Here is a 67,764-nt window from a genome sequence, read left to right as displayed (position 1 = left end):
ATTCTTTCCTTAAAGGAGTTATCAGACTCAAGCATTCATGAGCATTCATGTAACTGATTGTTATTAGGACTGTTGAGGCATCCTGAGTATATCCAACTCTGAATATATGTGGCAAATATATTCAACAAAGGGCTTGTATCCAGAATATAGAAAGAATACCTGCAAATCCACAGGAAAGACAGCCCAGTAGAAAAGTGGGTAAAAGACTTGACCAGGCACTTTACAAATGACCAAATAACCCAACAAACATGTGACAAAGTGTTCAACTTCTTTAGAAGCATCAACCCTTGCAGGGAAAGAGAAGGAAACAGGGTTTGCATAGGGAGGAATTGGGTTGAGATGTGACCTTAACAAAAGCCTCCCCTGACTCTGGACAGCTCTGAATCTGGAGAGACCTTCCAAAGCTATTCCAAGTGGCAATGGGGAGAGGGCAATGGGGAGAGTCATTGAATGGATGCAGGTGGTGAATGACAAGCAGTGTGATCTTAGGCAAAGGAGCTCTTTTCAGCTCCTCTCTTCTTAGAGAGGGCTGGCAGCTGAGGACTTCCCAGCAGCTGGGGGAACAAATCCTTCAGTTCTGAAAGGGAGTCTGGGGAATGCATCGAAGCATCCATCATATATGGATGCTATAATCCAGCCATTCTGTTCCTATATATGTGCAACAGAAATATGTGGATATGTTAATGAAAGACATGTACAAGAATGTTCATAGCAGCACAACTGAAAATAGCCCAAACTGGAAACAACCCAAATGTCCATCAATAGTCGATGAATAAAATGTGGTATACGCATGCAATGGAATATTGTACAGTATAAATAAAATGTTGAGTGAAAGATGCCAGACATAAAAAGTAAATACTTTTATTAGTTTCCTATTGTTTCGGTAACAATTTACCCCAAATTTAGTGATGTGAAACAACACAAACTTACTGTCGGACAGTTTTGTAGGTTAGAAGTCCAACATGGCTCTCACTGGCTGAAATACAGGTGTCTCCAAGGCTGTATTCCATTCTGGAAGCTCTAGGGAAGAATCGGTTTCCTTGCTTTTTGTTCCTTCTAAAGACCACCCACATTGCTTGACTTGTGTCCCCCTTCTTCCATCTTCAAAGCCATCAACAGCAGGTTGAATCTTTCTCATACTGCATCACTCTGACCTTTCTGCTTCCCTCTTCTGCTTTTAAAGAGCCTATGATGACACTGAGCCCGCCCAATAATCCAGCATAATCTCCCCATCTCAAGGTCCTTAACTCAATCACATCTGCAAAGTTCCCTTTGCTATGCAAGGTAACATTTAAAAGTTCTGGGGATGTGAGCATCATTAGGGATCATTCAATTTATATAAAGTTCAAAACTGGCAAAAATGAATCTGACCAGGATAGTATTTAGCTTTCAAGAGTCATGTGGGGAACTCTGAGGGGATGGGAATGTTTTATTTCCTGATCTGGGTGCTGGTTACACATGTGTGTTCATTTGTGACAATCATTGACTTATACACTTAGTTGTTTTTTTTTTTTTTTTTTTAAGTAGGCTCCATGCCCAATGTGGGGCTTGAACTCATGACTCTGAGATCAAGAGTCACATGCTCTACTAACTGAACCAAACAGGCGCCCCAGCCTGTACACTTAGGATGTATACATTTCTTTGAATATAGGTTATACTTCAATAACATAGTTTACTTAAGAAGAAAAAGAAATCTATGGCTGAGACATAGGCAGTCTCTGCCCTTGTGCATCCTTCATTCTAGCGGGGACAAGTAAGTTATTACAACCTGCAATGTGTGCTATGAAGGAAATTAACAGGGTTCTGGAAGCAAGTTTGGGGCAAGGTTTAGATTCAGTGTTCAGGAAAGACCTTCCTCAGAAGGTGACCTCTAAGCTAATACCTAAAGGATGAGATCGTGCCAGCCGTGCCAAGCCCTAGGGGGAGAATGTTCCAGGCAGAGGCAACAGCAAGGGCAAAACCCTTCAGGCAAAAAGAGCTTGACATATATTAGGAACTGACGGAAGGCTGGTATAACTGAGTGGAGTGGATAAAGGAGAGATGAAATCAGAGTTAGGGCCATGGGAAGGAATTGGGATATTTTTTCCCCCCAGCTGGACAAAGAGAACGAGTAGAAGACTTCTCATTTTTAGTTGTAAAATATCACTGGCAATTTTGGAGCACGGATTGGAGGGGAGGGAGCAAGAGTAGAAGCAAGACCAGCTTGGAGGCAAGACCAGTTTGCAGATGAGCCAACTGAAGAATCAGAGTGATGTTTTAGACTTCTGGCTCCAGTAACCAGGGATGGTGATGCCATCCATTGAGCTGGGGATAGAAATGAGTCTAAGGGACCAGCAGGTTGCAGGATGGGGGCGGGGGGAGGAGGAGTAAGTTCCAAAGGGATCTGGTCAGCACTTCAAACTCACCAAGTCCTCCTCCCATTTGTTCATTTCTTCATTCTGCAGCTCTGTGGGAGAGCTGCCCTGAGGGAGTTTGGAAGTCCCAAGAGGAGAGCAGGGGCCAAGGGCTGAGGCCCAGGGCCTGGGGAGAGCTGCCTCAATTTCCCGAGCCTGGACAGTGAGGATGCTAGTTAGAGCAATTAAAGGCAGCCCCCATCTGAAGATTCATCTCCAACCCCTGGAGCTAAGAATGCTTTCAGTGATGACTTAGATGACCCCCATGTTTGCAAACATCCAGATCCTGTGTCACCTCCCAGCCTTTGGCCTTTACCATACTGGCCAGATCCTCAGCATGGCTCTCCTCTCCTGTAGCCACCCTCCTCCTGCCCCAGCCCCAGAAGCATCACCTGGCAGGGACAAACATGTCACAAAGGCTGGATTCTCATTGCCATCCCAGCAATAGGCAGGGTGATTGAGGCTGGATTCTCATGAGGCTGGTATCGGCCAATGCTGGGAAACCAACTCTGCCAGGTTGGTGGGGCTTCCTTATCTCCCTCTGCAGGGGACAGACAGTGGAGGTCCAGGTGACCTGCAGAGCTGTAGCTGGCTGAGGAATGCGAGGTGCATGCCGTGTACCAAGACTGTGCCAGGCCCTTTGCCTGAGTTGGTGCGTAGGAACCCCAGGCTCCTTGCCCACTGGGATCACTCCCTGTGCCTTCAGGACAGACTTAACAGTTTTTAGACTATTCCAAGAGAAGGAAAATCAGATCTGCTTTTTTTTTTAAAGTTTATTTTATAAAGTTTATTTATTTAAGTAATCTTTAATCTTTTAATTATTTAAGTAATTATTTAATCTTTACACCCAAGGTGGGACTCGAACTCAGGGCCTGGAGATCAAGAGTGGCATGCTCCTCCGACTGAGCCAGCCAGGCACTCCAAATCTGCTTTTGAGGAAGGAAACTCCTCAGCCTCTCTGAGCTAGCAGCCAGCAAGCTCTGGGACCCATTTCAGGCCCTTCCCTCTAAGGAGGTAGAGGGCCTCCGCAGGGGTCAGAAGTGTAAACTATCTGACCTTGGTTAGCCCCCAGCCTGGTACCTCATAGGTGTGTCAGGCAGACCTACTGGGTGGTGTTCCTTGTTGGGATGTCCAGAGCCCTCGGTGGACCCGATGTCCCCCAAGCCTTGGGCATTATGAGTCCCCTGGGGTCGGCTTCACACTCCAGCAACCAGGAGCGCTTCCCCAGCACGCTGGAAATGCAAGCCCAGCCCCTGGATGTGGGACCAGATAGGGAATCCGGGGGGGCGGGGGGGAGCTGGGAGCCGGGACCCCGCAACGCAACGCCCTCCCGCCAGCGCTGCTTGGACGCAGGGCGGGGCTGGACACCCGGACACCACGGCAGAGTCGCCACCGCCACCCACCCGCCCAGCCCGGCCCACCGGAAATGACGGCGCTTGCGCAGGCAGCGCTGACGTTGGAGGGTCCCGGCCGCTCCCAGTCACCCGAGTCACCCTGGGGGAGGGGCAGGGTGCGCATCGCGCGCCTCCGGGCCCTCGGGGTACGCACCGCCCCCGCACGCTGCGCATCTTGGGTGGAGGTCAGGGGATCAGGCGATATCAGGACCCCTTCCTCGGGTGCCCCCACCCTTGCAGGCCGCGCTGCCCTCCCTGTCCCCAGACCCGTCGTTCCAGCGCTGGGCGCACATTGCGCTGAATGATCTCGCCCCATCTGTCCCCCCTACCCCAGTCTGAAGTCAGTGCCGGGCGGGATAAGGCGCGAGTGAGGTCATCGGGTGCCCATCCCCCCTCCCCTCCTCCCCCGCCTCGTCCCCTATATACCATCTGAGTGTGTCCCAGACAACTGTCTGCTCTGAGAAGGGAATTATTTTAGATTCTCACCATCCTCGTGGTCAGGAAGTGCTTCCGCATGCCTACCTCAAATCCCTGCAGTTTAAAACCTCCAGGCCTGCCATCGGTGGAGTGACCTTTAGGGTCCTCCTGTGGCCTCCCCCTTTACTCCTTTAAGACCTCCCTATGAGTGGCGCCTGGGCGGCTCAGTTGGTTAAGCGACTGCCTTTGGCTCAGGTCATGATCCTGGAGTCCTGGGATCGAGTCCCGCATCTGGCTCCCTGCTCAGTGGGGAGTCTGCTTCTCCCTCTGACCCTCCCCCCTCTCATGTACACACTCTCTCTCTCATTCTGGCTCTCTCAAATAAATAAATAAATAAATAAATAAATAAATCTTAAAAAAAAGACCTCCCCATGGGGCTACTGAGAGCATTCAGGAAGTGGACACAAGCCAAGTGCTTAGAACAGTGCCTGGGGCATGCGAGCCCTGTTCAGTGTTTGCCTTTCAGATTCTTTTTTTTAAGATTTTATTTATTTATTTGACACAGAGAGAGAGAGGGAGAAGCAGGCTCCCCACAAAGCAGGGAGCCCAATGCGGGACTCGATCCCAGGACACTGAGATCATGACCTGAGCTGAAGGCAGACGCGTAACCGGCTGAGCCACCCAGGCACCCCATCTTTCCCATTATTATTACAACTTTTTTACCTGGAGGATCCATTCCTTGCCTATCACAATCTCTCTTCTGACAGGGCTCCTGAGTTGGGTTGGGGAGACCTGTCCAGGGACCTTACCTTCCTGCTGGAGCGTCCAGGGGGCAGGTGAGGCCCGCAGTTCAAGGCCGGAGCCAGGGGCCTCGGAGACTATGGAGGAGTTCCAAGCACATTTGCTCACGGCCGGCTGCCTGAGCTCCCACTGCATCTTGCTTCCCAGTATCACAGCTTGCAGCCCCACTGCATGGGATCCATCTGCCTCTGGGCAGATTGAGAGCTCCTGGAGGGCAGGAACTCTGGGTGGCCCGTAGCAGGTGCCTGATGAAGGGACAAGTGGATGCTCGAAACAAGTGGTTTCCTTGGCTTTCCTTCTCTCTCTGTCCACTTGCCCCACCTCAAAGGCTCCTAAAAGAACTACACATTGAATCTGAGAAAGAGTTCGTGAAAATGTGTGGCTCCTATTGGCTGAAGTGAACTACCAAAGTGGGTCCACCTTCTGTGACCCAGGAGTTGCTTGTATTCATTCACCCAATAAAGAATTGCTGTGTGTCAGGCCAGTGCTGGGCGCCGGACAGACCCAGTCCCTGCTCGCTTGAAGCTTATATTTCAGGAGAGACAGACATAAACCAAATAAAGAGGCAAAAAGATTTTAAATGATGGTTAAAGTTCTAGTCCACACACATTCCGCTAAAATAACAGCTGGGAATGGGAAATCTCCCAGGGAAAGGGATGTTTGAGATAAAACCCCAAGGATGAGAAAGGGGCAGCCACATGGAGAGTGGGAGGACAGATGTCCCAGGTAGAAGGAACAACCTGCACAGAAAGAGTTCGGAGGGTTTGAGGAAATGAAGGAAGACCTCTGTGTGGTGTGGGTGGAACTTGGGGGCTCAGTGGGGTGGGGTGGGGTGGGGGGGGGGGGATGCCCAGCACCTGCAGGGCCTTGGAGGTCATGGCGGGGCCCAGCAAAAGCTGTTCCTAACAAAGGGCTCTGAGGTGTTTTCAGTAGGGGATCGTTGTGAGCTGCATTTTATAATGACTTGGGTGTTCCATAGATTAGGAGGGGCAGGATGGAGGCTGCTGCAGGGGGAAGGCGATGGGGGCCCTGGCAAAGTTGGGGGCAGAGGAGATGAGGGAGGTAGAAAATATTTGTGTCTGGGAGATAACATCATTAGGTCTTGGTGATGGATTGGATGTGGGGGTCACAAGAGGAGAGGCACCGAAGGTGACACTGGGTTCTGGGCTTAAGCACCTGGGAGGTGCCATTTCCTCAGATGAGAAGACAGGCAAAGGTCAGGAGAGAGAAGGATCGTGTTTGGGGGGATGAAGCGTATGGGACAGAATCACCCATGGCAGGGCAGTTTTATTGATTTATTGTTTTTTTTTTAAGATTTTTTATTTTTAAGTAATCTCCTCACCCAACATGGGGCCCAAACTTACAACCCCAAGATCAAGAGTCACACCTCTACCAACTGAGCCATCCAGGAGCCCCAGTGTCGCAGTTTTAAACATGGCGCCGACTCCTTTGACACTTCTTCCACTGGGGAGGTGGGTGTAGGTTCCCTCTCCTTGAACCTGATGGGCTTGTGATTGCTTTGACTAATAGAGTATGGTGGAAGTGACTTAAAATGTTATTCCCAGGCTCAGTACTAAATGGCCATGCAGCTTCCTCCTCTTTCTCCCGGGACACCCTCTTTTTGTTTGCACCCTTTGGGACACCATCTCGGAGCTGTGAGAGACCTAAGCCGCATGTAGAAGTTGCATGTTGGGGCTACCATCTTCACCCCCAGCTGAGTCCAGCCTTTGAGTCCTCCCAGCCCAGGCACCAGATATATGAGTAAAGAAGCCTCCAGATGATTCCAGGTCCCAGCTGTTCTGAGTGAACCCTCCCCTACCTCTTCTAGTCTTCTCAGCTGAGGCTGCAGACATCGTGGAGCAGACACAAGCCACCTCAGCTGGGTCCTATCTGAATTACTGACCACAGAATTTACAATAAAATGGTTATTGTTGTATATCACGTTTGGTGGGAGGTTGTTACACCTGGAACACACATCAAATTGACAAGCCAGTTCCACGCTTCCACTTGGAGACATCACCTGGAGACGTTCTTCCTCTCCATCTCACCTGTGACTGCCTGGCTCAACCCTAGTCATCTCTCACCCCGCCCCCCCCAACCCCAGCTGGATTCCCAGTGTTCGGTTCACTTTATCTTTCCTGCAGCAGCTGGAGTGACTTTGCCAAGACATAATGACATCCGACGACATTATTCCCCTGCTTCAGAGGCTCCTCATTGCTCATAGGGGGAGATAAAAACTCTTTAACAGGATGTATGCAGCCCTTTATGGTCCGGTCCTGGCCCGCCTCTCCTGCTTTATCTCTTGTCTCTCTACATTTCAGCCCAAGCTGGTCTTTCTGTTCTCTGGGCAAACCAGGCTCTCTGCACTCCTGGGCCTTCCTTCCGCGTGTTCCTCATACCTGGATATGGGACATGTTCTGTGTGCCTAGTCAGCTCTCTTTCCATCATCTCTATCTGCTCCATGCCCGGAGGCTGAAGCTTTTGCATGCAGCAACAATGGGCTCCCTTGCCCTTTTGCTTTCTGGGAGTCCACTGATGGGAAACACCAGCGGGAAATCAGGGCTCAGGAGAACAGTGAAGGTGGGGTATCCATCCCATGGGTCCCTCCCTTCCAGACCCTGTGAGGTCACTGCTCCTTTCGGCCCTCTCTTACAACTGGGCACTCTTCCTCCAGATTCTGGTAACCATTCCTCCATTCCTTCCCTGCCAGGGCCCTGGACAGACTCCACTCTTGACCCCAAGGCTCTCTCTTGCCTGTATGTTTGCCGTCTCTTGGCAGTAGGAACTTGCCTTTGTAGCTCAGGCCCTAGCACCTTGCAAGGTATGTGGCCCTTAGCAGGTGCTGAGTTAATGTTTCTTGTATAATTGATGGTTGAACTCAGAAAAAGGGGCTCTAGGAACCACAGACAGGGACTCTTCCTTTACACTGGGCATAAAAGGAGGACATACCATGGTTTCCACGTAGGAAATCATAGCTAAGAACCTACTAGGGAATCTCCAAATTAATAAGGATAATTAATTTCTTTAAACTTTCAAAAGCTCTGTTTTACTACTATTTTTCCTATATAAATCCAGTCTTTTATCCTCAAAAATTTTAACTATATAAGTTTTCAAGCACACACACAAAAGTAGAGCACACAGTACAATGAATTTCCACATACTCAACACAGATTCAACAATGACCAAGATTCTGTCACATTTGCCTCATCTTGCCTGTGTGTTCTTTGTCTTGTTTTCTTTGTTATAGTATTTTATTTTTTTTATTTTTTTAAGATTATTTATTTACTTATTTACTTATTTGATAGAGAGAGACACAGCGAGAGAGGGAACACAAGCAGGGGGAGTGGGAGAGGGAGTACCAGGCTTCCTGCCGAGCAGGGAGCCCGATGCGCCTGATGCGGGGCTCGATGCGGGGCTTGATGCGGGGCTCGATCCCAGGACCCTGGGATCATGACCTGAGCTGAAGGCAGACACTTAACCAACTGAGCCACCCAGGTGCCCCTTTGCTGCAGTATTTTAGAGCAAATTCCAGTCATTAGGCCATCTTCCCTGTATACACTTCAGTAAGCACAAACAATAACCAACAGCATTTAAAAAACAATCGTTGGTGGGATTAGGGAGGATGTTAAGTTTAACTTGGAGACAATAAACAGGTGGTGGGGATAAACGGGTATTTTTCCATTTCCTAGATGTATTAGCAGTCACATTCCTTAAGACGATATTAATACTTTTTCCATCCTATGGGGGCAAGAGTGCCCAGGGACCTTGTAAGATTTCCTGGAGATGGACGCTAAGATTTCCTGAGGAGCAGAATGCCCAGTGAATGGGAGAAGACCATCTGAGATTGGATGAGGATAAATGGACTCATTTAAATCCATCCCATGAAAGCTGATGGGAAGAGCAAGGTCCACGGATGACCAGTATTATCTCGGTGCCACTTGGAGTTCCTGGTTGCAAATCCCTGAAATGGCTCTGAGTGCAGCACAGGCCAAAGGGCTCACAATTACTCTCTCGAAATGACCAGTTAGCACCTGCTCTTGGTTTTTGTCCTTTTAAAGTCAAAATTATTGAGGTATAGTTTGCATACCATAAAATTCACCCCTCTTAGGTGTATAGTTATATGAACTTCAAACATGACATAGTCATGGGGTGCCTGAGTGGCTCAGTCGTTAAGCATCTGCCTTTGGCTCAGGTCATGATCCCAGGGTCCTGGGATCGAGCCCCGCCACGGGCTCCCTGCTCAGTGGGAGGCCTGCTTCTCCCTCTCCCTCTCCCCCTGCTTGTGTTCCCTCTTTTGCTGTGTCTCTCTGTCAAATAAATAGATAAAATCTTAAAAAAACAAAACATGATACAGTCATGAAACTACCACCACAATCATAGCAGAGACTGTTTTCATCACCCCAAAAAAGTTTCCTCATAACTTTTCATAGTCAATCTCTCATCCTACTCCCAGCCCAAGGCCACCACTTATTTGTTTTCTGTCCCACTGTTTTGTCTTTTCCAGAATGTCACATAAATGATATAATACAGTACGCTGCCTTCTGTGTCTGGCACAGTGCTTTTGAGATTCATCCACATTGTTGCTGCTTGTATCAGTAGCTTGTTCCTTTTTGTCACTAAATACTAGTCCCATTGTATGGGTGAACCCCCATCTGTTTATTCACTAGATTTGGGTAGTTTCCACTCTTTGATGATTATAAATGAAATTGCCCTAAGCATTACATAGGGTTTTTGTATGGATAGATGCCTTCATTTTTCCTGGATAAATACCATGACTGGGATTATTGAGATATATGGGAATTGTATATTTAACTTTATAAGAAAATATAAATGCTCCCCATCCTCACCAGTATTTGGTATTGTTGTGTTTTTTTTTTAACCCATTCTAATAGGTATGTGATAATTTATCACGTTATGGTTTCAATTTGCATTTCCCTGGTGACTAAAATTCTGATTTTTATTTTTTATTTATTTATTTATTTTTATTTTTTTTAAAGATTTTATTTATTTGACAGAGAGAGCGAGACAGCGAGAGAGGGAACACAAGCAGGGGGAGTGGGAGAGGGAGAAGCAGGCCTCCCGCTGAGCAGGGAACCCGATGTGGGGCTCGATCCCAGGACCCTGGGATCATGACCCGAGCTGAAGGCAGACGCCCAATGACTGAGCCACGCAGGCGCCCCTAAAATTCTGAATTTTTAATGTCTCTCTGGCCTGGACTTAGGTTGGGCGATTTGTAGGGCGGACTGGATTTTATTATTATTTTTTTAATGCCAAATAAAGACATTATTCATTTGTTTTCTTGGAGCGATTAGAAAAGCCATGAAGCCTGCCCAGGATTTCATCCAGGGCAGGGAAAACCCACCTCTGGAGCAAGGACAGAGCTATCCTGTGCAGTCTGCTCCTTCAGTGACAGGGCAACATCTCTGCCCCCCTCCTCCCTGTCTCCATGCCTGTCCTACCCTGCCCTCCTACCACCCTTTCACTGGATAGATGGTGCACCCCTCGCTTTTCACCTGTGGAATTCCTATTTAAGCTAAATGCCACTTTCTTTTGAAGTGTCTAGGATTGCCAGAAGCTTCCAGACATAGTATGCAAGATGATATTGTGAAAGTGCAGCCGCTTTTGGAGCCAGAGTTGGATTTGCCTTTTTGGTTTTGTTCTTTAGTAGTTGTGTGACTCTGGGCAAGTAACGTAACTGCCTTGAACTTCAGTTTCCCCTGCTGTAAAATGGGATAGTACTTACCTCAGAGGTAGATTTTTGTTGGGCTAGAGATATTGTCCTCATATCATTATCATTAATAATATTAATTTACTTCAATAAAGACTCACTCGGCTGAAACACGGTTAATTCTTTCCTTGTTTCTTTCCCAAGCTAATGGCTCATCAAGGGCAGGCCTTGTGACTTAAGACCCCTATGTCCCTGTCCTTGACACGGTGTTAGTAAATACCAGTTCTGCCACACATTTGTTGAAATAGATGGACTTAAACGGATTCTCAGGGAAGGTAGGTGGCCAGAAAGGAGTTGTGGGACCCAGAGGGACCTCCCACTCTCATCGGACCACAGGGAGCTGCCTTCCTGGAGCCTGGAGCTTGTGGCTGGAAAAAAACAGCGGGGCTGTCTGGTGATGTGGGTTTGACAGGTCAGTAAAAGGGAACCAAGAAAGCAGATGCTCAGGGGAAAAAAAAAAGGAATGGGGAGGACAGGGATTGACATGGAAGAAACTCTGAGGGAGAGGCTGGCTGAGAAAGTGTGGGCCCCAGAGTGGCGTGGGGACCAATGGTGGGGATGGGGGCGGGGAACGGGAGGCTGGGAGCGTTGCGGGCCCTGGGGGCTGAGTGGAAATGGGAGAGATGTAACGGGGACAGCACTCCGACGCAGAAGAGAGGGCGCGGAGGCACGGGGTCGAGCTGAGAAGGACGCCTGGCAAGCCGCAGTAGCGGATCCCAGGGGCCGACTCCCGGCGCCTGGAGTGGGCTGTGCGGGGCGCGGCAGGTGCGGGGGGGGAGCCACGTGAGGGCGGAGCCCAGCGGGGGCGGGGCCGACGCCTGGCCGGCAGGCGGGGTGCGCCGCTCCTCTTCTGCGAGAGCAGCGGGGGCCGCGGAGCTGGAGCTGGATCCCGAGCCGGGGCCGGGGCGGGAGTCGGGGCCGGGGCCCGGCCAGAGCGGGCTCAAGCGCTATGGGGTCGGCCGACTCTAAGCTGAATTTCCGAAAGGCGGTGATCCAGCTCACCACCAAGACGCAGGTGCGCCTGGGGCCCCGGCCTCCCCACCCACCTGCCGGGCTGGGGGCTGGGTAGGGCCGGCGGGGGTGGGGGGGGGGGAGCTGCGCGAACTTGGCTCGTGAGGAGATGGGGGACCGACTGGCCTGCAGGGTGACGCTGAAGCCAGGGCCGGAGCGGGACCCGTTGTCCTGTACCCCAGGGCTTCATCCCCTAACCCTAGCCCCTCACCCCCAGCCTCCTCTCCCGGGAATATCCCTCTACCCGCAGCCGCTGCTGCCACCTTAGGCTGACGTGTGCCTACTCCCTGAGCCAGCATCGCCGCTGTCCGCCACCTGTCCCGCCGCCTCCCCCCACCTCACCCCCGCTCCCGCCCCTCCAGCCCCGCATCTTCAGCTTCACCCCCACTCCCGCCCCCACCCACCCATCCGCCTCCCTGCTCCCCTCCCTGCCCCTCGGTGCCCGCGATTCCTGGACGCACAGACCCGGCTGATTCAATGCAAACAAAGCCGGGCCGGCGCCTACCGGGTCGGGGAAACAGCTGGTGCGCGGTGGCAGCGGCCTCGCTGGGCCCAGGTCGATGCCCACAGCCAGGGAAGGCCCAGGTCTTCCTGAGAACACGCAAAGAGTGGCGAGCAGCGCTGCAGCCTAGCAAAGGGACCTGTTCCCAGACCCGTGGAATCGATTCTCAGCTGGGGACCACCACTCTATGGGGCTCCTCCTCTGAGGCCCAGCAGTGGGGATGGCTGTGTTTTCAGGCCCCCTCTGTTCTCTGAGTCAGGGCTGAGAACCCTCCAGGTTGTCTTTGACTGGCTGGTGTGGGGCCTGGGGGTGTCATTCAACCAGTACACTCCCCCTGAGTTCACAAGTAGCACAGAGGCCACCTCCTTGCCCCCAACACACAGGACCTGACTCCTTCCCTGTCTACCCCTTCTGTCCTTACCCCAGAACCAGGCTGCTCTGGCCACAGAGATGCCCAGACCTGACTCTCCAGGTCGCCCACTTTCAAGGGAGTCAGGACCTGCTGCCATCTGGGACTTTCCTCTTACCCTTACCCCCAGGGCTCTCTCTTGCTCTTGGCAGTTAGAGTGGGATTGAGGGATCCGTCCTCCCCCAGCCAGCTGATCACAGCTCCAGAGGCCAGACCTCTCTGGTCCTAACACTCTCTCGTTCCCACAAGAGAAAGGTCAGGTGCCTGGCAAATGCCCAGGGCCTCTGGAGAGTCCAGTCCCAGCTAAGAGGCATTTGATAGAAACAAGACTTTGCTTCTTGCCACTTCCCTAATGGCTCCTGGTTAGTTCTAGTACTTGGCTTTTTTGGGATGGGGCTTCTAGGTCTGTGGGCAGCAGGTGGGCCAGCCACTCAATGTGGGGCCACAGGGAGAGGCAGGAGGGAGGCTCCCATGTTTACCTACCTGGGGAAGGAAACATGTTGTTGGAGGAATGAACTATGGGCTGTTGACTCAGCCGGCAGGGTCCTTTGCCAGGCCAGCAGGATGAGCTCAGTCGGGTCCCAAAGGATCTGGGTGGACTAGATTCCTACCTGTGCTGGCCCTCTCCCCAAAATATGGTGTGTTTCCAGCTTTCCCTGGCTGCAGCCCTGTTATGGAGCTGACTGAGATGGTGCTGTTCCGTTTCCCAGCTGAGGACAGGGAGTTGGCTTGGGTCAACACTGGAACCAGATACCAGGCTGGATCTCCCTCCAGAGACCACAGGGGCCCTGTAGTGGGAAGGGACCTGGGCTGGCTGGAGGGAGAGACCCCGAAGCCTCCTGTCCTGTGTAGTGACCTGGCTTGGGCAGCAGAGGAGTGAAGACCAGATCCCAGATGGTCGTTCCAGACCTTGCCACTCAGTGTCTCCAAGGAGATTTAGGCCAGCTGTCCACAGGGTGTCCTCCAGTCTCAGACCCTTAGGGGCTCTGCCACGAACACAGATGTTTGTTCTGGGCAGCAGACAAGCCGACCCAGAACCTTTTCCTATGGCCTGGGCGTGAGCTGCTGCTGCTGGGCCTTCGCCACTGGGCCTTCCCTGCCTTCCTGCACTGCATCCTGTTTTCTTCCTGCCCTGGGCTAGGCCTGACCCTGGTCCTGAGGCTTAGCAGTTTTGGCTGTGTTTCCTGGACCTTTCCTGGGGTGGGTGGGACCCTCTCTTAGATCTGCCTTTTTGGAGACTCTCTGCCATAGGCAGGGGGAGACCTGGTGGGTGCATGTGTACATGTGTGCACATGTATGTGTGTGTGTGAACGCTGTGGTGACACCGTGCTCCCGAACAGGTCACCCTTAGCAGGCTAGAGCACTTATGGTCCTCTGCTCCCCCTCACCCCCCAGAAAGTTCAGAAGTTGCAGCTGGGCTCCCAAGCTGGTGGGGGGGTCTGGCCTGAGCAGGTGCTAGCGAAGCTGGGGTAAGAATATCTGTTTCCCCCCAGGGTGGCTCCGTCCCTATGCCCTGGCAGCATGGGCCTTCCGGTCTGCGGCAAAAATACTCTTTTCAAACAAACTGGCTTGGATTTTAGAAGCTTCCTTGGGTTGTGTGGGGCCCAGCTCGGGGAACTGGGACAGGAGTTGAGCCATGTTTCTCCCCTCAGAAGCCCAAGGGGCTCCAGTGACCCTGGCCAACACCTTGGAGCATCAGGCCAGCCTGGGATCACAGCCAGGTGATGGGCACCAAGCTGAAGCGTCCAGGCCACAGTGGGAGCTGGAGGGCTGGGACTCAGCCTGCTTCTCGGCTGGGCTAGCTGGGGGCCTCCTAAGTCTCCTTTTAAGTCTCTCTCCTCATTTGGAATTCAGTCCCCAGGTGACACTTGCCTGATGAACTAAGCCAGAGGTCAAGTCCACTGGTGCTCAGATGAGTTTCTGCCCCTTTAAGGGGGTAGTGGCTACCGGGGAAGGGGGGGGGGAAGTGTCAGAGACGGGGAGCTTTCCATAGGTGCTCACAGGTTTTCTAGGATGTCCTTCCGCACACCAGCCCTGGCCCCCCACACTGGCAGGTGGTGCCCCTTGATCCCAGGGACTGTCAGAGGGCTGCCTTGGTTGAGGCTAGAAAACCCTAGCCCTAGGCCCCTCCTTTGGCCTTTGTTCTCCCCTAGCAACTTGCTCTACCAGTTCTGGGACCGAGCAGGCCCTGGTACCAGGCCTGTCCTGGGGGCCATGGCCACTTGCTGCCCTGTAGCTTGGAGGGGGGGCATTGCTTGGGGAGTGGGCGAGGTTACACCCGGACCTCGGTGACACTTTCAAACCCAGCTCTGAGTTTGGACAGCCCCACTGATGCTCAGGCATGCCCAGTGACTGGGTTGAAGGGGTCTCTAGGACGAATGACAACCTTTCCCTGAACAAATATTGGCTGAGAATCTGCCATCTGCCCCGACTGCGGGGTCAGGGAAGAAGGGCCAGTGGGCTAATGGGACCTCGAGGCAAGTGCATCGAGACCCCTGGAGTCAGGGCCAATGTTGAGTGACTGAGGGTGCGGAGCAGGGTTCCAAGGTGGGAGCAAACCTGTCGGTCCAGAGCTCTGGGAGAATTCTGGGAAGAGGGGGTTCGGAGAACAGAGTTATTATTATTATTTTTAAGATTTTATTTATTTATTTGACAGAGAGAGAGTGAGAGAGCACAAGCTGGGGGAACGGCAGGCAGAGGGAGAGGGGGAAGCAGGCTTTCCGCTGAGCAAGGAGCCCGATTCGGGGCTCGATGCCGGGACCCTGGGATCATGACCTGAGCCGAAGGCAGACGCTTAACTGGCTGAGCCACCCAGGTGCCCCAGAACAGAGTTATTTTTAAACGAGATGTATATTTTTTTCTGATGGTCAGAGTAAAGCACACTGTATGTGGATTTGTGTGGTAGCAGGGCCAGTATCGACCCTTTCAGAGAAGGGAGGAGGCCAGGATGATGGAGCAACTGGGGTCTCCGGCAGGAGCTGCTGTTCGCAAGAGTGCCTTGGGCACCCTGGCCTCTCAGCAGGCGGCTATTCAAAAGGAAAAAATAGTAAATATGCGTCCTTGCAGAAAAATATAAGCAAAAAAATAAAAACCACCCAGAGAGATCATCGCTATGAGCGTCCTGTCATTTTCGTCTAGGTTTTTATTACTATATAATTTAGCAAAGAGTGTGACCATCCTGTGGTTAGTGTTATATCTTCTCTTTCTCACACAGGGTTGTACCGTGAGCATTTTTCATTCATTAATAGTCTTTGGCAACATGGCCCTGGTGGTTGAGTAATACTCTATTCTACGAAAGGGCCTTAACTTTTTGAGTGTTTCCTGCTTGTTGGTTATTTAGGATCATTCCAACTTCTCACTATTATCAACGATAACACATCGGCGAACCTCCTTATAGGTGCACATCTCTGATCATTTCCTTAGGAAGGATTTCTAGAAGTGGTGCTTACGATTCAGATTGGTTCCCTATGCGACTGCCCGTAGGATTCAAAAGGCACCAGTGTGCTTACAGTGTATGGCCTCCATAGGACTGGTGGGACTTCGGGATTAGAAGGGTGGGCATGCGGGGAAGAGGGGACAGTTGGAGCACAGGCAAAGAGAGGTTGTGATGGTGTTGTGTTGGAGGGGTAGCAAATACAGGTGTGTGCGTGCCCACGGGCAGTGTGTATGTGTGCATACGTGGCACACACGTGGGCATGCATGTAGGTATGTTAAGTAAGATCTTGGCTGATGGTCTGGCCCAATCCTGAAGGCAGCGGGGACCCCCAAAGGTCTTTGTAGAGGGAACAGTGCCTTTGGTGCTGTGCCTTGAACATGGGCTCGAGGCGGTGTGCAGGCAGGGTTGAGGTTGTAGATTTGGAGCTGGGGCCCTGGCAAGAGTGGCCTGAACAGCGGCACTAGCAGTGGGCACTGGAAGGGGCGGGTGCGGTCAGAGAGCCGTGGGGGTTGGCTTCTTTAGATCTGGCATCTGTTGGGCGTGCAGGAAGAGGGTAGAAGCTGGGGCTGAGTGGGGGACGGTGAGGCTGGGCTTAGGTGAAATGAGCACACATCCCCTGTCTTCTTCCTTTGGGGAGGGGCACAACCTGGGTCTGGCCCCCGGCACTTGACCTAGCAGCATGGTCTGGGGAGGTCCCCAGGTAGGGAGGCCTGACCAGAGGAGGATGGTGAGTTACCCTGTCCCTTGGGGACTGAGTTAGGCTTTGGCTGCCGAACTCAGTGGTTGGCTGACCTCTGACATCTGTGCCCAGTGTCTCCAGCCTGCCTGTACCAGCGGGAGCTCACAATGGCTGCAGGATGTTCCTCCTCTCCCCCCACCCCCCCGCCATGGGAGGGCCCCTGGGCACCAGCAGGGATGGAATAGGGGGGCCGTGGCTTCCCTTTTGGGGCTCCTTTGTCTACAGACTGGGCAAACTGTGGGCCTGTTGACAAGAGATTATATAACAACTGTGGACACACCAAACCGCCCCCCCTCCAGCCTGTGGAAGCCACCGATGATGCCTTTTGGGACCAGTTCTGGGCAGACACGGCCACCTCAGTGCAGGATGTCTTCGCGCTGGTGCCAGCAGCAGAGATCCGGGCCGTGAGGGAGGAGTCACCCTCCAATCTGGCCACTCTGTGCTACAAGGTGAGCTTAAGGTGCTCTGCCCCTTGCTGCCACTCCCTGCTGAGCCGTTCCCCACCCTCCTGGGGAGGCTGAAGCTGGCCCAGCCCTGCGCACCCAGAGAGCAGGCCCCCACGGCACCCCCCCGTCCAGGTCTGGGCAGTCTCGAGGCTGTACCCACGTCTGACCCACTGGCTCTGCGGGGAGGGGATCCTGGCAGCCACCCTCTGTGAAGGCGTCCGCACATCAGCTCACCCTGTGTGGTGGGTCCTGTTAATGTCACCGTTTTACAGATGAGGGAACGGGCTCTGACAGGTGGTCACTTAGCAAGGTCTCAGCCAATGAGCGGTGGGCTGGGCTCTCCGGTGATGCTCTATGCTGCTCTCTGACCCACTTCCTGTCCCCCCTGGGCGGGATGGCCCTGTCTGCCTCTCCCCCTCTGAAGCCTTGGGTGCCCATCCTGACCCTAAGTGCAAGGTCCCCACGCCCCACCCGTCCAGCGTGCCCCTCTGCCTGTCCCCACAGGCTGTGGAGAAGCTGGTGCAGGGAGCCGAGAGCGGTTGCCATTCGGAGAAGGAGAAGCAGATTGTCCTGAACTGCAGCCGGCTTCTCACCCGCGTGCTGCCCTACATCTTTGAGGACCCCGACTGGAGGGGCTTCTTCTGGTCCACAGTGCCCGGGGCAGGGCGAGCAGGGGTCTGTGGGCCTGGCTGTGGGGCCGGGTGGGAGGTGATGTGGTGACAGGGAGAGAACCCATTCAGGGCCCATCACGTTCCTCCAAATCTCTCGTGGGGTTTGGGAAGTACAGGGGAAGGGGAATGGGGGTTGCTGCTGAGGCAGGGGGTCATCTCCCATACGGATGTCTGCCCCTTCTGCCGGGCAGACATGGGGGCAGGGCTGCTGGGCACTCTGCCTCCCCGCCCTTTCCCTCCCTGGTTTATCTCCAGGCAGCTGGCTGAGGGCAGGACCCCAGTGATTCCAGCAGGGCCGAGGCTCTAGAGTTTTCGGGTCCTGGCCTGGCTCCTTCCAGTCAGTGGGGAGGTTTCTTCCTGGGTCCCAACCCCACTCCTCTTCCTGCCCCCTTCTGCCTTAGGAGGTTTGGGGTGGTTGGGAATCTTCCTTCCTTTTCCTTCAGTCTCTTCCTTCATCCCTCTGCCCATGGGTGCCTGCCTGGGCCCAGATCCAAACCCTTTCCATCCCCCAAGTCCTGGGGCCACCTCTCCTCGGCCAGCGACCACTGAGGCGGCCTGTGTGCTATATCCTGAGCAGGGAGAGGGTGATGATGAGAATGCCCGGCCCCTCGCTGAGTCCCTGCTCCTGGCCATCGCCGACCTCCTCTTCTGTCCAGATTTCACTGTCCAGAGCCACCGAAGGAGCACTGTGGTGAGAGCCCCCCAGTCTCCCACCCCTAGGCTAGGGAGGGCTCTGGTCCTGGGTTGGGGCTGGTTGAAGTTCCCTTGGGCAGGACCCTGCGGGGGCAGGGGCTGCTCTGGAAGAGCTGGGCAGGTCTGGGGAAGGGCCTGTGACCGGCATAGCTGGAGAGGAGCCAGCTGGTGCCTGGCCCTGCCCCCTCTATCCGGGAGTCTGGGCACAAGCACCCATTGTCCTCGCCTGGGCAGTGGATGGGCGTGTGGGGCTTGGACACAGGAGGTCTGGCCTGCTCACTTCCTGTGGGCCCATGGACTCGACCTTTAGTGTTCTCTGCCCCCCAACCCCCAAGCACCACCAGGTACACCCAATTCCATTCCCCTCCCTTCCTATCTCTCTGTCCCTGCCTCAAGCTGGACTGATCAAGTAAAAGAACCAGAGAAGAAAAATTAGCTTTTAAGAGGTTGAGAACATTAATTTCTTCCCTTGTGCATTATCACCTGGGGCATTTTGAGGGTCTGTCTTTAGGAGAATATGAGGGTCTCTGCCCCCAGGGACGACAGTGGGGGGACTTGGGTTGGCCACCCCCAGCCTGACCGCTCCCGAACCATGTCCCCAGGACTCGGCGGAGGACGTCCACTCCCTGGACAGCTGTGAATACATCTGGGAGGCTGGCGTGGGCTTTGCTCACTCCCCCCAGCCCAACTACATCCATGACGTGAACCGGTGAGTTTTGCTTGGACCCAGAGCCCACAGTGTAGCTGGACTCCAGGCCTGCCCCCCACTCCCCAGCTCGGAGAGGGAACCGTGCGTGGGGTCTTTCAAGGAGACCCTGTCCACTGGTGACCCCACAGCAGCCTGACAGGGATAAAATGAGGTCATTTCTTTTCATGGACTTGAGCTGGGGCGGGGCGGGGCAGGGTGGGCATGCCGTCCTAGAGAAGAATGGAGATCTTCAGGTACTGAACCCCCTGCCATAACCCCCCCACCCAAGGATGGAGCTGTTGAAGCTGCTGCTGACGTGCTTCTCTGAGGCCATGTACCTGCCCCCAGCTCCGGACGGTGGTGGCACCAACCCGTGGGTGCAGTTCTTCTGTTCCACGGAGAACAGGTGAGGGGCCCCTGGCCGGCCTTTCCATTCTCCTCCTTTTCCAGGCAGCCCCGAGCAGAGGCTGCCTGCCAGCCCGGAGTCTTAGTTGAGGGGAGGTGCTTCCCCCTGGTGGCGATGGCTTGTAACTTAACAGCCACACGTTTCGCCCACGCCGTCCAGTGTCCCACTGGGGGGCCCTAGGTGCCTAGGTCCTGGGTCCTCCATCCAGAGCTGTGCTGTCCAGCAGAAATATAATGCAAACCACATATGCTGATGTCAACATAAGTTGAACATTTCTAGTGGTGACGTGAAAAAAGTAAAAAAAAAAATGGGTGAAATCAATTGTAGTATTTCATTTACCCCAATATACACCTAATAGCAGTATTAAACATGTACTCGATATGCAACATTACCGGGATGTTTTACATTCCCTTTTCAGGCGAAGGGTTCAAAATCCCGTTGTGTAGTTTACAGTCACAACACCTCTCAATTCAGACCAGCCACGTTTTAAGCTCTCAGCGGCCACAAGTGGCTAGTACGGGGTTGTGTGGGTAGAGAGTGGCTGGGGAGACGGCGTAATGAACACCCTGAAGGGGGGGAGGCCTGGCCCACACGGGGGCGCTCCTGGGCTCTGGGGGTGCCACATGGGGGGACTGAGGGTGTAAAGAAGCTACACGAGCTCCCGCTGTGCCCAGGGCTGTGCAGGGAGCGCCCAGGGTTGTGCCCCTGAGGGGGGGTTCCCCTTCTTCCTTCCAGACTCTCATTCCCACATGGCATGCCTTATCCTTCAGGTTTTGCTGGCCTTCTGCCCAACTTTCTTTTCCTCCCCCAGAAGAGAAGGCAAGCCAGGCGACCCCCTCCACCCGCCACAGTCCAAAGCTGGCCAGAGTTTTTTTGTTTTTTTCTCACCAGCATTATCAGGCAAGCGGCCATGCTTTGCCACTCACGTAACCTCTCTGGGTCTCAGTTTCCTCGCCTGTAAGATAAGGAGCTTGAACCCTGACGTCTTACAGATCTCTGAATGATGTCAGTCTGTGGCCTGGGAACTGGGTGATCGAGCACATGCTCTGCTCCCCGAGGGGAAGCCCACCTCCCTGGGGTACTCCAACTCCTGCTTTGAAGCCCCGAGGGAGGGCACCTGCCCCTCAGATCTGAGGGACATGTCATTATATCGTGCAGCACCACGAATGGACCCCAGTGTAAACTATGGGCTTTGATGGTGGGTCCATGTAGGTCTGTTGATGATAACACATGAGCCGCTCCGCTGTGGGATGTCAGTAGGCGGGGAGGCTGTGCATGGGTGGAAGTGGGGGGGCACGGGGGAATCTCTCTGTTCCTTCCCTCGTGATTTTGCTGTGAACCTAAAACTGCTCTAAACATAGTCTTAATTTTTTTTTAGTAGGCTTTAGCCCTTGGGGGAAAAATCTAAGGGGTGTGGACATGATTTCCCACATAACTGGCCACCCCACTCTTGGTATAAATTCCCCTGCCCTTGGCCTAGCCTGGCCTGGGTCCCAGATGCAGGTCAGGACAAGGAGAGGTCTCTTTTCCTCAGGAAGGGATGAGCCTGGTTCTGCTCTCTGGCTCCCAGCCTGGGGCTAGCACTGAAACACTGGTCGAGTGAGGGGCTGGCTCGACGGACCCTCCCGTGTGGCCACCTGAGGGGTGGACGGAGGCTGGCCGGGCGGTCTCCACAGCCTTGTTCCTCTTCTACTGCAGACACGCCCTCCCCCTGTTTACCTCCCTCCTCAACACCGTGTGTGCCTATGACCCTGTGGGCTACGGGATCCCCTACAACCACCTGCTCTTCTCCGACTACCGGGAGCCCCTGGTGGAGGAGGCTGCCCAGGTGCTCATTGTCACCTTGGACCATGACAGTGCCACCAGCACCAGCCCCACGGTGGATGGCACCACCACGGGCACTGCCATGGACGACACGGACGTAAGGATGGGAGTGGCGGGGAGGGCAGCTGGCCCTGCCAGGCTCTGGGCTCTCTCTTTAGCAGAGCTGGGCAAGGGATACCCAGTGGGCACCTCATGGTGAGCCTGGGGATGTCTGAGGGGGCTCTGCTGCCACCACCTAGGCCCGAGGTAGGGGCAAGGGGTAGAGCCACCTGCTTATCCCAGGCTCCACTCTCGGCAGCCTCCAGGACCCGACAACCTGTTTGTGAACTACCTGTCCCGCATCCATCGTGAGGAGGTGAGTGGAACACTGTTCTTGCTCCAGTGGATTCTCAATGCCCACCTGCCACAATGGTTATGGCCTTGCAGGGGGGTGAGGGGATGGAGATGAGATGGGGTAAGTGGGAGTCCTGACCCCTCCAGGAAGGAACCATGGTCCCCGTGGACTTGGCCACCCAAGTGATATAATGATGGTAGGACTTCAAGGGTTTTGAGATGCAGAAAAGGGCTGATGGCCTCAACTGGATAGGGATAACTGGGCAGTCTTCCAGGAAGAGGTGGCTCTGATGTCAGGTTTTGGAAGGGGGAAGGACAGTGGACTTAAAGGCCAGGCAGACCTGAGTTTGTGTGTCTTGTGACCTTGGGGGAGGTTCTTGTGCTGTGACGTGGGGACAGTAACTGCTTCCTCGCCTTCTTGGGAGGATTACTGGTAGCAGGTACTTAGTAAGTGACAGCTCTTTGAGAATAGTAGAGTGAACCTCTGGTGTGACAGGGTGATGGGGAGGGGGAGGGGGATGGCATCTGTCCACACGGAGTCCAGATGGGCAGGGGCCAGTTCAGGGTGTGGGTGTGTGTGGGGGTCACTAGGAGCAGCCTTGCTCAGGGACGGGGGAACCTGTGGCTGGGGAAGGGGCAGGGGTTCTCTCCAGACCTGCCCTGGGCTCAGCTTCCTGAGGGGCCTGCCTCAGGACAGCAATTGATGACAGAATCTGGGCCTTTCAGGCTCTAGAGGTGGGACCAGGCTCTGGGGGAGTGAGGAGACATTTGTGAGGGAGCTGGACTGGACAGATCCCTGCTGTCCCCCGCTCAGGACTTCCAGTTCATCCTCAAGGGCATAGCCCGGCTGCTCTCCAACCCCCTGCTCCAGACCTACCTGCCCAACTCCACCAAGAAGATCCAGTTCCACCAGGAGCTGCTGGTCCTCTTCTGGAAGCTCTGTGACTTCAATAAGGTGGGCTGGCCTCAGGTCCAGCCTGGCGGGCAGTGGCATGCCCTGAGGTGGGGAGTGGCTATTCTGGATAGCCTAGGGATGGGGACAGCATCAGGGGAGACTCCCGGGATGGGGAGAGGGTGGGGCACAGGTGTCTCCGCTCTGACCCTGCCCACCTGTTCACTCCCTTCCTCCAGAAATTCCTCTTCTTTGTGCTCAAGAGCAGTGATGTGCTGGACATCCTGGTCCCCATCCTCTACTTCCTCAATGATGCCCGAGCGGATCATTGTAAGGCTGGGGTGGGCGTAAGATCCTGGGGGCTTCCTTGTAGAGGGGTGGGTCCCCAGGAGCTCAGGCTCAGGTCTCTGACCTCCCAGGAAGGGCTTCTTCCAGTGCTTCTGAGATGGGTCCCTGCCCTGCACTCCTTCCTCCCGTGCCTACCCCGTGTGGTGACTTCTCCCCTACCCCATGCTGCAGCTCGGGTGGGTCTGATGCACATTGGAGTCTTCATCCTGTTGCTGCTGAGCGGGGAGCGGAACTTTGGGGTGCGGCTGAACAAGCCCTACTCGGTGCGCGTGCCCATGGACATCCCGGTCTTTACCGGTACCCACGCAGACCTGCTCATTGTGGTGAGGCGGCTCCCTCATCCAGGACATGGGGGCATGGGGGACATCCTTTCGGCTGAATCTGGAGGTGGAGGGGACCCCATGGCCACCCCTCTGCCTCCCGGCACAGGTATTCCACAAGATCATCACCAGCGGTCACCAGCGGCTGCAGCCCCTCTTCGATTGCCTGCTCACCATCGTGGTCAACGGTAGGGGTGCTGGGAGCCCGCCTTCCCCATGCTCACCACCAGGTGGCGCCAGGCCACAGGCTGATCTGCCGTGCCTCCCTGGTTCAAACCTGCCCAGTCCAATAGCAATATGATGGCAGCCGCATATGTACTGGTTAATTTTTGAGGCATATTAAGAAAGGAAGGAAGGAAGGAAGGAAGGGAAAGAGAGAAAGAAAGAGGTGACAGTAATTTTATAATACATTTCATGTAATCCACGCTATCCAAAATATCAACATATAACCCCCATTAAAAATTATTGGGATATTTTACATTCTTTTTCACACCTAGTCTTCAAAATCTTGTGTGTTTCATACATGCAGCACATCTCAGTTAGAACTAGCTATGTTTCAAGCGTTGGATGGCCACAGGTGGCTCGTGGCTGCTGCATTGGACAGCGTGGGTTTGGAAGGCGTGGTCTCAGGGTGCCAGGAGGTGGCCTACCCTCCAGCGAGGACTGGGGACAGCTGCCTCCGAGGGGAGGGGCTCAGGCTGGCTGGCGTGCTGGGCCCAGCAAGGTGGGTGGCCGTGGGCTGAGGCAGGATGACTGCAGCGTGGCCATCTTTTGGAGAGGACAGCCCTGGGTGGGAGTGGTTCGGACTCCAGAGTTGGTGGGACAGAGCTCTAGCTGCGCTGTGAGCTCTGGGGCCAGAACCCTGCCTTCCCTTCCTGGTTTGCTTGCTGGGTCCGACTCACACATTTTAACTGAACACTGGTTAAGTGTAGCTGGCTCTGAGAATGCATTTTTGAGCAGGAAAGCTGCTGTCTCTGCCCCAGCCTGGGCAGGGAGGGAGACGTGAAACAAGGAAGCGCATGGATCCCTTTGTGACTTCAGGCCGTCCACACACGTCTCATCTCAGGTTCCCCCTCTCAGACTCTGCCAAAAAATAAGTTTCTGATTATGTGTGGAGTATTGTGATCCCAGTTTGATATTCCAGAAAGACTTTTAAAGATCCGGAGTTTGTCTCCCTGCCCATTTTATAACTGGGAACTCTGGGCAAGTTTACAAACCTGTCTGAGTCTCAGTTTCTTTGTCTATGAAATGGGGCTGGTTCCCTCTGCGCCCGGCCCCCCTTTCAGAAGTGTGGGGAGGAGTGGGCAAGATGCTGTGTGTGAGTGGCTCAGTAAACGGTTCGGCTGTCCACATGGTGGAGGGACGAGGGTGGGGCCCACATGGCTTCCTGGAGCTCTGCAGAGCATGGCCCGTGTGGCCTCAGCCTCTGAGGGTTTGGTGTTCCGGGCTTTGTGGGGGATTTTACAAGCACGGGGCAGGGAAGGTTTGGCAGCGGGAGCATCGTGTCCTGCGTAAGTCAAGGGTGTGCAGGGATGGCTGGGTGGGTGGGGGGAGCCCCAGGAGTGAGCTGGCTCCTCCCCTGCAGTGTCCCCCTACCTCAAGAGCCTATCCATGGTGGCTGCCAATAAGCTGCTGCACCTGCTGGAGGCCTTCTCCACCACCTGGTTCCTCTTCTCCGCTGCCCAGAACCACCACCTGGTCTTCTTCCTCCTGGAGGCCTTCAACAACATCATCCAGTACCAGTTCGATGGTGAGGCGGCAGCCCAAGCCCTGGTCTGGCCTCAGGGGCGGGAATCAGGACGGGCCGTGTGCAAGGACACCTTCCCGTCCGCCTGAGGAGGGCAGGACCCTCTGCGTTGCCCCCCACAACCCCGTTTGTTCAACATGCATTTATTGAGCATCTGCTGCATACCCAGGCCAGTGCTGGGTGCAGGGGATAGAGGGGAGAGCAAAGCAGAATGCTCCCTGCCCGTGCAGCTCACAGCTGGGGATTAAGACAGAGGGAGGCTTTAAACAGATGGTCACCCAGACAGGTCACCTTAAATCTGGTGAAAGGGAAGCTCAGAGCGGTAGGACCCTGATGGGTGTTGTCAATGCCACACTGCCTGGTGAGGGTCTTGCCACTTGGTAGCTCCGTGACTGTGGGCACATAACCTCTCTGAGCGGTAGTGTCTTCGGCTGGAAGACAGTCATAATAATAGTGCTGGAGTCCTTACGTCTGAGGGTGTTGGGAGGATTAAGTAATCACCCACAAAAAGCATTTAGCACAGTGTCTGGTGACTTAGATATTAGCAGTTACTATTATTTCCAAAATAAGTAATATTTCCACTGATCTGTGAGGGATGAATGGAGGTGGGGTGGGGCAGAAAAAGCATTGTATGGTGTGTGTGTGGGCAACATATGCAAAGGCCCTGGGGTGAGATGTTGAACTAGGAGCAGGACAGTGTGGCGAGAGGCAGGACCAGATTGTTGGATGGGGCCTTGAAGGCCCGGGGCCGACGGAAGTCAGCGTGGGGCATGGACCGTGTCGTCCATCCTCCCTGGTGACCTGGCTCAGGGACACAGTCAAAGTAAAGAAAAGCTGGCTTGGTGTGGACTCTGACGTGCTGGGCCTGCCCCACTTTGCCAGTGTTACCCCTTAGTGGGCCGGGTTGCGAGGGGGTCTGGAAGGTACTGGGGAGCGGCACCAGGGGAGCTCAGCCCAGGAGCTCCTCTCCAGCGATGTAATGCCCTGGGGTAACCATAGCTGCACATGCCGCCAGGTGCCGCCCTTCTCCAGCCCCCTCTCTCGGGCGCCCTGTACCATCTCCTACCCCTGGGTTACACACCCGCCTGTCCTCTAAACTCCCCCTCCCAGAAACCTGCCCAGGTGGAGAAAGAGGCAAGGGGGCCTCCCTGACGTGTGGCCTGCTCCCTCCCTACAGGCAACTCCAACCTGGTCTACGCCATCATCCGAAAACGCAGCATCTTCCACCAGCTGGCCAGCCTGCCCGCCGACCCCCCTGCTCTCCACAAGGCCTTGCAAAGGCGTCGGCGGGCACCTGAGCCCTTGTCCCGAACTGGCTCACAGGAGGGTGCCTCCATGGAGGGCTCCCACCCTGCTGCCCCCGCTGAGCCTGGCACTCTCAAGACCAGCCTGGTGGCCACCCCAGGTCTGGCCTGGCAAGTGGCAGGGGCGAGTGTGGATGCCAGCATGGTTCGGGGATGGGCAGGGTCTCTGGGATGTTATCCCATCTCTGGCAGAGGGCATGGACTGAGTTGGGAAGCTGAGGGGATAGGGAGGGGGTATTGGGAGGCCCAGGAAGGTTAGCTTGGTGCAGGGTAGGGGCGGGATTGGGGGCATCACGCATAGCATGCTGAAGTGGGTGGAGGAAAGAGGGGGCCCTCGTGGGGCCCAGTGCGGATGCTTTCTCAGAGGGGCCCTGTGGCAGGTGTTCTCACACCCACCCACCCCCACTCCCAGGCATTGACAAGCTGACAGAGAAGTCCCAGGTGTCAGAGGATGGCACCTTGCGATCCCTGGAGCCCACGTCCCAGCAGAGCTCGGCAGATGGCAGCCCGGCCACGGAGGTGGGCGACGGGGACTCCTGCAGTGGGGTGACGTTGGGACTTCCCTTTCTCCCTGGCCTCTGTGAGCTGGGCCAGCGCCCTCTGGGGTCACCTGCAGCAGAGGGCAGGAACCCTGTGTCCAGGACATCCAGGGGCTGCTTTCACAGACCTCTCCCTTGTTTACTAGTCCCAGGTTTAAGGCCTTGGCCTTCAGACTCCTCATCCATCAGCCTTATCTCAGCTGACTGGCCTTTACCCGACCAGCCCAGTCAGCCCCTGGCCCTAAACCTGTCATCAGGCTGGGCTGGGTCGGGCAGGGCCTGGGGCCCAGGGCAAAGGGTGCTGGGCCGGGCTGTCCCCTCTGTTGGGAGTGAGCCCCCCACCAACATGAGCCAGTAGAGAGGCCTCATTGCCCCCTGGATTCCAGGCTATGGGAGGGACTGGGAAGAAGGGCTGCTCCTCTGCCCTCCGCCTCCACTCTGTGCCCACTCCTTCCACCCCTCACTCCCATCCCTTCTCTGGGACCAGGAGCCCGACCAGGAGTGGCGGGAGCAGCGGCGACTGTCCAGCGCGTCAGCCAGTGGGCAGTGGAACCCAACATCGGAATGGGTGAGGGTTTGGGCAGATGGCTCTGAGTGGGGGCGGACAGGGGTGCCTGGCCTAGTTAAGCTCAGTTAAGGCTTGGATGGGAATGTGTCCAAATCCCAAAACCAGCCTGGGAGCCGGGCTCTGGGTCACTCCTTCCGGCTGGCTGGGTGACCTTGGCCACTCTGGGCCAGTTGCTTCCCCCGTCTACACTCTCCCAGAGTTCTGCTGCAGAGTTGAGCTTCAGCTGCTCACGGTGCTAGCTTTCTTACTGAGCTTTCCTTTCCAGCTTCTTTCCCCAAGTCGCTTGTCCACTCCCTTCTGTGTGTCCTGTGATCACTACTGATTGCACTTCCCTGGGGATAAACATCCTACTTGATCATGCCATTGTGAGGCTCCAAGGGGAGAGTTGTTGGCACGTAGTGTATGCTCAGTGAGAGGCTCTTACCGTGAATAACAGTCACTGTTCGTGGGCACTGCCCCGTGCCAGGCCCTTGCTGTCGTGAGCGGGGACACTTCCTGCCTTGGGGAGCCTATGGTTCTGGGTCAGGGGTCAGGCCTATCCCATTGCCCGTGGGGGCTGCTTTCCCAGCCCCAGGAACCCCGGTCCCTCCCTCAGGTTCTCTCTTGGAAGTCAAAGCTGCCGCTGCAGACCATCATGAGGCTGCTCCAAGTGCTGGTTCCCCAGGTGGAAAAGATCTGCATTGACAAGTGAGCCTGGGGGTGGCAGTGGGGGGGTGGGGGTGGGGGATGGGGGTGGCGGGCGGGAGTGGCAGGTGGGCTCTGAGGCGGGGCAAGCCCAGGCTTGGGTGGGATGTGGCTGGGAGCATGGGGCCCATGCTCCCCTTGACTTTCAGAGTGGGTTTTCCCCATGTGAGCACATGGGAAACCACCCCCTCTTCCTGGCAGGGGCCTGACAGATGAGTCAGAGATCCTGAGGTTCCTGCAGCATGGCACCCTGGTGGGGCTGCTCCCTGTGCCCCACCCCATCCTCATCCGCAAGTACCAGGCCAACTCGGGCACGGCAATGTGGTTCCGCACCTACATGTGGGGGGTCATCTATCTGAGGTGGGTCTGGTGTTCCCCTGAGGGTCTGCCCAGGGGGGCCTCGGCTCTGGGTCCCACCATGGTAGTGGGGTTCATGTCAACATAGTCAACCAGGATGGTCTTGTCTAGAGGGTAGGCACCCACTGCTTGGGGTGGGACATCAGGTTGGAAGGGGTTTGGGTTGGATGACCCTTTAGCTCCTCCCCAGTCTTTTCTGCAAGGTCTCGCAGCACTCCCTGCCCACTCCCTCCGCAGGAATGTGGACCCACCTGTCTGGTACGACACGGATGTGAAGCTGTTTGAGATCCAGCGGGTGTGAGGATGGAAACCTACCGGGGGATGGGACCGGGGAGGGTGGGGATCCTGGTCCCCTGATGCTCCCCTGACCCACTGTTCTAGGCTTTAAATTACCACAACCAACCGGGGCTGGCAGAGGGGCTGAGTCCTGGGTGGCAGGCCCTAAAGGCCCCTGGTGGCTGGGATGATGGGGACAGGTACTGATCACCCCCACTGAGGGCTGGACTCACAGAAGCCTCCCATCTCCAGCACTGCAGGCCCTGGCCAGAGCCCCCACCTCACTCTGGCTCTCCCTCAGGACCCGTTTCTCTGCTGCCTATCATCCCCAGAGGCTACCAGGTCACTGAGCCCTCATGCCTTGCCCAACAAGGGAGCTGTGGGCTGTCCCTTGAGGCACCTGGGCAGGGGCGGGGGGGGGGGGCCCTTCCATGCCTCCTAGCCTGAAACCACCTGGTCCAGGCCCAGCTTGCTGCCAGGGCCCGAAGGAGGAAGGGGGGTGGCCAGGCTGCTTGAGGAGACTGGGGGCTGGTAGACTGCAGAAGCCAGAATGGGAGACCTCATGCATTTTAGGGGTTTGGAGCAGGGTGTTGAGGGTCTCCTGCTGTATTCTTCCTGGTCAATGGATATAACCTGACTCCCTGTTATCCAGTATGGGGGCGGGAGAAGAGTGTGGAGGGAGCTGTTCAATCCTCCCTGCCTGGATGACTGGGGCCAGAGGGGGCAGGGTGCCCCCCCTCCATCCTCCAGCTCCGGCCTCTGGGTCTCCCTGACCCTACCTGTGTCCGTACAATCTTTGCTCTCTACAATCGGCCTCTTTACACAATAAACCACCCTCTCCACGTCCTGGCTCTTTGTGCTTGGAGGGGAGGGGCTGGGGTCATGGCTCTTGTCTTCAGGGGAGCTGGGGCCTCTGCTTCCCAGAATCAGTCCCCAGAGGGCCCTCGGCATTGGCCCAGGAACCAGAACTTGTCATTCTCTTGGGTGGGAAAATGGAGGATTGTACTCTCTCACCCAGGGCGTGCCCCCCTGGGCTATGGCCATCCAGAGAAAGAGCCCATGCAGGAGAGGAGAGAGGCTGGCCTCCCAGCCTTCTACAAGGCCCCTGAGGGGGCTCTGCTGGCCCCAGGAAGCCACCGAAACAGTACTGGGGGTCCCTGGGGCTTGCCAGTGCCCAGCTTCATGGGGAGGGGCCCAGAGGCATGCGAAGACTGGGCTGCTCCCCCTGAGCCACACCCGGGGCCTCACCCGGGGCCTCACCCGGGGCTCAGCTCACTGTTTGCACTGGGCTCAGGGAGATGGATGGGCTGTCAGTCCCCGCCCTCTCTACCCGATAGCTCCGAGGATACAGCAGGCATGGGGACCAGACAGCCAGAGGCTGCAGTCCCCGTGGTAAGCCAGCTGCAGAAAGTCACCTGGGGCTCTGTTCCAGAGAGAAGCGTGCTAGTGAGGGGTGGGGGCATGTGAGAGCCCCAGCCCCTCTCCTCACCTCCTCCCATGAATCAGACAAGGGAAGAACTGTTTTAGACCCCTCCTGGCTCAGAAACGGACTGTACCAGCCCTCACCAGGAGGACTGTCCCTTCCCACCATACTTGGAGTGGCAGCTCTGTCCCTGGGAACAAATGTCACGAAGCCTGAATGTAATCGATCAAACAAACAGGGTTTATGGCAGCAGGAGAGAGCTGTTGAACCCTGCCTGGTAGCTAATTAATGAGCTCATTAGGAGACAGAGTACGTGGGGAGGGAGGGCCAGGCCTGCCTTCGGGGCTGCAAGCTTCTGGGATGTCCTGGGCTGAGCTCAGACCAAGTGCCCTCCCACAGAAGGAGGCAGACCCCTGAGGCTGGCCGGGCTGGGTGGTGGCACCCCTCCTTGACTCAGGCTTCTCGGGGTGTACCCTGGGCTGTACTGATTGTGGTGGTGAGCAGGGGCAGGCACGTCCCAGGCATGGGCATCAGAAGCTCAGTGTCCAGGGCCTGCCCTTGGTCTTGGGTTGCAGACGGTGCCCCCCACCTCAGTGAGGATCTGGGGAGGGGGAGGCTATGGGGAACCCAGTCTGGTCTAGGCACCCCTCCTCAGAGGCTCTGGGCTACCTTCTCCCCAGCCTTGGCATTTTGGAGTTCTGCTGGGGGTTGGTCTTTGGGCAGCCTCAGGCCTCCAAGTAGACCTCCACCAGCCCCCCCACGGAGTGCATGCGGTAGAAGACCCCCAGAGGCAGGCCGAAGTTGACAATGGTGAACCACGTCCGGTAGCCATAGAAGTCCTGTTCCAGCCCGTTCTCAAACTCCGGGTGTATGCCAAATGCGGGCATCATCCACAGCTGGGGAGGAGAGGAGGGTGATGAGTAGGGGAGAGGGCTTTCCGTGCCTCAGGGGACTCCTCTCGCGGGGTGGGGGGCAGACCCTCACCCTAATATCCCCTCAGCCCTGGGCTTTCAAAGCCAGCTGTCCCCCCCACCCCATATCACAGCCACCTCCCCGGTTTCCCAGCCTGAACTCCAGGTGCACCATGAGGCCCCACTGCCACCAGCCATGGCCCAGCCTGCTCTATCAAGCTGGGCTCCCCTGTGCCCTGACCTCAACCACCTTCTTGACTCTCTCTGCTCCCTCCGCCCGGCCCTGTCTTCTGTCCAAATTCTGCCCCTTTCTCAAGACCCAGACTCAACCTTCGTGAGGCCTTCCTTGGCCCCTTGGGCCCGCACTTCCTTCTCTGAGCTCCTACTGCACTTTCGGGCCAGGTTATGGCGTGTGGTCTGCCTGTGGCGGGGGCTTCACCACCTGAGGTGTTTCCAGCGCGACGCACCTGGGTTGTGGTGTTCAAACATGCCCTCAGACCGCCCTGGTTGTCCCAGCGCTGCCACTGACAGGCTGTGGGACCACCTAAGCCTCAGTTTCCCCATCTGCCAAACAGAGGCAGTGATGGTGCCTAATGGGGCCTGCTGCACGGGGCTAGCGTGCCGAATCAGTGAGCTGCTGAGGGACAGCATGGAGAGGTGGACGTGCGACCTCAGCTGCCTCACACCCAGCACTCATCGTTAACTCCTCCCGCTAGAGAGTTTTTAGAAAACCAGGCACTTTATGATCTCTTCCTTTGGCCAAATTCAGTGGATGATCAATTATTTGGTGTCCCCGGTGTCTCTCCAACTAGAGGGTAAACTTGCTGAGGGTGGAAGTCTTACACGTTTGTTTGTAAAGAGCACTTAGCAACATGCATGGCACATTCGCTCATGCCAGGCACCTTGCAGGATGCTGGGGGGACGCTGATCTCAAGCAGCATGGGGCTAGTTGGGAAGAGGCAGTTGTCCTTGACAATACAAGGGACAGGCCAGTTGCCCTTGGGATGGTCAACGCTCCGTGAACGCGCATGGCCAGCTCCGCCCCCACGACCCGCCCCCCCGCCCCGCCCCCCAGCTCCTCTCCACTCACCGTGATGTTGCAGAGGATGAGGAAGAGCGAGATCTCCTTGAGTGCCCGCCTCTTCCAGTTGAGGTGGCTGTAGGAGTGGATGTAGGCCAGCGAGGCCCGCCGCAGGTCCTGGCCCAGCTCCAGCAGGGAGCCCCGGCGGGGTTGCTCAGCCTCCGGCTTCTCCGCCAGGCCCTCGGGCGCCGTCTCCCAGAGCGGACGCCGGTGCAGGCCCTCGATGATGAAGAGGTTCTGAACGATGTGCTGCAGGATAAGCAGCAGCGAGTAGGCCAGGATGAGGCGGTCGAGCAGCTTATGGGGGCGAGTGGCCACGATGGCCACGATGGAAGAGTAGGCGATGCCCATCTGGCCCAGCGCGGCGCCCATCAGCAGCACCACGTCCAGGCTGCGGGTGGGGTTCTTGAGCGTGTCCAGCTCTCGTTCCTCCAGCCCGTGGATGGCCGTGCCCGCCAGGCATGCCAGGCTCATGGTGGGCAGCAGGGCTATGTAGAAGGCGTAGTAGAGGGTGAAGTACTGGCGTGCGATGGTGGGGCCACTGGCTTCGATCTGGAAGAGCACGAAGATGCACACGCCTGCCACCAGTGCCAGCAGGCCCAGCAGGGGCCCGAAGATGGCCCCGTGCAGGCGGAAGGGAGGGGTTTCGGGGCGGGCGCCTGTGTGGGGTGCCAGGCGGCGGCCCACATTCTTCCACATGACAAAGAGCACAGCGCAGCTGGTGAGGCAGTACTCGGTGCTGAAGGGGTAGAGCATCAGGTAGCCCTTCCGGAAGACCTCGCACACCGTGGCATTGAGACAGAGGCAGGTGTTCGTGTCATTGCCTGGCAGGGGCAGGGCGGGAAGGGATAGTCACTCAGGTGGGCCTTGCTTGGAGGAAACCAGCTGCACAAATCAGCCCCATCCCCCTGGAGTATGCCAGAGGTGGATGGGACCCAGCCGCCCATTTTTACAGACATGGAAACTGAGGCCCAGAGATAGAAAATCAGAAATCACAGGACGGTCATTTCTTTGCAAAAGGATTCCAGGCTTCAGGCGCCAAGCTTTCCTAAAGCATTCAACACATGGTGTCTCTTTGGGGCCAAATGTCACCTCTACAGATCACTGTTCGGGCACAAGGGAGGATCTACAACTTTATAACCTGAACGCGCAGCAGCATGCACTGTGGGGTAATCAGGCATCTTGCCTCGCCATGAGGTGCCTTGCAAAGCACGCAGCATCACCTGTGGAACGCTGGTGCCCAGAGCGTTTAACTGGAATCTAATCAAGACTTTGGTCCGTACTTGCAGTTTGCAGGTAAAGCAGGGAAGAGGAGCACAAGTCAAATGACACCACTAGGCAGCCGCCTGACAAACCTCAATGCTATTAGGAAAACAGAGACTTAAGGGATGGAACAACCAAATGCATTGCGTGTTTGAACACACCATTGTAGAAGACACTTCATAGGCTGGTTGGAGAAAGTTGAATATAGATCGTTGGAGAGGATGGGGATGATGTTGAGGAATTCTGTTAGAAATTATAAGAGCATTGGGGTAGTGTAAGGAAATATACTTATTTTAAAGGGATGTGCACTAAGATGTTTTGAGATGAAATGCTGTGATCTCCATAATGTAATTCAGCAAAAAATTGAAATAAATATGGCAAAATGTTAATAATTATTACATCTAGGTGATAGTTGTATCCTCTTCTTTTACTCATCTGTATGTTCAAATTTTTTTTTAATAATAAAAGAATCGTGACGTCACTTGCCAAAAAAATTCTCTTTGCACAGCTCTTCTGAAAAATGTGTCTGAGTGTAAAGAATGTCCACAGTACACAGGCGGGTCATGACTTTGGCAGTGGGTGTGTAAATGCGTGAATGTGCTGGGAAGGCTTGGCTGTACACAGCTCAGGATGGTGATGCCACCTGGGGGGGGTGCTTTATACGTGCAGGTATGGCTGTGTCCCACATGTAGGGTTATGGGATACAGCCTCTAAGGGCAGAATGGACAGGTAGGGGATTGGGCACATGGAACTCTCTGAGTTCTTTCTGCCCCGAAATCTTCTGTCCCTCCTGATATGTCCAGGTATCTGCAATTGTGTTCGGAAGACACTCCTTTCAGTCCTGAAGCCTTTTTAGTTTCTTGCAAGTAAAATGCAAATACTAGGGGTGGGGCGCACACCTGGACTTACCAGTGAATAGCTCAGCCAGGATTAGTGGCTACCTTGCTGATAGGGAGGCGGATGCCTGGAGCAGGGCTGTAGGGTGCTAGCACCCGATGGGACAGGCACAGAATGAGGGCAGGATGTCTACCAGTGTTTCGTTGTCATCTGGCCTCCAGAGTTTGCTCCCACTTTGGGAGGGAGTGTAGTGTGTGTGTGTGTGTGTGTGTGTGTGTGTGTGTGTGTGTGTGTGCATTCGGGGCTGGGGGATCATGTCTCCTCCGTACCTGAGAAGTTTTCCATGAGGGCGTTGAGCTCAGCCTCGATCTCGCGGTGCATGGAGTCGTTGGTGACAGCCAGAACCCACAGCAGCAGGTCTGTGGCCAGGGTCAGCATTAGGCCACACCTGGAAGAGGTGCCACACTCTCTGCTCACACAGCCTGGCCGGCTGCCCAGGTGCCCCGCCCTCATCATCACTGCCTTTGGGGTGACCACCCTTTCCCAAAGCCAGATCCCATCCGGCATGAGGACTACAGGGGAGGCAGCCCTAGGAGCCACCTGGAACCCCTTCCCAGACTAACCCATTACCCCAGGGACATCATGTCCAAAGAAGTTGTGAGAACAGGCACTAGTGGGGGACAGGGAGCTCCAGGAGTTGGAGGGAGAGAAGGTGCCCCGTCTTACCTAGTGAAATTGGTCTGGACCTGAACGCAGTCCTTACAGTGTTTCCAGAGCACCCAGGTCTGAAAGAGATGGGGCCTTGAGCCCAGGGGCTGGGGGTAGTGGTGGTAGAACCGTGGGGTGTGTGCCCCAATTGCGTGTGTGTATTTACAACAGACATGACAGTGAGGAAGTCTGGATTGGAATCCTGGCTCTGCTATTTCCTTGCTGGGTCATCTTGGGCCAGCGGCCGAATACTTCAGAGCCTCAGTCTCCTTGGCTCTAAAATGAAGCTAAAATGCCTACCCCTCAGGGGAATGCCTACTTACTGGGGAGATGGGAAGGATGATGCAAAGAAACACCTAGCACAATGCTCAGGAGTGCAAGTAGTAGTAGTAAGTACCCCTTACTAAGAGCAGCTCTGTGTAACTGGGTGGGGGTTGGGGGGTGTAGATTTAGTTATATGCAGGTATGCACGGGCAGATGTATTTATACGTGTCTGCATTTCAGTGACACATTGGGTGTGCCGATGCAGTACACGTAGGTGTGCGTGGATGTGGGCACGTGGAGGCAGACATTAGTGGGGGGCTGTGGTATGTGTGTACCCCCCCCCGGGCCCTGTATGTATTTGCCTGTGTTTGGGTTTCTAGGCAAAGGTAGGGTGTGTGTGCACGAGGCATGGGGATGGGAGCCGTCTGTCACCTGGACGCCGATGAAGATCATCTCGATGACAGGGAAGATGAGTTCCAGCTGCGACTTGCAATGGATGTGGCTCGTGTCATAGCCCACCCGGAAGATGTTGAGGCAGATGGTGCAGCTGCCGAAGAGCACCAGGGAGCCTGGCCGGGCCAGGTGGCCGTTGGCACCTCCCCTGGACCTGGCTCTCCCTCCCCACCCCTCTCCATCCACCCAGTGGCTCAACACTCACCCCGCACCCAGACGGGTCCCGCGTGAGGGTCATGGTAGAGCACAGCGTGTGGGTGGCGGGCGGTGCAGGCGGCAAAGTAGAGGAGCCAGAGGAGGGACAGGGCCTTCAGTGTGGCCAGCAGGATCCACACATCGCCCAGCGTGACGGCCACATTGTTGAAGATCATGCTGCAGATGAAGGCTCCACCCAGGAACACCACATTGAGGGCCAGGAGCGCCGAGAAGAGCTGCCCCGCCTTCTGGGCCTGCCTGTCCCTCCGCAACAGCAGGGAGAAATGCTGCACCAGCCAGGACTGCTGGCGGGGCGAGGCGGGAGCTCCTATTTTCTCGGTCCCCACGTCCATTTGGTTCCCCTCGGCCAGGGCTGCTCCAGTCTCCTGTGCTTCCAGGGAGGCCATGGATGGAGCCTGAGAAGGGGCTGGGGAGAGAGGGTCCTGGTGGGCTGCCAGGCTGTCCTGGCTTCAGTTAGGGAACTGCTGTGTGACCTAGGGCAAGCTATGCAACCTCCCTCGTCGGACATTGGAAATAACAGCAGCTGCCCTATCTACTTTACAGGACCTGAGGAGGTTCAAACAGACCAGGGGATATGGAAATTCTCTGTGCTCCAAATAAACATCGGGATTATTTTGATTGGCTGGAGGAATACCTCTCTCCCAACCCCCTGCAGGGCTATGCCACTTTCTGCCTCAGTGACTGATCTGGAGATGGAAAATAACGTCTGCCAAGGGAGCCAAGGGCATTTGCATCATGTCTGGATGCTGGACGTTTTCCAGGGTTGTGACTTTTCACCACGAGAAGGCAGCTCGTGTTCTGCTGATGTCTGGGAGGAATTTCCCTCCTGAAGGCAGGGAGAGCAAGTAGATGTCCTCTCTTGTTCTGACTCTGGTTAGTTGGGTAATGGTTGCCTAGCATGCTCTGTTGAGCAGGATCCTGAGGCTGAGTGTGGGCTTGGTGGGAAAGAATGTTGTCATTGAAATAATACCCTATTATGGGTATATATGGGCATATATAAAATTACCCATATAAAAGGTCTAGAAGACACCCACCAGCTTCACAACAGGAGTTTCTTCTGGGAAAGGGAGGAAGGTACTAGGGTTGGGAGTGGTTTAATGCTCTAGATTTTAAAAGCACATTGTTTATGTGATTAAAATTAATTTAATTTAATTTTATTTTATTTTTTTAAGATTTTTTATTTATTTATTTGAGAGAGAGAGAATGAGAGAGAGCAAGCGCATGAGAGGGGGGAGGGTCAGAGGGAGAAGCAGACTCCCTGCCGAGCAGGGAGCCTGATGCGGGACTCAATCCTGGGACTCCAGGATCATGACCTGAGCCGAAGGCAGTCGCTTAACCAACTGAGCCACCCAGGCGCCCTAAAATTAATTTTAAAGCATATTACGGTTTAGGAGGGAAATTTCTGGGATTGATTCGCAATGTCTGCTGTGAACAAGGGACAGGTTGGGATCAGCATGCATGCTATGCCCCAGACTTGGACAGAACTGACTTCTATATGCACTATCCCCCCAACCCTGACTCCCGGATGACCTATGAATGCCAAGCACAACATGGGGAACACCATCCTTCCCTTTTTCTCTTTCCCTGAAAGTCTCCTGCTACTTCCTCACCTTCCTCAAGCTTTCACTCAGGCCAACTCTTCGTCATGCCTCTCCTGGGGCCAAATATTTGGTCACCCCATACCTGCAGCTCAGGGCCCCAGCCTGGAGTCCAGCACGCTCCCCTGTGGGCCCTTCGGGTACCCATTCCTTGTGGGACTGAAGCTGCACTAGAGAGTGGGGATGCCCTGGGCTTCTCCTCAGCTGACCTGGGAGACTCTCTCACCATCCCCAGCCACCTCTGGTGCTCTCCCTTGGGGCTGCCACTGCCCTTACATGCTTGGTGCTCCGGGCCCAGGGTTCCAAGTGCTCTCTGTCCCCATCCTCCAGGCTGTAGGAAGCCTGCACTATCTCAGCGAGTGGTGTCTTCATCCCCACCTCTCCCAGCAGGTAGCTGGGCACACTCCTTGTCTCTCCCCTCAACCCTCCATCTCTCAGGTCCAAACCTGTCCATTCTAGTCCACAAGTCTCCCTCAGATTTTTCTTGACTTCAACCTCTACCCTAGTCCAGGGCCCCCTCCTCTCTTTCCTGGACTGTCTCCTTATCCACTGTGACTCTCCCCTACTTCGAGCCCAACAAAGGCAACCAATTGCTGGGACTTATTTCAATAAGTCACTCAGAGAAAGACAAATACCACAATTTCACTCATATATGGAATTTAAGGAACAAATGAACAAAGAAAAAGGAGACACGAGAAATCAGACTCTTAAACATAGAGAACAAACTGGTGGTTACAGAGGGGAGGTGGGTGGGGGGTGGGTCAAGTACATGATGTGGATTAAGAACACACTTATCGTGATGAGCACTGACGAATGTATAGAATTGTTGAATCACTATATGGTACACCTGAAACTAATATAACACTGTATGTTAATTATACTTGGGTTAGAATAATAAATTTTTAAAAAGGCAAACAATTGCCCTCAGTATAAAGTCCAAACTACCTCGCATGGCCTGCACAACCTTTCAAAACGAAACCAGGCAGTGCATGTTTAGCCTGGGCTTGGAGGCTAGCTTCTGTTGCTTCCTGGTCTGCCCTTGGCTTACCTCTCTAGCACAGTCCTCAGACCCCACTCCCTGCTGTGGGCTGTGTCATCTTGCTGCAGCTCCCAGAATGTGCTGGCTTTTTCTCGCCTCCCTGTCTACCCACATCCCATCCTTTGCCCATAATGCCCACCCCCTTGCCCTTTGGCTGATTGCATCTTAGAGCAGAACTCCACCTCCTCTAAGCAGCCTTCCCTGAACTCCATGCCAAGGCTGCACGAGGTATCTCCACTGCACCCCATGCCTGTTGCTGGAGCATCACCTATCATGCTCGCTCCATTTTAACTCACTGTGCTTTGTTCTGTCTTTGCCTTTGGACTCTGAGCTTCAGAAGCTTTAGCCTTTTCCTCTCTGTAACTGCCAAAAGACCCTCACCACATTTAGTTTTAAAATATAGCCTCTCCAGCCCCCACACTCCCATGTGAACTTGCTCAGTATTTATACCTTCTTTGGTTCTCTTATGGCAAATAGAATAAGAAAACTCAGTCCTCTCTTTAAGATTCTACAAATGATTTTGTCCCCCTTTCCCAGTCCTCTCTGCATCTTTGCTCCAGTTTTCCCCACTCCCTGTCCGACCCTTCTGTCAAACTCGGACACCTGCCATCATATTGATCCACGCCTAGCCAGAGGGCTCCAGGGCTCCACATTTCTTGTGTGGCTTCCTGCCTCCCCCTTCACTCCCGGAGCCTGCTGTTCCCCTGTCTTGCCTGCTACCCTCCACCAACGGCTCTTGCCCATCCTCACGACCTACCTTAAGCACCTCTCCTGGGAAGCATTCTCTCCCTGCCCAAGCATCTATTGAAAGTGGGTGTGCTGTGGGCATGGCTGGCTCCCCTCAAAGCCAGGAGCTCCTCCAGGGTGGAGACCAGGTCCTGCTTAACTTGAACTCTCCAAACCTAGCACAGGCAAGACACTCTCGCTGACTGATTCTGCCATTTTCTGGGGGAGATTTCAGCACCCGAGGCGTGGACAGAAACCCTTCCCTTTATGTGCTTTCCATCCTGGCCCAGCCCAGGAAAGATGATCTTTGTCTTTCCTCCCAGTCTCCCCCCACCCCTAAACTGAGCAAGCATAAGGCTCATAGGGACACCTCCTTGCTCCTTTTCTCCCAACTCTAACTGCTCCTTTTCGGCCTTCCCCAGAATCTCCCTCGTCTTCCCAGGGCAGTATAACCTAATAATTAAGAGCCCAGATTCTGGGGGCTCTTGGGTGGCTCAGCCTGTTAAGTGTCTGCTTTTGGCTCAGGTCATGATCCCAGAATCCTGGGATTGAGCTCCAGGTTGGGCTGCCTGCTCTGCAGGGAGTCTTCTTCCCCTTTCCCTCTGCCCCTCCACACCCGACCCCAGCTCGTGTGCTCTCTTTCTGCTTTCTCTCTCTATCAAATAAATAAATAAATAAATAAAATAATCTTAAAAAAAAAAAGAGTCCAGATTCTGGCACTTACTACCTCTGTGATCTTGGATAAGCTACTTAGACTCTCTGTGCCTCAGTTTCCCATGATGTAAAATGGATATACAACTATGGAATAGTACCTGGTACATAGAAGATGCTCAGTAAAGATTTCTCAAATGAACACACGAAGGACTTAATGCATAATACCTACCTCATAGGGGTTTTGTAAAAATTAAATGATTTAATGCATGTAAACGTACATAGAGCCTGTTAGCTATTTGTGCATTTCCTTCCAGTTCGGCCGAGGTCCTGGAGAGGCTGGAAGGGTCAGGATTACTGGTGAATCTCAGGGGCGGTTTTTGCTTGGGCTGCAGGCCTAGAGGGGACACTGGAGGACAAGATTCTGGGTCCACTCTCTCCAGGGTCCTCGCCCTATCTTCCCTATCCTCCCCACCCCAATCCAACCCTCCAACGGTCGCTAGAGGGAGCCCTGAAAGTGGCGAATTCGGTCTGCCGCGGGGAGGGTTACAGGGTGGGGCACGTAGGGGTCTCGGGGAAGAGGGGCAGGGCACCCAGGACTGACAAGGAAGAATCCGCCGCCGTCTGGCCCTTCCCTCGGCGCGACGCCAGTCCAAGGGAGGGCAGGAACACCAAACTAGTTTGTGGGTCCGGATGAGAGACAGGTGATGAAAGCGGCGCAGCAGTCGGGGCGCAGCGCCTGGCTAGGAGCGCAGGGCCAGCTCTGGGGGAGGCTGCTGAGCCGGGGCTGGGAGCTTGGGGATTTCTCTACGAGCCACTCGAGGGGCTGCGGGGCCTGGGGGCAGCCGCTACACATATGCCTCAGACTGGGCGTCTAGGCAGTCCCAACCCCACACCCTTTTACCCAGCCGTCCAGGTTTTTGCTTCTTTCTGGCCTCGGCACCCACCTTTGCCTGTGCGACCGGCTGGGATGGGGCACGCCCTGCTGACTTTTGTGCGCTCCATCCGCGGAAAGGAGGTGCGGCGCGGGGCTAGAGTTGGGGTAGGGGGCAGAGAGGGGCCGGTTCTCCGGTCTCCAGGTGTTGGCCTCCGCCCAGTCATCCCTCCCTCCCTCCCCTCTCCCTGCAGCCCCTTGTCTTTGAACCCAGTTTTGGGGGCGGAGTAGGTGTGAATGTCAAGGGTGGGCCCGCCGGGAATGTCCCGCCAGCAGTCCAAGGGCGCTCCTTGTGCCCAGCCGGGCCGCCAGGAGCCTTCCTTACCTGAGGCCTGGGCGGGCATCGCGGCCGGCTGCCCACCGACTGCGAGCGCAGCGCCGATCGTCAGTCCAGGTGAGGCCCCCGCACCCGCACGGATACCCCCGACGCCCTCCCCTCGCGGGACTGCGCAGCCGCTGCTCGGGCTCCTCGGCCCATCGATTTTTCTGTTGACTTTGGGGATCTCATTAATCCTTCGTCAATTACCCCGCCAGGGGCTCCAGCCCGGACCGTGCAGCCAATAGCGAGGCGGTTAGGCGGGCGGGCGGGGCGGGAGGCGGTGTAGGCTTGCGGCCTCAGGGTCAGAGGGCCCGCGACCAACCGCCTCCCTGGTGGGGTGGGGTGCAACGTCCTTAAGCCGCAGCAAAGGGGTTCAGGCCACACTTTCCTTTGGTGGCCAAGCAGGGAACAGACTGGACCCCCTCCCCGCCCAGTTCTGGTGTCTTCTTTTCCTGGAGCCCACCCAGCACCCGGGAGGGGTGCGGTCTCGCAGCAACCTCGCCACTCCACTCTCTCTCCCTAAATCGAACGTGAACTTGGGGCGGACAAGAGGCGGGTGGGGAGGGAAGTCGCCGCCTCTGGCCCTCCTCACTCTTCGCACAGCCTCTGAGACCTGCCCCCCTCATTCTGCTGGCAGGGTCCAGGCGCGTCCTCCTCTCAAGTCCCCAGTGCTCCAGGTGCTGCTCCTCCCACCTCTCCCACCCCAGCCCCTACCCCGACCGCCACTCTAGCCTGTCCCCCCTTCACCTGACCGTGGCTGGCCACGGATTCTTCCTCCTCTTCTAGTCGGCAGGGCCTCCTCTTCAATGTCTGCCTGGCTTTTTCAGGTTCTGTCCCTGCTAAATCCATCTCATGCCTTTCCTGGATTAGAAGCCCCAGGGCTTTGCCTCGGGGACCCCCAGGGAGTGGGGGTGGTGGGTAAGAGGAGGCCCCCTGAAGTAAGGTTCGGTGCCCCCCAACACCTCTTAAACTAGAGCAGTGCTGTTTGTGTTATAAACTTGGGTTCCTGAAATATTTTATTTAAAGAAAAAGAAGTTCTGCTGTTCGAAAATTATTATTCTTAGTAGAAAGGCTCTGGCTCTCTTTAGCTCTGTGACCTTGGGCAAGTCACTTTACCTCTCTGGGCCTCAGTTTCCTTCGTAAAATGGTAGTTGGGCTAGGGCAGTCTTTCCTAACTTTTCATGCTTCACGGAACACATATACAAATGTATTTGTCATTTGAGGGTAAGGAGAAAAGGAAGATGGCAGCCTGCGTACTCTGTCCAGCCCCTCCCAGCCACCTAGGTACTGACTGGTCTGTAACCATCTGTAACTCAGATTTGGCTCACCCACTGAAAAGCTTGAGACCTGGAAATCTCCAGGGTTACTTCCAGCTCTGACCCCCAAGATCCTCTCTTGCAATCGTCTCAGATGGGGCAGCTGAGATAAGAAGTGGGGGGCAGGGGGGTGAACTGCAGGTGGTCCCAGCTCCAGGCAGCAGTCCTGGCCAGGCTTCAGGGCTGGGATCAGGGGTGGTGCCAGAGCCGTGGACAGTTCCAGATCTTGCCTGGTCCTAGATACTGTAGGGATAGGTCTCCCCCTCCCTGGTCACTCCATACTCCAGGATCAAGCTGGGGTGGGTGGGTATGTTCTGACTGTGATGTAAAAACTCATCCTGGAAAAACAACTTTGGTGCAAATTCTACCCTGGGCCCCCCCGGGGTGGGGGTGGGGGGTGGAGGATGGTGGGTAATGTGGCACAGGGACTGCCAGCTTGGGGTTCTTTCCTGGGGGTCTCTGAGTGGGCACATGAGGCGAGCCGCACCCCTACATGTCTCTGTCTGGGGCTTCAGGACAACACATAGACCTCCAGCAGGCTGGAGACAGCATGCATACGGTAGAAGATGCCGAAGGGCAGGCAGATGTTGACGATGGCTGCCCAGAGCGAGTAGCCATAGAAGTCCACCTCCACAGTGTTGCTGAAGTGAGGGCGGGCTCCGAAGGCAGGCATGATCCACAGCTGTGAGGAGACAGGGCCGCGTCAGGACCGGGCCGGGACTGGCCACTTGCAGGTCATTGCTGTGGGCTTTGCTGGGGGGTGAGAGGATGGGGGCATCCCAGCCCTCTGGGGTGGTGAGTGGGGAACCTCAGAATCTTGGGCAGGGTTTGGCATTCACTAAGGAGCTCAGAAAATGTGCCAAACTGAACTTGCCCACCCCCAGGCTAAGGCTCCCCCTGCAATTACCTCTTCTACCCTGTTATTATGGCTCATTTGTCAGATGGGGAGAAGGGGAAGATAGATGATGTGAGAATTTGGTACAAACGGCTAAATCAGCAGCTCTCCAGGAGAGAGGTGTGCAGGGTGGTGGTAGAATCAGACAGGCCCAGGGCAGGGGTGTCAGGATCCAGCCAGAAATGTACCCCACCACCACCCTCCATAAGCTCTGTTCTCCAGCTCCGCTCCTTTCCCAGGTCTGGGAGGATGTTAATGATGGAATCCTGCTTCATCTCTGGCTGGAGCTCAGACGGTTCAGGTGTGGGGTATGAGGCAAAGAACAATGGCTTCTAGGCTAACCCCACCCTCCCCAACCCAAGTTAACTGTGTCCTTGGGCACACACAGCTCCTTTCTGAGCCTGTTTCTGTCCTATGAAATGGAGTTGGAGATGATGCTCCTAGAGTTGACCCAGGAACAGATACCTGGAGCAAAAACATCCTCCCACATGGTGGATCCCAGCCTGCAGGAGGGGCTCTGGGTGGGGGTGGGGGGGGGGGAGGTGAGGGTGGGGCCAGGCTGGGGACAGGCTCCCAGACTGGCCCAAGATATAAGGAGGTCAGAGATTGATGATCACTTTTTTTTTTTTTTTAAACAGATTACCTGCAGGTTGGGCAATATTCACAGGGGGAACACACTAAGAATGCACCCAAGTAAGGGCTGTTGGTGTATTTTATGTAGTGTGCACTGGGCTGGGATCACTCTGGAGACGTGCTCTACATTGGGATAGACCCACATTAAGGGTGTTTGTTTGTATATTAGGGATATTTTTCTGTTGGAGGTTATAGCTGAAAGGGCCATTTTTATATGAGTGAAACTTCAGTAGAGCTGTGTTCTTTATTTGGGATGTACTCACATGGGTCCATGATTGCATATTAGAAATTTCTCCCCTGAGGATTTTATCTACACTGGAGCATTTCTCTATTGGGTTGTAGCCACAGGAGGGGTATTCCTTTACGGGGGCGGGGGGGGGGGTTGTCTTCATGGGGAGTGTGTCTGCCCTGGGGCGAAGTCTGTTGCTAACACACTGAATTTCTCTTCCTAAGCGGTTCTGCTGAATTAGCAGGGAGGGGGTGCTGTTGTGAACGCCCCCCTTCCAGGCCAGCCCACTGCAGCACTCTGCTAAGAGAATGCTCACACTTATGCTGGTCTCTGCTACTTCCAGATGCTGCTCCAATTATTTTGAGAAGCAGGCTGGTCACAAGTTCCCAGGAGCAGTCACACCTTCCACCTAGGGGCAAGGGCACCCTCCCTCTACATCACTTCACAGCTCCCTCTCACTTCTGCCCAGCCCCCATGTCAGCATTCCCTGGGACCCCTCCTGTTCCATCTGCAGCCTAGATGCCAGAAGGCTGGGATTTCATTCTCTCTCTCTGTGCCCTGAGATGCTGTTTGCCCAGGGGCTGCCTCTGACCCTCTCTGAACCTGCTTCTCTCCTAGAGAAGAGTGGGCTGGGGGCAAGACAGAGAAGGCCAAGTGAATAAACCTGAAAGAGCATCCTTCCTTGGCCTTCTCTTCCTCTCAGCCCATTCCCATCTCTGCGCCTCCCCGCCCCCCCTCCCCCCGCAACCCCCAGTTACTCACAATGACATTGCAGAGCAGGAGAAACAGAGAAATGTCCTTCAGGCACCGGCGTCTCCAGTGGCCCCTGGGGGCCAAGATGATGGCCATTGCTTCCTGAGGGCCCACTGGGTTGGTGCCAACCAGCCTGGGAGTGGGTGGGCAGGCAGGCAAGGTGTGGAGGGCATCCACGTTGGCAAAGGTAAGGCCATGGCAGGACTCTTTGGGGGTGGTATCATGAGGTTCAGCCCCGGGTGGTCCCCGGTGGAGGCTCTCGATGATGAATACATTCTGGAAGGTGTGCTGGGCAATCATGAGCAGAGCGTGGGCTAGGTTGAGCCCCCCCAGTAGGTCCCTGGGTGTGCCCACCACCACGGCTACGATAGAGTAGTAGGAGATCACATACTGGCCCAGGGCAGCACCCATCAGCAGTGCCACATCCAGTGTTCGAGTGGGGTTCTTATGGTGATCCATGGCCCGGCGATCAAAACGGTAGATGACTGAGCCACTCAAGCTGACCAAGGTCATGAGCCCCAGACAGATGATGTTGAAGCTGTAGTAGATGACCAGGGCCTGCTGGGTGCGGCCCCCCTCCCCACTCACTTGGACCTCATAGATGATGAAGACGGCCAGCCCCACCACGAAGAGCATCAGGCCCAGGATCGGGCCACCGAAAAGGGTCTCCCGGAAGAGGCTGACCCGGGATGGCGTGTGGCCGTGGCCGTGGCCGTGGGTGGAGGAGGCCAGCAGCCTGCCCACATTCTTCCACATGACATACAGCATGGTGGAAGCAAACAGGCTATACTCAATGTTGAAGGGATACAGGTAGAAGTAGCCCTGCTGGAAGATCTGGCAGATGGCTGTGTTGCAGGAACAGTCTCCTCCCACCGAGGTGCCTGCTCGCTCCGCTGTGGGGAGAGAGGCAGAGAGCTGGACCTCCCTCCCGCCTTCCTGGAGAAGAACATCACCTCTCGACTGTGACTTTTGTTAGGGTGGAATCACTGTCTGCCACATTCACCACCGTGACCTGAAATGCCTACGCAGGGCCCGGCGCACATTCATTCCACAAGTATTTACTGAGCACCTGCTATGCGCCAGAGGCTGGGACACATCAGGAAACAGCCAGTGCTCAGTAAACAAAAATCAGAACCGCAGATTCTGCCCGCTTCATCCCATTCCATTCCTGCAGGCAGACATTTCCAATCCTTCCCAACCAGTAACCACCCTTGGCTTCCCCAGATAGGCAAGGTTCCTGATAGATGGTGCCCCTCTTGGGAACCCTGAGTTCACGCTTCCTCGCAGCTCTCCCTGGCATCTGACTCAGCCCAGAATGTGAGCTGCTTTGGCCAGGTGTCTCCCGTGACCCCCCCCCCCATCATTTTAGTTTGTAACACACCTATAGGAATCTTGTCCTGTGTCCAGAGTGTGCTTTATTGAATGCCTTGGATCTTGGCAAACATCTCTTTGGATCCCCAGAACTATTCCCACTGGTTTTGCAGATGCAGAAACTGAGGCTCACTGAGGTAAAGTGGCTTGTAATGGCAGATCTATTGACCTGGCTCGCAACCCCAGGGCAGGTACCTTCCTAGTACACCTCTCGGCACCCCAGGGCCCCAGCATGTTAAGTTGGCCACCTCTCCAGGTTGTTTTTTTGGTTTTGTTTTGTTTTAGAGAGAGAGAGCATGCGTGTGCGCAGGGGGAGGGGCAGAGGGAGAGGAAGAGAGAATCTTAAGCAGGCTCCACACCCACCCAGCTCAGAGCCCAATGCGGGGCTCAATCTCATGACCCTGAGATCATGACCTGAGCCAAAATCAAGAGTCCGACACTTAACCGACTGAGCCATCCAGGCACCCCCTCCGGGTTGGTTTTAACCATCCTCAGGAACCCTTTGTATGTGCAACATGGCCCTTTATCAGTCCCGATGGGCTGGGGTCTCCTGCTCCATGCTTTCTGTTCCTGGACCCTTCCATACTGGGAGTGAGTGTGTCTTCAGGCAAAATCCAGATGGACTTAGTCATCTAGTCTGGTCCTGGCTAGTTGGGGGGGCCCTACAGAAGTCCAGAGAATTAGGACCAGGGGGCCTGTTGATCCTATTCTTCTTCAGTATAGGATATTGGTTCAGAGCAAAGATGGATCTCAACACTAGTTTTCCCAATTTCAAGCTCTATTTAACCTTTTATGCCTTAGTTTCTGTATCTGTAAAATGGGAATATTAATAGCACTCATCTTGGGGCTCAGTTGATTAAGCCTCTGACTCTTGATTTCGGCTCAGGTCATGATCTCAGGGTTGTGAGATCAAGCCCTGCGCCAGGCTCTGGGCTCAGTGAGGAGTCTGCTTAAGATTCTCTTCCTCCCTCTGCCCCCCCTCCCCTCTCCTGCTCTCTCTCTCTTTCTCTAAAAAAAAAAAAAAAAAAAAAAAATTGTACCCATCTCATTGGGAAGTTGTGAGGGTTAAGTAAGGTAGAGTGTTTAGGACACTTAGCACAGCACCTGACACATGGAGCTCAGTAAAGTGTCACTATTGTCATTGTGATGATTATTTCTACCTTCTCCTTGACAGACTCTGTCCCATGCTTCCACCATTGAGCTATTCTGCCTCCCTTTTCTGCCCTTCACTTTGATCACCCTCACCCTTTCATTCTGGAGCCCAAATCCCTTCTTTGGTGGGATGGAGACCTGAACAGTGAGGCCAAGGCTGCATCCTCCAGAAAGAGAAGATGCCCCCTGACACCCTCCCTCTGGTGTCACCTACACCTATACTTCTTCAGAGGCAGAGCCTGGGGCAGGAGGAGGCTCTCCTCTCTCGTGAGGGGAAGGGAGACAAGCACCCCACCCAGGCTAAGGCCTGGAAGTCCCTGGACCAGGTTTAATCTGGAGTGGACACTCACGGTCAGGAGCGAGGCGAAGGTGGCTAGTGTTGCTGTGGGAACTATCATAGGAGTGGGACTGGTGCACGGACTCGTCCACTACGGCTGCCATCCAGATGGCCAGGTTGGTGGTGAGGGTGAACATGAGACCACACCTGTTTGGGGAGGGGGAGCAAAGAAGCCAGTGAGAGGCTGGCCCATCGTGGGTCCCTGGGGAGATGGAGAGCTGGGGAGCTATGCTGGGAGATGATGTTGGGAAGCAAGAAAACAGTCAGGCCCCTGTGTGAATAGAGAGGCTGAGTTTGGAAGGAACACTTAGTCTGGCCAGGATGCCACCCAAGAGAGGGCCAGGGGGTGTCCAGGGGCTCAGACCACTGCTGCTCCCTCTCCTAGAGGAAAGCACATACAGTGCGCTACATAACCCATGCACCCAAACACACAGGTATGAGTTGTAGGCACACACATACACACACCACAGCACAGAGTGGTGGGATCAGGCTGACAGAGCAAAGGGGCCTTGGCTGAAACCCCATGCAGGGTGCAGAAAGAGGCCCCAGGCCCCAGGTTGGAAAGCTCATCCCCAGGGGGGCAAGGATGTTGAGCTGTGGAGCCGGCACTCACCGGGTCAGATCCAGATGGACGTGAATGCAGTCTTTAGAGGAGACCCAGAGAAAGTAAGTCTGTGTTGAGAGAGAGTGGGGGAGGTCATTCACTGTGCAGACAGGCTAAACTCTGGAGAGCCTACGTCCAAACCCAGCAGTATGTTCCCTCCACCTCAAGAGCCCCCATACTAACCTACCAAGTTTATTTTAGCTTTACAAAATGAGTCAGGAGCTTTCTCTCTGTCTCTGGAACAATTTGTATAAAATAGTTCTCTGTTCCTTCAGAGTTTGCGAAATGTTACCTGTAAGCTCTTGGTGTTTTGTTTTGTTTTGTTTTGTCTTCAGGTAGAGTTTTGACTGTCTAGTTACTTATTCCTGGGAGCAAGGCCAGCCTGAGCCTGGGTCTTGTCCAAAGTAGAGAGAATCTCTGGTGCCTTCTCGCCTTCCTTTGGCAACATCCCCTGCCCCAACCCCATCCTTTGTTGTCCTGCAATCCTCCCCTGGTTGCTAACAAATCCTTGTCATGGTATTTGTTGATGTGTGGGTGTCTGTATTTTCATATTACCTGAGAATTCTTCAAATCCGTAAACTGAAAAAGGGTAAAACTATTATAAGTACCAAAGTCATAAATGTGTTGAATTGTGGAAATCTGCACAGCAGGGGTAATGTTTCAGGAGAGGGAACCCTACATGTAGTCATTCTGGTCATGGTGCAGGGATGAGATCTGTTGTGGTCCCAGGTAAGACCAGTCCTGCCTCAGCTCAATCAGATCTTTCAGCGTGTTATGTACGCAACAAATAAAAATATATATACTTGAACTTGTTTGAAAAATCCCAGGTACAGGATACCTATTTCCTGAACAAATACAGAACATATGGGCTGTAGCTGAGGCCAAACCGGCCATGCCCACAGCAGGACCCTGGGCTGAGATTGGTGCCCTCTACAGGCACCTAGGGAGGGCGAGCCAGGTTCTAGGAGACATGGCAGCTGTCACAACTCACACATCTTAGATGTTAATACTGGCACTGCTTGCGTTGAAATGAAATCACAGGGCCCCTAAGTAGGAGCTCACATTTGGATATTACTTCATTACCAAGTGCTTCCAGATTTATGGACTCATGTGATCCACACTACAGTCCTATCCCCACCTTACTTGATTGCTCAGGGTAGAAGAGTAGAGATCTTCTGACCTCATGCCAGGTGTTGGCTCCTTTCCACCACACTCAAGAACACTCCTCCCACCTACCTGGACGACGACAAACACAGCCTGGGTGAGAGGGTGCAGGATCTTGATGGCCGACTGGCACTCAAAGAAACTGGAGTAGTAGCCAGTCTTGAAGACATCCATGACAAGAGTGCAGATCCCAAACAGCACCAGTCCACCTGGGAATGAGGGGTGGGGGATGGGTCAGAGAGGATGGTTTATAGATCTGAGGATGGATGGCTAGATGGGTGGTTGGTTGGATGGTTGGGTGGATGGATGGAGAGATGAATACGGTAGGTGGGAGGATCAATGGACAGATGAATGGGGTGGGTGAGAGGATGGATAAATGGCTGGCTGGCTGGATGTAAGGATGGATGGATGGATGGATGGGTGGACAGGTGGATAGTTGGATGATGGATGGACGGATAGGTGGGTGGGTGAATGGATGGATTGAAAGATGAATGGGTGGATGGAGGATGAGTATAGGATTGAGTGGGTGGATGGATGGATGGATATCTTATTGAGCTCCTATCTCTTTGGGGCTGCATGGATTGGGGGGAGAATGGCCCTAGGTGGGCTCTTTCAGTTGCAGCTGTCATCTGTTCTCTGCTCTCCATCAAAGGGCTCTCCCATGACCACCCCTTTTCAATCTTTAGGAAGAGCAAAGAAGTTCCCCTCCATCCCTCACTTCATTTTTCTTCCAAGACTGTTTCCCTTCCGCTTCTCTTTCAACCGCAGCCCATTTCATCTTCAGCCACATCTGCCCCCCCCCCACCCCGGGAATTTCTCAGCCCCCTACCTTGATGCGCACTCCACAATTCCTCTGAGAGTCCCAGGCTCTGGCTCCTCTCCTGCCCCCCCCCCCCCCCCCCCCCACCTCCCCCGGCACCTCGGAGCCAGACGGGGCCGGCGTGCGCGTCCCGGTAGGGGACGGCGTCGGGGCAGCGCACGGTCCGGAGGAGGTAGAAGAGGATCCAGAGGGAGGCAAGCAGCATCATGCTGGTGAGCAGCGCGAACACGTCGGTATCATACACCGCTACCTTGTTGAAGGCGCCGCCACTGATGAGCGTGCAGGCGAGAAGCAGCACGTTCACCGCCAGCAGCACGGACAGCAGGCGGCCGCCCTTCTTCCACACCTCGCGGGAGCCTGCCTGCCGCGCAGCCGGCGGGCTCTCCTTGGGGCCCGGGGCCGACTCCTCGGACATGGCAGGGGCGACTGGGGGAGGTTGGACGGATCACTGTGGAGGAGAAGCGGACAGGACCCCAGGTCAACCCCGAGGGCTCTCCTTCTCCCATCTTCTCCCTGGATTTAGGAACTGAGAAGTTCCTCACCCGGAGGGTGGGGGCTGCGGGTGGTGGAGGAAGCGCTGGGGAAAGGGGAGAGAAAAGCCGACCCTTCGGGTCCCTAGCTCGACGACTGAAGGAAGAAGAAGCGGCGGCAGCCCCGTCGGACCCCGTCCAACGTCCCCACTCCCCAGTCCGTCGACCATCTGGTCCGGGCAACCCACCTGGCTGGGCCGGGACCCCGCGCTGAGCTGGGGGTCAGGGGGCGACGAGCGTCTCCTCTCTCCCACACCGGGCTGGACGGGCACTTTATACCGGGGAGGGCAGGGTGATTTACAGCCGCGGGAGCTCAGCTCCATAAATCTCTCAGTCCCACTCACATGATCCATCTTTTCTCCGAGCTGAATTTAAGGAACAGAGAGCAGGAGCCAGATAAGGTAAGATTTATATTTACCCGTTAAGAGGCGCCCCCTCCCCTGCCGTCCCGTCACCTTGGCGCGGCCAGGCTTGGGCGCAGCCCTGCACTGCGGCACCCAGAGGGCACCCCGCCCCCGGCGCCCACCGCGCCCTCGCGTCCCGCGGTCCCCGCCGTCCAGAGCCCCGAGTGCTGATGCTCAATAGACTCCCCAAAGGCCCGCAGGCACCCCGACGCCCTTCCAGCCCCGGCGCACCCTATACCTTCCTGATCCTCAGTTGCTGCCCCAAGATCGGGACCCCAGTGCCCCTTTCCCCGACACCCTCACAGTGATCGAAGTTCCTTCTTCCTCTCTCCCTCCCCGCAGTCTTCTGCTCCGCTGGAAGCTGCGAAGTCGGGCTTGGGTAGGAAGTTCGCCAGCGGCGCGCGGAGTCCGCTTCCAGGCTTCTAGCGCCCCCTGCTGGAGCGCGGCTCGCCGACCCCCGCGCGGGCGAGGGGCAGCCAGGACTGCCCGGCGCTCCTCGCTGTCTGGGCGTCAGTCCTCCTACCCGTCCTAGGCCCACGGTCCTAGGGATCCAGACTGCCCGCAGACACCCCTCCCCAGCCCTTGGCCCTTCCTTCGACGGGTGGAGACATCGGGAGCCGCAGAGCCGGGGATCCAGTGAAGACAGACCCCGTACTGTCCCCAGACTGGGCCTCATGGGGCGGGGCGCTGGGGTCACCACTTTTGGAGCGAGGGCAGGGCCTCGCGTGGGTCACCCCTGTGCGCTCGGGAGCAGGGTGTTTAGGACCCAGGGGCAACCCGGGGGCGGCTCTCTGGGCAGCGGGAGATCCTTCCCCCCCGCCCTTCCCGGGATGAGCGGCTCAGATGTCCGAGTAACTGCGGCTGCGGCGCGCTCCGCAACCTCCGTCAGCGGCAGCGGGGGCCCCCTCCCCCAACCCCATGCCTCAGCCCTAACTCCGCCGCCCTCCCCCGCGGGGGGCATTTCCCCGCGCCCCCTGCCCACCCGGTTCAAGTCAGGCGCCATGAACGACCAGTACCACCGGGCGGCCCGGGACGGCTACCTGGAGCTCCTCAAAGAGGCCACCAGGAAGGAGCTGAACGCCCCGGATGAGGATGGCATGACTCCCACCCTCTGGGCTGCCTACCATGGCAACCTGGAGTCGCTGCGTCTCATCGTGAGCCGAGGGTGAGTACCCACCTTGTCCCTGCCTAAGCCCCCCAGTGGAGGCGAAAGAGAGTGTTCAGGCCCCTCCGGCCCCTGAGACACACTCCCCAAGACTCCAAGGTATCTTCCCCCTCTCTCCTCTGAGCTGCCCTCTTCTCTATCGGACTGACCCTAAGGTGGGACCCTGGAGCCTGGCAGTTGTGGGAGGGGGACACAACTCGAGGCATATGACATTTGTGACCTGGATGTGGGGCTAGGAGGGGAGGGACTGGGTTTGGGGGCCCATGATTATGGGAGGGGCTGCAGAGTGAGCGGAAGGTGGGAGAGGTCTCCTGGGTGGGGGGTGGCACCTGGAAGCAAGAGTGGGGAGGGAAGAGAAGGGGCATAGGCCTCTCGAGGAGAGGCTCCTTAGTGCCCACTCCCCAGCCTGCGGTCTGAGGGGTGCTGCACCTCCCCGCAGGCTGGAGCTCTCCCAGCTCTCTCCCAGCTCATTCTTGGGATTTATGGGCACTGTCCCCGACACCAAATGTCAGTGGGTGTAGCCGCCTCATTAACTCCCTCTGTGCCCCTCCCCCAAAGCAGGCTCACTCTGCCTCCTTTAGGAGTTGTCTGGGGGGAGGAGTGGGCCTAGAGTCCAGGTGTCAGGGCCAGGGAAGGGATTTGAAGGTAGCAATGAAGGAATTCAGGGACCAGGGCCGCTGATGTGGGCTCCCGGGGCTGAATGACACTGTGGACAACTTCGCCAGCCTCCACAGTTTTATACAGAGAGGTCACCTGGTTGAACTGGACACCTGGGCAGCTGGACAGGGAAAAGGAGTGGAAGACATGCCCGAGGACGGTTCATAGGAACATCGTAGGCCCTGGGAAATCATGGTGGAGGGAAAGGGGCCCAACTGGCCCTGGTGCCAGATGCTGCCTGTGGCCTGAACATGTGGTGGGTGGCAAACCCCTTACCCTCCCTCTGAGGCTGCTCCTCAGGCCAGCAGCAGGTGGGAGCAGCCCCTAAAACCAGGCTGCTGAGCCACGTTCTGAGAAGCCCAGGCTGGCCCCTTCCCACACGGAGAGCACGCAGTGATCCTGCCATCCTGCCCCCCATCAGAGAGGTCCATGGGAAGAAGGGCAAAGAGTGCCTTCCTGGTGCACCAAATCCCCCAACTCATACAGAGAGCAAGCGTTGGTGCCGGATGGGGTGTGGGCCAGATGCCAAACTGCTCCTTGCCACATTGTCCTGCAAAACTTGGCGACCAGTAGGGGAAGTGAGGAGGGGGTTATGGGGGCAGCTGTTGAGACAAGGGGGTGATTCTTCCTCCAGCCCTGTGGGGTGGCCTCGTGGCCTCATTAGTGGGAGGCAGAGGTGCTGGGCCAGGCCCCTGTGGGAGGGGAGAGCTTGGAGGAGCCAGCCGAAGCATGCCCAAGGGGGCACAATCTGGTGTGGAGGGTGTTGGAGGGTGCTGGGTGGGTCCCCGGGGCAGGCACACGCCAGGCTGCTTGACAAAGCTCCCAAAGATGGGGCAGCCCCAGGGAAGGGAGGGCCGCTGGGCCCAGGTTGCCCGCTTGCCTCCTCCTCCCCTTTGGTCCTGGCTGCCCCCGCGCTCCCCTCCCAGCGCAGGCCAAGACCCGACACCTGCTCTCACACGCAGCCTTGCCAGGCCTGGCCCTGCTCCCCGCAGACGTGGCCTCGCCTGCCGACACGCAGGCACACACCCTCACACACACTCACCCAGGGCTCAGGCTCCGCACCCACCACTCTCTTGTGTCCTCTTTTAGGGTGACCCCTGCACCCACAGCCACACGCACCACCACGCCTGCCTAGAGACCCAGACTCGGCCCTGGCCCACCACCTCTCTGGGCCAGCTCCCCGCTGGGCTCCATCAATAATTCACTCCTTTCTCTCTGGGCATCAAATATTTATCCCCTGAGATTCCCAGCCATCAGTTCTCTTGGGGAAGGCCCCGCCCTGGCCCCGCCTTTTCTGCCGCCCCACCCCCTGCAGGCCTGGGGCCATTTCCGCCTCCGCCCCCTCCCCCCCTCCCCAGGTCCGTCTGGCATCTTCTGGAGTCGGAGGAGACGTCTCAGGCCCTCGGGTCGCGCCGGTGTGCCCGTGGGGCATCACCCGCAGCCAGTGCCGTCTGCCCGCCCGAAACTGCGTTGGCTCATCACCCCTCCTTGCGTGTCCTCCCTGCAGGGGTGACCCAGACAAGTGCGACATCTGGGGCAACACGCCCCTGCACCTGGCAGCTTCCAACGGCCACCTGCACTGCCTCTCCTTCCTGGTGTCCTTCGGGGCCAACATCTGGTGCCTGGACAACGACTACCACACGCCGCTGGACATGGCCGCCATGAAGGGCCACATGGAGTGCGTGCGCTACCTGGACTCCATCGCGGCCAAGCAGAGCAGCCTCAACCCCAAGCTGGTGGGCAAGCTGAAGGACAAGGCCTTCCGCGAGGCGGAGCGGCGCATCCGCGAGTGCGCCAAGATGCAGCGCAAGCACCACGAGCGCATGGAGCGGCGCTACCGCCGCGAGCTGGCCGAGCGCTCGGACGCGCTCAGCTTCTCCAGCCTCACGTCCAGCACCCTGAGCCGCCGGCTGCAGCACCTGGCGCTGGGCAGCCACCTGCCCTACTCGCAGGCCACGCTGCACGGCACGGCCCGGGGCAAGGCCAAGATCCAGCGGAAGCTGGAGCGGCGCAAGCAGGGCGGCGAGGGCACCTTCAAGATCTCCGAGGACGGCCGCAAGAGCGTGCGCTCGCTCTCGGGCCTGCAGCTGGGCAGCGACGTGATGTTCGTGCGCCAGGGCACCTACGCCAACCCCAAGGAGTGGGGCCGCTCCCCGCTCCGGGACATGTTCCTCTCGGACGAGGACAGCGTCTCCCGTGCCACGCTGGCGGCCGAGCCGGCCCACTCGGAAGTCAGCACCGACTCAGGCCACGACTCCCTGTTTACCCGCCCCGGCCTGGGCACCATGGTGTTCCGCAGGAACTACTTGAGCAGCGGGCTGCTCGGCCTGGGCCGCGAGGACGGGGCGCTGGACGGCGGCGGCGCCCCGCGAGGCCGGCGGCAGAGCTCCCCCAGCCTGGACGACGACAGCCTGGGCAGTGCCAGCAGCCTGCAGGACCGCAGCTGCGGGAAGGAGCTGCCCTGGGACGAGCTGGACTTGGGCCTGGATGAGGACCTGGAGCCCGAGACGAGCCCGCTGGAGGCCTTCCTGGCTTCCCTGCACATGGAGGACTTCGCCTCCCTCCTGCGGCAGGAGAAGATTGACCTGGAGGCCCTGATGCTGTGCTCCGACCTTGACCTCCGCAGCATCAGCGTCCCCCTGGGGCCCCGCAAGAAGCTTCTGGGGGCCGTGAGGAGGAGGAGGCGGGCGCTAGAGCGCCCGCCCGCCCTGGAAGACACTGAGTTGTGAGTGCCCCGAGCCTTGGGGGGATGGGGAGATAGGGGCCTGGAAAGCCTTGGGGAGCCATGGAGGGGAGGATCTGCCTTTTAAGGAGTGTGTGTGTGTGTGTGTGTGTGTGTGTGTGTGTGTGTGTGTAGGGGGCTAATACCGTATTTCGTAAAATCTAAGCCCCCATCAATAACAAGAGGCCCCACTTAATTTGTTTACCCCCAATTCTGAAAAAGAAGCTGCCAATTTAATGAGGACAGGAGGCCTTCTTATCATAGCTAATGTAAAATAAAATGCACCTCAATTTTGGAGGTACCAAAATGCCCCCAAATGGGTGTTTCAGTGTGGAGAGTGCCATACAATAGAGTAGTCACAGACAGGACGCCTTGAGCCCTCCCATCTCCTGGGTGCTAGAGATGCCCCTGCTCGTGCCCTCTTACTGAGTCCTCCCCAGCTTCCATGTGCAGGGGCTGTACCATCCCCATTTTCCAGGAGAGCAAGTGGAGGCTCAGAGGGTTCCAGCCGCTCACCCCAAGGTCCTGCTGCTGCTTAGTGCAGAGCCTGGGCTTGATCCCTGGTCTGTGTGGCTTTAGGGCCTGCTGACTCCCATGGGAGGAGAGTTGTCACATTCAGAAGCGGTCAGGAGGAGCCCAAGTCTGCTACCACGCTGGTGGCCTGGCCCTGCCCCGACCCCTTTCTCGTGGTGTCCCACGAGCCCAGCAAATGCTGCCGCCTCCTTTTGGTGTCTATGGCCTTTACCCTGCATGGCTGGGCAGGGGTGGGTGTGGGGAGACAGTCTGGTTTAGAGTTTAGGGGATGGGGAGGACACCCCCTGGCCAGTGGCCCCATCCCTGACCTGTCAGGGTTAGTTGTTCAAAAGGCTGGTCTTGGTTTAAAATGATATCTTGAAGGCCCTTACCTGAAATCTGTTTCTGTGTCTTTCTCTACAGATAACAGAGCGCTCCTCTCTCCAGACCAAAATGAATTGCAAGTTGCCACAACCCACCGTGGGGCCATGAGGTCCTCACAGTCGCCAGCCCTGAAGCCCCCCCACCCCTCCCCAGGAGCAAAGACCATGTGGGTCATCTCCTTTGAAAGCCTGGCCACACTCCACAGCAGAGGTGTAGCCTGGAAGTACCAGCAAGGGGTCCCAGAGCCCTTGAGCCCCGCCCATCTGAATGGCCCCCAAGGACTTGTGGATTCGAGGGAAGCCAGCCCCAGAGGAAGGGCGGGGTGGGGGTGGGGGACCCCTGGGGCCCCAGGGAATAGATGACAGGCTCATTAGAGCTGAATGGGAGTGTGAGGGGCGGGCATGGCCAGTCCCAGGGGCCACTGTCTCTCCCCACCCCTCCTCCGAGGGTCCTGCTGTTGTGCTCAGGCTGGAGACTTGCTCACTTCCTACATTTTTGTGAAGGGAAGAGTTTGGGCTGCCTCCCCTCCCCCCATACACCCTAGAGAGGAGGTTTCTGGCTAGACTCTTCAGCCAAATGTCCTGACTTTAATCCCCACCCTGTCCCAAGCACAGCCAGCCCCCTTCTCCTTCACCTACTGGCCAAGCCACTCCACCAAGGGAGGTGGAGTGCCAGGCTGGGGTGGGGGGCGGGGGTGACTGGCACCCTTACCGGCTCACCTTGTGGTGTGGCCCAGCCTGACTCTGCCCTCCTCACCATGCCCTCCTCCACCCTGCCTCCAGCCCAGTCCCTCCAGGGACCCCAGAGGGTCCGGGCAATAGATGCAAGGTGCTAGAGCGATGCGCCGCAGTATTATGGCCCCTCGGCCTGGTGGGCGTGCTCTGGGCTGGAGAAAGGCAGCGGCCAACTGCCTCAGCGTCTCCCAGGCCAGAGACAGGCAGAGACTGGGCATGGCTGGGGGTCTAGCCTCTTTGTGGGCCAGTCGTGCGATATGGACATGGAAGAGCCTGAGGACGTGGATAATCTAAGCTGCTGACTGTCCCCGGGTCCCCAGGGCTCTGTGCATGCGTGTCGGTGCGGAGGGCTGGTTGGTGGATTTGCCTCCAGGGGTGGAGGCGGCCGGGCAGCTGCACGGTTCTGCGGGGGAGCGCGCCAGCGAGAGCTCAGCAGCGTCCCTGCTCTGAGGGCGGTGAGCCCAGGGGAAAGGCCAGCCCCGGGGGGCCCTCAGACATGTGTCCTGAGGCATGTGTCCTCGGTTTTCCAATCAGCCTGAGGTCACGGCTGCGGGAGAGCTACTCAGGGGTGCTCTCACATGTGTGTGCACGTGCACCCCCCACACGTGTGTGCCCTTCCTGCTCTGTCAGCAGCGGACCCCCGTCCCTGACCCTCAGCTTGGGAAGCGGCTCCCACTGGGAGCACTGCCACAGCCCCCATCTCTTTCCTGGGCCCCCTTAGAGAACCCCCAGAAAATGCCACAGGCTTCCCTCTGGGGCTTCTGTGTCTGTGCCCAGAGCGGGGGCCATGGTGGAGGTGGTTTCTGTTCCCACATGCGGGCTTGGCCGCCTGCCACTGCCACCCTGAGCCCACCCCAGTCCTCTTCCCTGTTCTCTGGGCCTGGGGCCACCCCCAAGTGCTGACTCGACTTTCTCAGAGCCCCAGGTGCTGCCCTTTCTCTTCTGTCCCCTGTCTGTGTCCTGCCTCAGCCTCCTCCCGGTTCTCCCAGTGCTGGGGTGGGGCAGGCTCTGGGATTCCCACTGCCCTACAAAGTACCCCTCCCACAGGCTCATTATAACTTTTGTAGAGAATGTTCTGTATCATTGTCATGCCTGAGTCTCATTCTTTAATCACTTGGGGGTGGGAGAGGGAGAAGGTCTTTTTGTACCTAAGAGGACTTGGTCCTCATGGACCCCCTGGAGGAGGTCGAGGGAGGGATGGTTGGTCATGCCCCCTCATGCATCCCTGCAGGGCCTTCCCTCATCCCTGGGCCTTCACCCTGCTCTTTCTCGGCCCAGAATTCGGAGCTGATGGAGAGGGAGCGTTCAGAAGAACCGGAACAGGAGAGCCAGAAGCTGAGTGAGGAGGATGATCTGCGCTCCAGCCCTGTTCCCAGGTCCTGCAGCTGCTGAGGGCAGGAGGACACTTTCCCCCTTCCCACCGGGGCCTGCCTGGCCTTCTCCAGACATGGGCAGAAGCTGTACCCAAGGAGGCTGCCACCCACCTCCCAGGCCCCATGAGCCCTCATCTCAAGGCCCCCGCCCATCCTGGGAGGCCACCAGTGTTGTCCCCATTTCCCTCATCACCCCAGGCAGCTCTTGGGGCAGACCTATTTAGAACCCTCCTTTCTCCCCGGGAGGTAAGGCTTCCCCTTAAGCTGGAGGACAATAGCCTCTGTTTGCTAAACCAAAGGCCCCCTGAGTCATTTTATTTCATTCCCTAAAGATGCTGGGTCAAGTGCTTCTGCTAAAGGGAGTTCGAGACCCCTCCCTCCCTCCAGCATCAATCAGAAAGGTCCAGGGGATGTCCCAGCGGAAAGGTTGCTTAGCAACCCTCTGGGGTTCTAGGTCATCTCCCTCCACTTTACAGATGGGAAAACTGAGGCCTACCGAGGGGAAGATCCGGACCCAGAACATGGGCCTCCTGACTGCTGGTGCACTTTCCTCAGCCCCAGGCTGAGAAGGGGGCAGAATTCTGTCCTCGCATGCTCCACGGGGTTGTCCACCCTGCGACCCCTACTGGCCATTCTGGTCACTGCACCTACCTCAGGAAAGACCCACCAGTCCTGGCGCCGAGGTTCCAGGGGAAGGACATGGGGGTGAGGACCCAATAACAAGACAGCGGATAGGAGGAGCTTCAGCGTAGAGGCAGAGACTAATCGGAAGCACTGGGGGCTGGCGTCTCCAGGGGTCAGTGTGGCCGGAGGGTGGAAGCCTGGGGCACGGGAGCAGGTGCAGCTACGGGAAGTCTGAGGGGACTTTAAACACAGTGAAGGGAAGAATTTTACATGGTAGGGATTCAGCCTTCTCGACCCATTTCCCTTAAAATTGTGATTGAGCTTAGGGCAATTCTAAAGGTTTTAGAGTGATCAACGGCTCTTCGCCTTTAGGGATTAGAATCTGGTAATAACGTGGACACCTCCCCTGGAAAAATGCACATCACACACGCACACACACACAATTCTGCTCCTCATTCCAGGCAGCTCCTGGAGCTCCGAGGGGTCCAGGGATCCCATGTTAAGAAGCCTTAGTTCGACTGCTCTGAAGTTACATCATAAATGGGATTACTAATTTGATGGAGATGGGGGTGTCAGAATGAATCAGAGGCAAGAAGGGCCTCTGGGTATGTGGCGCAACCTCATTGTACAGATGAAGTAACTGAGGCCCAGAGGGCAGGGGGCTGGCAGGAGATAACAGAGCAGCCAAATGGGCAAAGTGGCACTCGGTCTTGTGATGCCTTCCATGTTGACCAGTCCCGGGCAGCGTGACCGCCCTGTGCTCCCAGGCCATGCCTGTGTCACCTCTGAGATAAGGCTGGGTTGTACGGGAGGTGGCAGGACTGAGGAGACAGCCAGATCCGGGCAGCAAAACTGGCTCTGGATCCTTTCCAGCTGTGCAGCCTTGGGTAAGTTACCTAGCCTCTCTGAGTCCGTTTCCTCAAATAAAATAGGTGATTTTAACTCCTTATAATAGCGTGTTAACCCCGTGGATCATCAGGAGGTGAAATGATCATGGAATGATAATGCATGATGAGGCACTTAGCAAACTGCCTGATACTCAGTACATACCAGTTAGTAGTGATCACGGTTGTTGGCGGCCTTAGGCCCATGAGGTACTCACCACATTTGTGGCTCCACCCACCCAGTAGGTGAATCCTAGGCCCTCCCACAGAGCAGTTCTGCTTTTCTGACCCCCATATGTGAACCCTACCAATCACACTAGCTCCTGGAGACAGCACTTGAAAGCATCCTCATCCCGCCAGCTGGGGGCATTGATGATCCAGCCACTGGCTAAGGAATGGTCAGCTAGCCAAGGATGGGCCACGCCACTGTCCAGTGGGGGGCCTCCAGGGAATCCTGGGGTACCCAAGGAGCTGGGCATCTGTCCTGGAAGGGGGAATCACAGGCCCACTGGCCTGGCCCCATTATGCTACTGTTTGAATAGTAGAGTTTATCAAAAACTTTCCCCTAATCCTGTGAGGTAAGCAGGTGAAGAGTTTTAGCCCCACTCCAAAGATGAAGAGATTGACCATCAGAGAGGTTTTGTGACATTCCTTAGGTCCCAGTAAATTAAGGAAAGTTAATTCCTTAACTTGGGTCCCTTCGGCCACCCTGTCCCCAGAGGGCAGCTCTCATGTTTTTACTATTAATGTTGAGATTTTATAAGGTGCCAGCACTTTAGATACATCTAATCCTCACACTAAAGCCACAACCCTGTAAAACAAGGACTATATTATGATTATTATCTCCATTTCACAGGTGGGAAAACAGAGGGTCAGAGCAGTGATGCAAATTGCCCAAGGTCACAGAGCTGAGGAGGTGGACAAACCAGGCCTCAAAGACAAATTTCCAGGTTGTCAAAGCCTGCATGCCTTACCATGGTGTATTGGCTTCCCAAGTACTTGTACCCTTTGGTGGGGGTTGTCTTTGGTCTTGGGCCCCCTTGACCTGGGCATGCCTGGTCCTGGGCAGATGCCAGACTCAGCCTGGCATGAGTGGGGGCATGCTGGCAACTTTGGTGGCCCAAGCACCTGGGCTGACCCACCTGCCTGGAGGGGCTGGGCTGAGAGAGGGCAGGTTGGTTTGTGGGGCCACAGGGCAAGATACTGGGGGGCTGTTTAGGAGGGCAAAAGCCAGCCAAGATGGGAGCAAGCCTGCAGAAGCATTTAATAGTGACCAGAGAGTCTGCCTGTCTCCCTGTCTCTCTGTGTCTCTGCCCCATCTCTCCCTGTAACACTGGGGCTCCTATTCCGTCTCTCCTCCCCTCTTTCTGTTGCCTCGTCTCTCTAGACCTCAGACTCCTCTGCTGTTGGTCACATAATAAGAAATATATATTCGGTAACTGCTCCCAGTTCCTGACACAGAGCTCCTGAGTCCCTTAGAAGTTCCTGGGTGATAAGAACATCTTTTGTTCAAAAGACTCTGGGTGGGCTCCCGGACAGCTTCAGTGTGGGGACTGGTCACCTGGGCTAGAAGCTTGGAGCTTCCAGTGCCCCCCATCCTTTGGGAAGGTGGAGGGGCTGGAGATTGGGTTAATGATCGATCATGGCTTCATAATGAAGCCTCCAAAGCACCCCTACTCTGTGGGGTTCAGAGAGCTTCTGAGTTGATGGATGCATCCATGTTCTGAGAGGGCGGTGTCCCCTGACTCCACAGGGACAGAAGCTCCTGCACTTGGGACCCTTCTGGACCCCGTGTATCTCCTCATCTGGCTGTTAATATGGATCCATCATAATATGCTTTACAATAAACCAGTAAATGTAAGTAAAGTGCTTTTCTCAGCTCTGTGAGCTGTTCTAGCAAACTGTCAAAGCCGAGGCAGCGGGTTCAGAGAACCCCCAAATTTTTAGTCAAGTTGGACAGAAGTGCAGGTAGCCTGGGGACCCGAGGTGTCAGAAGTGAGGGTGTGTTTGTGGGACTGAGCCTGGGGACCTGTGTAGTCTGACATTCACCCCGTCGTCAGCTTCAGAACCGAATGAAATTACAGGACGGTTGGTGTGTCCAGAGTTGGAGAATTGGTTGTTGCTGTGGGAAGAACCCCCATCTGGTGTCAGAAGTGTTGTGAGGAGAGGAACAGTTTTCCTTTAGCTTCTTTCTCTCTCTCTGTCTCCCCATGAGTTCAGGCTCCCTGTCCCTGTCCCCACCTCAGTCTGGTCCCTGTCTTGGGTTGAACCGGAACCCTGTAGCCCCTCCTCTCCTCACCCCACACCTAAGGGTGTTATTGTGTGAGACCTGGCTGGTACCCAGCAGGCATGCAGCACCTCCCCAGCTCTCACCTCCCATCGATAGTCCCCGTAGCAACACTTGGTGTGGCCCAAGCGTTTCCAGCATGTTACTCGCATGGTCTTGGGCACCGTTGTTATTCCTGGTTTTCAAATGAGGAAACCAAGGCACAGAGATATTTGTAAAACATGCCCAAGCTCACACTGCTGGAGGAGGAAGAGCTAGGGCTCAAACCCAGACAGGCTGGCTCCCAGCTGTGGGCATGTCTCATCATGATGGTGAGCATTTATTGAGCACCTGCTGTATGTCAACACTTTACGTCTGTGATTTCTGTGCGTTCTCATGACAGCCTCATTTAATAATTACAGGGGGTCAATTAACCCATTTGACAGAGGAGAAAACTAAGACTCGAGAACACTAGGTTGTTGCTTGGGTCGCACAGCCTGTGAGAGCACACACAGGGCCTGACTCCTTGTCTGTCTGACTCTGGACCAGCTGCCCCCCGGGTATCTATAGATGAATGACTAAGTCTGATGGGGTTTGGAGCCTGAGGTGGGGAAACTTCTGGAAAGTCCATTCAGAGCCACCAATCTGGTCTTTAGAGAAAGGCCCTTGGGACATGCCAGTGTGGTGAGCCCTGGGAATCCTTTAAGGTTATAAATCCCAGTTTTACCCTCTCTCGCTCTGGCTTCTTTATCCCATGGGCTCAGGGGGGTCTGTGGGACCCTCTCCCCGCTCTGGATATGCACACTCGTGGGACCCTGAACAGTAGTCGGTGGGGCCCTGGTGGGTGGGGGAAGGGGCTTTCTCTGGCGGGAGAGGGGGCGGGGGCAACAGCAGCCACCAGCTGAGTCGGGGCCCTGACCCCCCGTCTCTGCCGCTGGGGGCTTTCCCTTTCCCACAGAGTCGCAGCACACAGCACCCTCACAGCATTGTCTCCTCAAGTCACAAGGGCTGGAAGGCGTTCTTGACTAGCCCCATTTTACAGATGGGGCAACTGAGGTTCGGGAGGACAAATGACCTGCTAGGAAGTGCCTAAACTAGGGTGTCGATTCTGGTGCATTTGCACTGCTGCTCGCTGCCATCTGCCTTCTCAGAGCATAAATCTAGCACTTTCACAAGCCGGGCACAGCGAAGCCTCGAGAACGGTATCACTGCCCTGCCTCGCAGGGAAGGAAACCGGGACTCAGTAGGCGAGGTCGTTTCTCCAAGCGGCTGAGTGCACAAGTGTCAGGGCCGTGGGATTCAAACCCCAAACTCTGGCTCTTTCTACCCCATTCACTGAGCCACCTCCCCAGGTTCTCCCCTGGCACAAGGTCGGCTCAGGGGCTCCCCAGGTCAGAGCAGGGGCTCAGCTGCAGGACTAGGGGAGTGGGATGGGGGACAGGCGGGACTTGCTGCCTCCCTCTCTTCCTCCATTCCTCTCTACCCCCTTCCTGCTCAGCCTCTAGGTCTACTGCTGACTGCTCTCTGTTTGGTGAGCTTGCGTGTGTGTGCGGGTGTGCGTGTGTGTAATGTGGGTGACGCCACTGACGTGGATCTCTGCAAGCACGGGGTGAGTGTCGTAGACCCAGAGCTCTCCTGGAAGGTTGTGTTTATTTGTGACCTGAGTGGGCTGTGTGTCTCTGTGGTCTTGCTCATTTATCTCTGCTTCAGGGCCTCCAGGTTTCCCAGGAGAAGGGCACGTGCACATGCGTGTGTGTGCATGTATGTGCATACACACTCACAGAGGGCTCCACGATTTTGTCTACAGTCTGTGTTTAGACTCCTTCTCCCATCTATTAATTTTAGGGCCCCAGCTCCTTTAGACTGGAAGGTTGAAGCTCCAGCCACTCACGCCACCTCCCCTCACCCCAACCCTTGCCCTGAAATGGGGGTTCCCACAAAGCGTTCTCCAGACTCTCTCTGGGTGACTGGTTTGTTGGGGGTCAGAACTCTGAGGGGTAGGCAGTAGGGGGAGAAGGACCAATGGCCCAGAAGGAAGGGGATCAGGTAGAGGCAAATCTATCTTTTGGGGCAGCCAGATTACCGAAGGGCCTGGGTGGGCAACTTGCCCTGGGCCGGCATGTCTAACTGGGGTGCACAGCTCTGCCACCCGCTGGGAAGGCTAATTTGTCTTTGCAAGCCTCTGAGTTTCCATCTGTGAGTGGAGGTAATTAAACCCCACATAGTAGGCCAGTTGGGAAGATAAACTATGTTAAGCGCTTACCTCAGTTCTCTACACCCAGTAGGGGGAGGACCAGCCCAGGGGCCTGATAGACAGGAATCTGGGGATGGGGAGGGCTCAGTGGGCATCAGCCAGGCCCTGAGAACCGACATGTTGGATTGTCCCAAACTCCCCTTTCCACGGTCCCCACACTTCTTGCACAGCCTGTTCGGTATTTGCAGAGCAGAAGTGGGAGGAAGCATCATGCCCCTGAACCCCAGCCCCACTCTGTGTGTGCACGCACGTGCATGCATGTGCACACACACAGATGGAAAACAAGGCAAAGAGGAGAGTGAAACAGAGGGAGTGAGCATGTTTGGGCCCTTTTCTCGCTGGAAATGGAAACCATTTATTAGTATCGTTATTGATACCAACATATGTTAGATTTAAATCATATCAATATTCAACATAACAATAATGTTATAATTACAGTAGCGCAAGGAATGGCTTAGTGATGATTTCTACTGTGAGCACTAGCCCTATGGTGGTCCGTTGATATTCATAGTACAGAAATGATTTTATTACTCTCTCCAGCAACCCAGCAAGCTAGGTAGTATCACCCTCATCCACTCCAAGTCACCTTCTCAGAAACCTGAGGCTCAGAGAGGTCAAGCAACTCACCTAAGGTCACACAGCAAGAATGGGACCATGGGTGTGTCTGAGTCCAGAGCCCCGCTCTATATACTGTTCTTGGTTGCCTCCATACCTTGCAAGAATCGTGGCCCTCACTCCCCTTCCAGCCCTGGCACTGGCCCCACCAGGTCCAACACACACCCTTCAGGCTAATCTACACCCCAGAGTCACTTACACACACCAGACTGTGGTGCTGGACTGATGCAGGAGGAGGGACCGAGCGACCCTTGGAAAACCTCACTGGTCAGGAGTCTGGGTTGCTAACAGCTCCAGCCTTGGCTTTTCAAGGACCTAGTTTGCTCTACAACTTGGAAAGGTAGCCTGGGCCTCAGTGTCCTTTCCTGCCTGGTGGGGATGGGCTGACAGCCTCAGAGCCTCAGCAGCATCCCCATCAGCTCAAGGCCAGCCCCCTTTCCCTTACCTGTCTCACTCCCTGACCTGCCCCTCTGGGCCATCACCAACCTGGCTTCGTCCCCACAGAGCAGCTGGTGGTCCAGAAGGTGGGAGGCACGCGGCAGGTGGCTGTGGCAGGCCAGGGCCAGGGTCCTTGGAGGGGAGGCAGATGCTGATACGGCCCGTCGATGTGGTCCTGCCCTGCTGGAGCCAGGGGAGCTTGGGATGCCAGTCCCTCTCTCAGCTGATCAAGATCTGAGCCACGGCCCGGCCACTTCTCTCCCAGAGCACTTGGCCCCACCCCAGTGAATAACGCCGCTCGCCTCCTGGAGCCGGCCCTCACTGGGCTTTGATGATTTGGGGGGTAGCATGAATGGGTGGAAGACAAGGAAGGCTTACAGACCCAGCCACCCAGGCGTGGAGCCTAGAAATGGTTACATTGCTGGTGGGAGGTACCTTTCTAATTTACCCCTTGTCCCCCAGCCTCTCAGTACCAGCCTTCCAGGTCTCCAAACCTATCCTTGACTCTCACGATCCCCTTCCAGGGCCTGGGGCTGGGGCAAGGCTCCTTCCCACCCCACCCCAACCACAATAATAATTAACCCCAATGAACCCCAGCACATAAAGATATGGATTGCAGAAGGGAGGAATCATCGCTGCCCCAGGGTGGGGAACTCCAGAGGTCCCAGGAAGGCCAAACCCAGCATCATCTAACACCATCCCTTCACACACACACACACACACACCCCATTTGTGCCTGAGTTGGTCCACAGGCACCCCATCCGTTGGGGCCTGGGAGGAGGGCTCACCCATCTCGAATTTGGACCAGTGTCTTCTTCATCATCTATTGTTTTTTTTTTAAGCTTTTATCTCCTCCTTCCATTCTCCTGAGCCTATTTTCCTAATCTTTCCACTCATCCACCTATTCATTTATTCACCCAATGTTTACTGAACACCTACTATGTGCCACACACTGTGTGAGGCCCCAGGGACTGGGTGTTGTCTGAAGAACAGGAAGGACCCGTGTCCCTGCCAAGCCCTGTCCGCTTCTCTGTCAGGCAGCCTGGTTTGACTCACGCTGGTCGGTCCATCAGCTGGTAAACAAGGTGCTGTGCTGGGCATGAAGGGGTGTGTGAGTGTGTGTCGGGTGGCGGGTTGGAAGTTACGGAGGAAGCTCAGGGAAACATAAGGAAGTTGTGTGTGGGGTGCGTGCCCTCAGGAAGCCCACCATGCATTGGCGGTGGGCAGAGACTGCTGTTTATGTGACCCTCTCTCCCTGGGCACAGGAAGGCAGTGACCCCGAGTCTGCCTGTGCTGAGGTTGGGGCTGCATGCCCCGATTCTGGCCGGGGGGATGCAGACAGAAGTGACACGTACCACCTCCAGACTTGGAGCTAAAACTGTCTTTTCATGTTTTCTCTTCCACCCCCAGCCCCCAGGCATCATTATGGGTTTGCCTATTTTGAGGACTGTGGCTATGAATATTTCTGCACGTTTCTTTGCATTTCTGTTGAGTGTTTACCTAGGGCATGCCCGTATTCAGAGCTGTAATAAAGCTCTTTCCATATGACCCCGTCACCAGATGGAAGGAGCCTGAACC

The 67,764-nt window shown here is 56.0% G+C and overlaps 4 protein-coding genes across 5 annotated transcripts; 2 read left to right on the top strand and 2 right to left on the bottom strand.

Annotated features, from left to right (window-relative positions):
• Positions 1-11,520: 11,520 nt before the first annotated feature.
• On the top strand, positions 11,521-29,770 carry HID1 (HID1 domain containing). 2 transcript variants are annotated; one of them, XM_032429629.1, is made up of 19 exons: positions 11,521-11,748; positions 17,130-17,279; positions 17,781-17,951; positions 18,525-18,635; positions 19,243-19,349; positions 19,618-19,734; positions 21,433-21,655; positions 21,857-21,913; positions 22,706-22,846; positions 23,023-23,113; positions 23,303-23,454; positions 23,561-23,639; positions 25,037-25,201; positions 26,376-26,603; positions 26,915-27,021; positions 27,529-27,609; positions 28,205-28,296; positions 28,495-28,653; positions 28,888-29,770. In XM_032429629.1, exons 1-19 carry the CDS (start codon positions 11,683-11,685, stop codon positions 28,949-28,951), a joined length of 2,361 nt encoding a protein of 786 aa, XP_032285520.1. In that variant the 5' UTR covers positions 11,521-11,682; the 3' UTR covers positions 28,952-29,770. The 2 variants fall into 2 exon arrangements, with proteins under 2 accessions (XP_032285520.1, XP_032285518.1); XM_032429627.1 differs by having other exon boundaries at positions 18,525-18,638.
• Positions 29,771-29,846: 76 nt separating this feature from the next.
• On the bottom strand, positions 29,847-38,052 carry OTOP3 (otopetrin 3). Its single transcript, XM_032429976.1, has 7 exons — positions 37,957-38,052; positions 36,072-36,525; positions 35,846-35,982; positions 35,168-35,226; positions 34,771-34,889; positions 32,351-33,165; positions 29,847-31,245 (listed from the first exon to the last, which is right to left on the bottom strand). Exons 1-7 carry the CDS (start codon positions 38,050-38,052, stop codon positions 31,075-31,077), a joined length of 1,851 nt encoding a protein of 616 aa, XP_032285867.1. The 3' UTR covers positions 29,847-31,074.
• A 5,124-nt stretch (positions 38,053-43,176) lies between these two features.
• Positions 43,177-51,038, bottom strand: OTOP2 (otopetrin 2). Its single transcript, XM_032429337.1, has 6 exons — positions 50,723-51,038; positions 49,876-50,012; positions 48,649-48,707; positions 48,043-48,182; positions 45,185-46,059; positions 43,177-43,347 (listed from the first exon to the last, which is right to left on the bottom strand). The coding sequence occupies exons 1-6, from the start codon at positions 51,036-51,038 to the stop codon at positions 43,177-43,179; spliced, it is 1,698 nt and encodes a 565-aa protein (XP_032285228.1).
• Positions 51,039-52,558: 1,520 nt separating this feature from the next.
• Positions 52,559-56,108, top strand: USH1G (USH1 protein network component sans). Its single transcript, XM_032429398.1, has 2 exons — positions 52,559-52,722; positions 54,887-56,108. The coding sequence occupies exons 1-2, from the start codon at positions 52,559-52,561 to the stop codon at positions 56,106-56,108; spliced, it is 1,386 nt and encodes a 461-aa protein (XP_032285289.1).
• Positions 56,109-67,764: the final 11,656 nt, after the last annotated feature.

This window comes from Phoca vitulina, unplaced genomic scaffold, assembly GCF_004348235.1.
Source record: "Phoca vitulina isolate PV1807 unplaced genomic scaffold, GSC_HSeal_1.0 scaffold41, whole genome shotgun sequence".
In the NCBI taxonomy this organism is placed as follows: domain Eukaryota; kingdom Metazoa; phylum Chordata; class Mammalia; order Carnivora; family Phocidae; genus Phoca; species Phoca vitulina.
Note: the sequence above shows the minus strand (reverse complement) of the source record. Positions and strands in the feature narration are given on the sequence as shown.

What these genes read in the sequence shown, in the direction of transcription:
- HID1 (XM_032429627.1), top strand. Translation starts at nt 11,683, where the DNA reads ATGGGGTCGGCCGACTCTAAGCTGAATTTCCGAAAGGCGGTGATCCAG. An exon ending in GAAAAGATCTGCATTGACAA is followed by an intron (nt 28,297 to 28,494) that starts GTGAGCCTGGGG and finishes TCTTCCTGGCAG; the next exon opens with GGGCCTGACAGATGAGTCAG. An exon ending in TGGGGGGTCATCTATCTGAG is followed by an intron (nt 28,654 to 28,887) that starts GTGGGTCTGGTG and finishes CTCCCTCCGCAG; the next exon opens with GAATGTGGACCCACCTGTCT.
- OTOP3 (XM_032429976.1), bottom strand. Translation starts at nt 38,052, where the DNA reads ATGAAGACACCACTCGCTGAGATAGTGCAGGCTTCCTACAGCCTGGAG. An exon ending in CCTCATGGAAAACTTCTCAG is followed by an intron (nt 33,166 to 34,770) that starts GTACGGAGGAGA and finishes TGCCCCTGCCAG; the next exon opens with GCAATGACACGAACACCTGC. An exon ending in TCATCCTCTGCAACATCACG is followed by an intron (nt 31,246 to 32,350) that starts GTGAGTGGAGAG and finishes TCTCCTCCCCAG; the next exon opens with CTGTGGATGATGCCCGCATT.
- OTOP2 (XM_032429337.1), bottom strand. Translation starts at nt 51,038, where the DNA reads ATGTCCGAGGAGTCGGCCCCGGGCCCCAAGGAGAGCCCGCCGGCTGCG. An exon ending in CGGCCCCGTCTGGCTCCGAG is followed by an intron (nt 50,013 to 50,722) that starts GTGCCGGGGGAG and finishes CCTCATTCCCAG; the next exon opens with GTGGACTGGTGCTGTTTGGG. An exon ending in CCTCGCTCCTGACCGTGAGT is followed by an intron (nt 46,060 to 48,042) that starts GTCCACTCCAGA and finishes CAGCGGAGCGAG; the next exon opens with CAGGCACCTCGGTGGGAGGA.
- USH1G (XM_032429398.1), top strand. Translation starts at nt 52,559, where the DNA reads ATGAACGACCAGTACCACCGGGCGGCCCGGGACGGCTACCTGGAGCTC. An exon ending in CGTCTCATCGTGAGCCGAGG is followed by an intron (nt 52,723 to 54,886) that starts GTGAGTACCCAC and finishes TCCTCCCTGCAG; the next exon opens with GGGTGACCCAGACAAGTGCG.